General features: G+C 39.4%; 2 pseudogenes; one reads left to right on the top strand and one right to left on the bottom strand.

Annotated features, from left to right (window-relative positions):
• Window positions 1-14,265: 14,265 nt before the first annotated feature.
• Window positions 14,266-14,792, top strand: LOC150015423 (large ribosomal subunit protein uL24 pseudogene; annotated as a pseudogene).
• A 43,249-nt stretch (window positions 14,793-58,041) lies between these two features.
• Window positions 58,042-60,711, bottom strand: LOC150015424 (nucleolin pseudogene; annotated as a pseudogene).
• Between the last annotated feature and the right edge of the window lie 11,378 nt (window positions 60,712-72,089).

Genomic DNA, 72,089 nt, shown 5'->3' on the forward strand with positions numbered 1-72,089 from the left:
ATTTTACCTGACATTTAAAGGGTACCGTTAAAGAGGGAGATTGGTTGTGAATAAGCTATGACTGCTGAGAGGAGAATATACCAGGATGTCACCCAGATATCTGACCTGAGTAACTTGATATGTCATATGCCAAGATCTAGAATGTATTACTAAGAAAACTTTGAAAGGAGATATAAAATATTTATATGTCAATCAGGGTTCTTGCATAAAACATGGCATACTCAAGTAATTAAGAGGAATTTGGCAGAAAGCCTAATTACAAAGTTTGTGTGCAAGGTTTAGGGAAACCAACATGGGTAGTGCATTACCCCAGGACGACAGCAGGGGCCATTACCACTACTAGACCCAAAGAAGATAGAGAGGAAGTCATTACTACAAATAAGAAAGTCTCCTAATAAGAACTAATCCTTAAGTACAGCAATACAGTAGTCCCTCTCTATATTGCAGTTCACTTATTGTGGCCTCACTGTATTGCAGGATTCTTAAAAATATTATATTTAATTATTTATCACAGATTTTTCACTATATCGTGGGATTTTGCAGTACTGTATATGTATGTTGTTAAAGTGACGTAGGTTTAAGAGTGTAGAATATGTTTAAGAACATAAGTAGTGTTTATAAAAGTGTGGAAAAGGTTAATAAGGGAGTGGGAAAGATTAATAAGGGACTGGGAATGGTTTGTAAATGTGTGGGAAGTGTTTATAAAGCCTTAAAATATATATAAATACTAAAATAAGTGTAAGGTTCCTACTTGGCGGATTTTCACCTATTGTGGGGGGGTCTAGAATGTAATACCTATGATAAGTGAGGGAATACTGTACAACCTACCTCTTGAATGGAAGCTAGGGGAATGAAAACTGACTTCACACACTCTCTCTTCTCACCCTCTGGACTTCTGCTGGGGGCCTTCTATTGACCAAACCCAACAAGAAGACAGAAGGTAGAGAAGTCTACTAATACAGTCCATAAAAGTTACCCTCTCTATGCACAGAGTAAGAGGGGGAAGAGTGGAGAGTGGATTCAAGGGACAACAGTAAATATTCTTGTCCCTTGGATGAAAACATTATGATGTCAACACAGGAGACGCACACAATCCTAGCAGTTACTGTGTCTTTTCAGGATAAATTTAGTCTTAATTCCATTGGAAAGTTAAAACATTAGTCATTGTTAATATTCTTCATATATAGTATAAGACATTGGGGTGGGATGGAGAATCAATTACTATGAAGCACAGTTCTACTTTCATAGCTGGTCATAAGATCAAGTTGATAAACATTGTCCCTTACAGTCACTGTGGCCTGACAGGGTTTTCTATGAGAATATAACTAAACATTCATTTTTGGTATGAGATGTGAATGTGCAATCATTCTATGTTTATTGGGTTGCCACAGTTTTCCTTTAACCAGAATTGTTGGGCAAAAGAACAGTATTCAGAGGTATTCTAGTGAATCCATTGAGTTCCAAACATGGCCCTTCATGCCCTATTGTGTAGTAATGCAGGATGATGGGAGAAAGAGGCTGACTGAGATCCACAGAGTGGCTTATCTTCACTACCTGATTATTGAAAGTCTCTGAAAGGGATACTGTCTGAACATTTATGTAAGACACAAATATCTACCTACTCTGGGCATATTCCAGAAGTTCAGTCAATTACTACTTTCCCAAGAACTTCTTGTACAAATATTTGAAATTTTCCAGAAGATCCACTGCAGCCACTTCCCATGATTGAATGTAGATCCATATCAGGCCATTCTTCTTCCACATGAACTGGACTAGATGTACTGTATGAAGTTTGGCCCTCTAGGAGACTTTCCCTTCACCATTATCAATCAGGGACAGCCCCACATAGGACTACCATGTAGCTGCTGTGTAGATAACATCTGTAAACCAGGCTCATGGTATTTTCTCCTCCACTGGCTGCTCATGAGTATGGGTCAAGGCAGAAGTTCCAAAGCAGTAGGGGCAGGTAGGAGAGTGTGAGCTGTCTACTTGTACACTATACTTGTCATGTTTTGTATCTTCCATCTCCACTTGAAAATGGAATGCTACAATTCAGTGAATCAGATGACATCCAGTTCATTGAGAGAAGCTGAAGTTACAGTCATTTCTCTTCCCACACAATCTGGAACTGCTTTTCAAATGAACATTTGTTGGCAGAAGAGGACATGTCCTTACTCTAAAACCTAGAACTTATTCTTTAAATCTTCATTTAGGGTTTTTCAGAGACTTTTAAGAACCATCAATATTTCCAATACTGTTGGATCTGGTGGGACATTGAGTCAAGTGCCAGGACGGTTTGCAATACAGCATGAACCTGCTCCAGAGCCTTCTATTCTTCTGATCCATTCAAACCTAGCCTCTTTATGTATTATTTGATAAATAAAGCAGCAAGCTTAAATGTGGTTTATGCTGTTTTTAAAATCCAAAGAGAACTATTTATCATGTGCCTTTTTCTTTCATCAGAGCTTCAAGGTTTGACAAGTTGTCTCACCTTAGAAGGAATATCACAAATGCCCCCAAGAAATTAGACTCCTAGAAACTTCAACAATATTTCAGCCTCCTGAAATTTTGTGGTTATTTCTTCTCAAGTTTGGGCACTCTTGTGTTTTAAAAAGTCATTTAGGGCTCTTGCTGCTTCTAGGAACCAGTTCCTGTAAGTATAATGACACCCACTGATGTTTGAGGCATATCAGGTATCAGGTTCCTTTTAGACTATCTTATGACAGAGAGCAGAATTGACATAGCTCGAGGCAAAGCAGTAAAACAGGGCAATGTAATGCTATCTCTGCTATGTAAATGCAAATTATTTTCCACTTTCTTTTCTGACTAAAGCAGGGGGAATAAAAGCATTTTCCAGGTGAAAAGCTGCATACCAATTTTCAGGTATTGGTTAGCTTCAGAAAAATAGGTCATCATAAGTAAAATTTAGCACTTGATTAACTTTGCAATAATACATTTAAAATTCATTTTGTGCTGACTAAATATTGGAGTTCAAATCTTTGACAGTGGCCCTGATCTCTGTATGTTAAACTGCTTTTGCATTACTGTCTTGGCAAGGGGGTGGTGGGCCAGTGCCAAGGGCTTCTACTTGACCTTGTATACTATAGTAGATTACACTGTAAGAGTTGGAAAAACAATGTGGGAATTTTGCCAGTTAGTAAACATATCTATATCCATTACATATTCTGTGACTAAGGAGATAAGTACAGAATAGTTTTGTGATTCTTTTTGACACTATTAGACAAAACTCTGTTACCTGATCCTTTGAAGCGCCATTCCGACTAGTGGATCCTGGAAATAATTTTGATTTCCAAGGATTGGTATCAATTCACTGCCAGTATCTAATAATCTTAGGCGACTCAGGTATTTCCCTTTTCCAACAGTTGTTATGATAAATGCTGATGGATATATTTGTGACCTCATTGCAGAATCTTTTCTTAAAGGAATTTGGTCTCTCTTTCAATTGACATGTTCAAAATCTACAGACCAGCTTAAGTTTGAGAGCTGATTAAGAAGTTATAAACCCCACTATGGTAACTATGCTTCTACCCACCAGACCTTGAATTTTTCTACCAACATACAAGGAATACTTTAATGTGCAGCCCATTAACATCATTCCTAGGAATCAGACATCACCACAGATCCCTGTGGGTAAAACACTTTGAATATCATCTACCCTTTTGCATTATTCTAGTAATTAAACCCACATTGTCTCTGGTAACAGAACACAGCCACCTGATCTCCACCACTTATGAATCTTATTTCCCATTGAGATTAGAGAACACAATTCAATTCCACAGCAGAATTCCCCACAATCATCTTCAGCCTTCATAGCAAAACCACCACATAGTTTTCTGAGAATGCTGGTTCATTTCTTAATGCGTTGTTGAAGGAAGTGTCCTCCAGGCCCTACAAGGGATTATGAATAAGGAGTAGCTTCTCAGGTTGCAACAATAGGTCTATTCCAACTTTTCTATCTCCCTTGCCTCCACACTCTTTTCCTGTACAACTATGGTTCATAGGGAAAACATATACCCTCCCCTAAGGGACATTTGGCAATGTCTGTAGAGATTTTTGTTGTCATGGCTGGAGTTAGAGCACTACTGACATTTAATGGCTAGAGGCCCACAATGCTGCTAAACATCCACAGTACATAGGACAGATGCCCCACAACCAAAAAATTCTCCAAACCACAATGCCTGAGGGTGGGATCAGAGGTGCTGGGTGATAACTGGCTCTGGGCTTGAACCCTAAGGATGTGGGCACTTAATTTTATGACATAGGATGAGAGCCTCAAGAATAGCCACTGATTCAAACACATTATCTATGGAGCTAGAGGCGTAAGCAACCAGAATGTTGTCCAATGCAAAGAGAAAAATCCACAGAGAAGGTAATTCTTAGAATTCAGAAAGTATACAAGTAAACACCATGAAAGGCAGACAACTAAACAAGCAAACTGAAGAATCTCTAAACTTATTCATCTTACATAACTGCCACTTTGTACACTTTGACCAACACCTCCTCATTTCCCCTACTTCCTGGTCCCTGGTAACCATCATTCTACTCTCTGCTTTTATCCATTCAACTTTTTCAGATTCCACATAAAAGTGAGATCATGCAGTTTTTGTCTTTCTCTGTCTGGCTTATTTCACTAGTATAGTGTCCCTCAGTTTCATTCATGTTGTTGCAAATGGTAGGGTCTCCTTTTTAAGGCTGAATAATATTCTATTGTATACGTATAACTAGAATTTCTTTATCTACTCATCTGTCAATGGACACTTAGGTTGTTTCTATATCTGGTTATTGTGAATAATACTGCAATGAAGATGTGACTGTAGACACCTCTTTGAGATACTGATTTCATTTATTTTGGGTATATATCCAGAAGAGGGATTGCTGGAGCATTATAGTAGTTCTATTTTTAGCATTTTAAAGAATCTCCATATTGTTTTCCATAATGGCCTTACTAATTTACTTTTCCAAAAACAGTGTATAAAGATTTCACTTTCTTATATATCCTCATCATTGCTGTTTTTGTTTTGTTATAAAATAACATAAAACTAAATATGTAGGTAAAATTTAAGAATGACTACCAAAAGGGTCAGATTATCAAAATTAAAATGTATATATCTATTATGTAGGCAAAGATATAGAAAGAAAAACTCTTGGGAGGTAGTTAAAACAGTATTTGTTGAAACATAAAAATATTAAAGGTCAAAAATAAATTTAAAAGTTAAAGAGTGAAAATAAAGTAGAAAAGGTAAAAATATAATGAATTTAAAAATAAGATATACATAAAAACAAAAGCAAGTTAAACACAAATCAAATAGATAAAAAGAAAAGCCATAAATAAGTAAAGATAGTAATAAAAAAGTAGACAGTTGTCTAAAAGAAACTAAGTAGAGTTTTAAATACTGCTAAATATCTAATATTTATTGAGGACTTATTTTATTCCTTATTTATACTATATACTTTGCATGTGCTTGCAAAGATATTGATATTTTATTCCTCATCTCAGGGGAAAAATGTTTAATATCCCAACATACAGTATGTCTGCTGTAGGCATTTTCTGTTTAGATATTTTTTTTAAATATGCTTTATTGATTATGCTGTTACAGTTGTACCAATTTCTTTTCCCTTTGTTCCCCTCCACCCAGTGACCCCCCTCCCTCCAATTGTCTCCCCCCTTAGTCCATATATATATATGCCCATGCATATAGTTCTTCTCAACAGTTTCCTGTCTACTCCACTCCCTCCTACTATGCTTCTTGATTCCTGTACCATCTATCTCCCTTTCCCCACTTCCCCTCCCTGCTGACCTCCCCTTATAATGTTCCCCATACCTATAATTCTTTTCCCACTCTTGTTGCATACTTAGTTTGCCTTTGTTTCAGTCCCTAGCTTCTGTTGTTGGTTGTTGTGATACAGTTTTCATTTTAATGTTCATAGTTTTGATTCTCTTCCTCCTAAACAAGTCCCTTTAACATCTCTCATAACAGTGGTTTGGATCTGATGAGCTCCTTCAGTTTTACTTTGTCTCTGCCCTTCTATTCTGAATGACAGCTTCACTGGATAGAGTAATCGTGGTTGTAGGTTTTTGCTTTTCATTGCTTTGAATATTTCTTGCCAGTCCCTTCTTGCCTGCAGAATTTCTTTTGAAAAATCAGCTGATAGTCTTACTGGGACCCCTTTGTACGTAATTCTCTTCTCTCTTGCTGCTTTTAAGATTCTCTTTTTATCCTTAATTTTTGAAATTTTGATTATAATGTGTCTTGATGTGGTTCTCCCTGGGTCCAGTGTTTTTTGAACTCTCTGTGCTTCCTGGACCTGTAAGTCTATTTTCTTCCCCAAGTTTGGAAAGTTCTGCTTCATTGTTTTTTTACATAATTTTTCAAATTCTAGTTTTTCTTCTTCACCTTCTGGCAACCCTATTATTCACATGTTGGTCCACTTATAGCACGACCTATGGGACCATAGGTTTCTGAGCCTCTCCTCATTTTCCTCACTTTTTGTTTTCTCTTTCTGCACTGGTTGACTGTTTGTTCCTTCCCTATGTTCCAATTTGTTGATTTGATCCCTGGTTTACTTTCCCTCACCACTAGTTTTGTATGTGTTTTCATTCACTTCAGCAGGACTAGCCTTCATTCCTTCCCCATCTTGTTTAAGATCTGCTGTTAGATCTGTAAGCGTTCGTATAAACAAAGCTCTGCCTCAAAAAGATTTCCTAACTGCTGCTTCATTAGATTAGATATTTGCTGTGTGGTCAGCTGCATCACTGGGATTTCTATCATGATCTGTGCCATCCTGACAGTTTTGTGTTTACCTTTGCTTCCTGGGCGGGGCTGTCACACCTACTATGCTATAGTGGGTGGAGCCCTCTGCACTTATCACAACCGGGTGACCCTTCTCACCATGCTATGGCATTTTGTGTGTGGGGGTGGGGGTCCAAGATGGATTCCTGTCATTCACTCTCTACTGAGAGATTGGGGGCCTCCCCCTCCATCCCTACCCCTTCTGGGCCTCACAGTCCAAAGCAATGGGGGTCTTCCTTCTCTGGCACTGGAATCGCAAGCTGAAGGGTCTGGTCTGCAGCCAGGGGTGCTCCCCAGGTGATTATCACCTCCCCTTAAATATGAGTGTCTGTGCTTACTGCCGTCCCACCATCATCGCTGCTGCTGCTGCTGCTGCCAGCACAGCTTGACCTCTCTGCCCTGGCTTTGCACCTCCTACCCATCCAGACAAGCACCACTTCTTTATAACTTCATACATTGGACTTCCATTTATTTTCTGGAACTTCTGGTTATTTCTGGTTTTGCAGTAGTTGTATTCCTTCTTAGTTGTGGAGGGAAATGGAGCATGTCAGTCTAAGCCTCCATCTTGGCCAGAAGTCTCCTGTGTGTGTTTATCTCTGTGTCTTAGGTAAAGCTGTCGCTCCTGTTATGTTGTAAGGGGTGGAGCCTTAGGGATTCGGATTCGTCAGTAGGGAGCATCCTGTTTCACCACGTTGTGGCGCTGCATGTAGGGGAGGAGTCTGTGAAGGAACAATGCCACTTGCCCAGCACTCACCCCTTTTCCAGGAACTTATCCCATTTCCATATGGGACTGGTGCCTCTCTAGGTGTTTCCCTGACTGTCATTCCCAGAGTGGATGGGTCTGCAGGTGTTCTAGGACCATGGGGGCCCTTTAAACAAGCAGACTCTGTTGAGAGACCAGCATTTTTCTGCCCCGCCCCAACCCCCACTGGTTTGCACAATCAAAAACAATGAGGCTTGATTTTCTCCATTGATGGGAGTGTGAGCTGCGTGGTCTGGTGAAGAGCTGGGAATGCTCCCAATGTGTCCCTCCTAACTTTTTAAAACGTGTAGCTGTGCTTTCTGCTGGCCTGCCACTGCCACCGCTGCTGCCACCACAGCACCGCATTCTCTCTGCCCAGGCTCCACCACTCCTACTTGTCTGGATGAGTATTTCTTCTTTATATCTTTGTTTGCCGGACTTCCATGTAGTTTAATTTTCTGGAACTTCTGGTTGTTTCTAGTTTTGAGGTAGAGTAGTCCCTCTCTATATCGTGGTTCACTTATCATGACCTCACTGTATTATGGGATTTTAAGAAATATATTTAATTATTTATCGCGGATTTTTCACTATATTGCGGGATTTTATGGTACTGTATACGTGTGTTGTTAAAGTTACATAGGTTAAGAGAGTAGAATAAATGTAGGTTCCTACTTCATGGGAGGGTCTAGACCATAATACCTGTGATAGTGAGGGAATACTGTAGTTGTATTTCTTCTCAGTTGTGGAGGGAGATGCAGCATTTCTGTCTACGCCTCCGTCTTGGTCGGAAGTCCTAGATATTCCTTATCAGACCAAGGAAATATCTTTTTGATTTGAGTTTGCTAAGGATTTTTGTTATATGCTTTTCCTGTGCCTGTTAGAATAATCATTAACTTTTCTGGTGTCAGTGTGGTAAATATATCCAACTTTTGGTATGGTGTGTTATCCTTCTCAGTATCACTGGATTTGGCTTGCCAATGTTTTGTAAAGAATGATTGTATATATGCTCATGAGGGAGATTAATCTGTAATATCCTTTCTTGTAATATTCTGTCAAGTTTTGAAATCAGTGTTATGACACCTCATAAAAAATTCTCAAATCCACAATGCCTGAGAGTGGAATCAGAGGTGCCGATGTGACATCTGGACCTGGGCTTGAACCATGTGAGAATGCTGGTGACTTAATTTTACCATCTATTTTCTTTCTCTTTTACATATTTTATTAATTATGGTATAATTTACATATAATAATATGTACAGACATTGCGCATTCCATTTGATATGTTTTGACAATGGTATAAGCCTAAAACAAGATATAGAAAATTTCCACTATTCTAGTAATTTCTTTCACACCCCATTCCCACCCAGAAGCAACTACTTATTAATTTTTAACAAACATAGTTTTGCCTGTTCTTGATGTTTACATAAATGGAATTACATAGTATATAGTCTTTTGTGTATGGATCTTTGTGAAATTCATCCATGTTGTTAGATATATAAGTGATTCATTTTTATTGCAGTGGTCTAGCTTATTGTATGACTATATCACAAATTGTTTATTCATTCTCTTGCCCACAGACATTCATTTTAACTTTTAGCTATTATGAATAAGGTTATTTGGTACAAGTGATTTTATGGATATGTTTCCATTTTTCCTGAGAAATACCTAAGAAAGGCACTGATGTCATATGTTTAACTTTATCAAAAACTGACAATCAGGCCCTGGTTGGTGTGGCTCAGTGGATTGAGTGCCAGCCTGCAAACCAAAGTGTCACCGGTTCAATTTCCAATTAGAGTACATGCCTGGGTTATAGGCCATGTCCCAGTTGGGGGCACTCAAAAGGCAACCACACATTGATGTTACTCTCCCTCTTTCTCCCTCCCATTCCCTCTCTCTAAAAATAAATTGATAAAAAAATAAAAAATAAATCTGACAGGTTTTCAAAATGTCCGTACCATTTCACATGCCTACCAGCAAAGTGTGAGAGTTCTAGTTGCCCCAAATCCTTGCTAGTGTCAATATCTTTTAAAAGGCATACTTGTGTCTATACCACTATATCTCACTGTTGTTTTTATTCCTTATGTATAATAATATTGCACTTCATTTCTTATTGACAATTTGTATAACTTTTATAAAGTTCCTGCTCAGGTTCATACTTCTACTGATGTTTAAATCAATTTGTAGGATTAATTTAAAAGTATATTCTAGTAAAGGGGGCCTAATATGTGGTAACGGAAGATGGTTTGACTTTGGGTTGTGGGCACACAGTGCAATATACAAATCTAGTATCATATAAATGTACACTTAAAACCTATATGACAATGAAAAAATACCCCCCCAATACGAAAAAAGAATACACAACCATTGCATGGCCCCAGAGTGTGGGTTCTTTTTATATTCCACCTCTTCCATGGACTTCTCCTTTTTCTTGCAACAGCATCCACCTCCACCTTTCTGGGACAAGATTATGACTCATTCCTGCCTCCTCAATACCCTTGTTCTTTGAACTGAGCTGTCTCCTCATTCCATGTTCCTGTCTTCATTTTAGGAAACGATGAGTGAGTTACTTCTCTTATTTGGGAAACAAAACCAATTTTTGTTTAAATATCCTTCCATCATTCACTACTTGTGTAACCCTGAGCAATAATATCCAACCTCTCAGCCTCAGTTTCCTTGTCTGCATCACATTGTCATGAACTTCAGATGCTGTATTATAGATTATACACTTAGAAGTTCTACAACACAGGGAAACAATTTTTAACACACTTCCTGTTGAGTTTGATTTTTCAGCTGTCGTAGACTTAAATAGACGTGCTGATTTCAAAACTGCAGTTAGTTTTCTTCTATCACATCAAGTTTTTTCTGCATAGCTTACCTTAATGGGACCACTCTAGGCTGAATCGAGCCTGGATCAAGAGAAGCACTAGTGCTCTCCTATTAGTTGAGAGCAAACCTCCCTTGAGTAGAGAGGAGTGGGGATGACCTTGGAGACCAACAACAGGCTCATATTTGTCTAGGCTATTCAGTTACACATGAGACAGTGTGGTGAGAGGTTGTGTGCTGCTCTATATACTGAATTGTATTCTGAAGTGTAGTCCGAGTTCTTGTCTGTATACAAGGAGTTAGCAGAATTTATTTTTTATTTCGTCGGCAGCCGTCCGTCTCGAGAGATGATGGTGTAGCTTCTTAAGAGTCTATCTGCACCACCGAGAATGGCTGTGCAGTCCGACTCGGGAGTGACACGGTATCTGTCTCCTCCCGTGTTGAATTGACATCTTGTGATGACGCTGGAGTGTCCTCTCCAGTGAAGCTGAAGCTACAGAGCCTGGGCAGGGTGATATGGAGGGTCTGCTGTTGCCCATGCAGCAGACCCCCCCTCTCTTCACAGCTGAAGGGTCCAAGGGAAAGACGGAGTCAATACAGCTTGGCTTCAGGTGCGCCGCAGGAGTTGCCAGTGTTGACTACAACGTCAAACCGCCTTAGGGACTCCGGCTCTGGATTTTCTGTCGGGGTTTACTCCCTTAGCCTTTCCCCTGAAGAGGTATGCCGCAAGGCAGCGGAGGTTTTTTGGAGTCAGAGTTTTCCTTCTCTGATGTGCCCTGACTGGAAGATCGAACCAACGACACTTAGCTCGCAGGCCGACGCTCAATCCACTGAGCCAAACCAGCCAGGGACATATTTTTTTATTTACATATGTACTTATTTCCTTTCCTTCAGATCATGTCTGCCTCTGCTATTTCTCATCATAAGTGCCTAAACAACTCTGATTTGTTTTGTTATATCTGTGGCAGTTTCACCATTCCCAGTCAGAGAAAAAACATCAGCGTATTTGTCAGGCAAGCCTATTTTGCATATCTTACAGTAAAACTTGGTGATCAAGGTAAGTCTTGGGCTCCTCACAAGGTGTGCAAGCAGTGTGTCAAGAATTTATGGATATGGACAAAGGGAACACATGATAAATTGCCATTTGGGATACCTTTGGTTTGGTGAGAGCTCATTCAAGCGACTGTTGTTTCTGTATAGTGAAAACATCAGGATAGAACAAGAAAAATAAATGTAAAATGTAAAACAGTCTACCATCAGCTATATACCCAGTGCCTCATTCAGCTGAAATCCAGGTGCCACTTTTCACTGAACTACCCTCTTTCAAAAAACAGGACTCTGGTGAAGAACTAAGTGACAGCAATGATGAAGATTTTGAAACTGAAAACAACTCAGTTTGTAAGGGATTTGATCAGCATGAGTTGAATGATTTGGCACAAGATTTGGGACAATCCAAAAAGGCTTCAGAACTCCTAGCATCAAGACTTCAAGAGAAAAACTTGCTTGAAAAAAGGAGGGAGGCATCCTACTTTCAATTAAGAGAAAGTGCATTTCTGCAGTATTTTGAAGTGACAGTGGCTTTGTGTATTGCCATAACATATATGGTTTAATGAAGGAATTGGGAATTCCAATGTATAATGCAACTGAATGGCGGCAGTTCATCGATAGCTCAAAGTGGAGCTTGAAGTGTGTCCTCCTCCACAATGGCAATTTCTTTGGTGCAGTCCCAGTAGTTTACATGAAGAATATGAAGACATAGAGTCATTGATCTGTTGCAATATCACAAGCACAATTGGATCATCTGTGTTGACCTTAAAATGGTCTGCTTCCTTCTTGGTCAGCAACACAGATACACCAAGTATCCCTGTTTTCTGTGTATGTGGGACAGCAGAATTCATGAGAAGCATTGGGTGGAGTTGAATTGGCCTCCAAGATCTGACCTCAAACCTGATGATCCAAACATTCTACATGAGGCACTGGTTGACAGAAAGAACATTATATTCTCACCTCTGCACATAAAACTGGGTCTCACAAAGCAATTTGTTAAAGCTTTGCCAACTGAAGAGACTGTTTCAAGTATCTCATTTTGGCTTTTCCCAACCTGTCATTTGAAAAGATAAAATATCTTAATATGTATGTTTGGTAGCAGAACTTTTCTACTTGTATACAATTTGACATACAGTAACAATATATAGCCTTTATATGAATAAAATAACTAAATAAACAGTCTATTCTGGTAATTTTTTCTTTATTTTCCTTTGTATGTACATTTTGTATGATTTTTGGGACAAAGAGAGGGCAACGTGTACCTTAAAAAGTTGATGTGTTAGAGAAAAACTGTAGTCATTTTTGGATTCAGATGCCAAAAGTTAGTCAAAAACAAGTATCATATCTAACTCACGAAAATCGTGTTCTCCAGTGTAATTTTACTGAGCAATGTCATGCCAATAAATTTAAAAATTTTTAGAAGAATATATATATACTATATATTCTAGGTAAAATACAAGGTCTTTACCATATATATGTATTGCAAATATTTTTTCCTTGGCTGTTGCTTGTTATTCACTTTTTTAAAAAAATTCTCACCCAAGGATATATTTATTGATTTCAGAGAGGAGGAAGAGTGTGAGAGAGAAACACAGTTGGCTGCCTCCCATACGCACCTGACTGGGGATCAAACCCACAACAGATGATACTCCAACCACCTGACCTACTTCACTAGGCCACTATTTACTTTCTTAATCTCTCTCGTGTTGAACAGTTTTAAATTTTGATATTATCATTTTTATCACTTTTTTGTTATAATTAAAATGTTTTGTGTTCTAAGAAACTTGTACTTGCTCATTTTTTTTTAACTCTCAGGGATATTGTATGCAACATTAGTATAATTTCGTTCCTTAATATTTGAAATCAATGATTATATAATTTGGGCCTCAGTTTTCTTGTGAAAATGTTCTTAGTAAATATTTCAATTCTTTAAATAGGTATAGAACTACTCAGATTTTTTCTTTTTGCTTCTTAAGCTTTATTTTTGAGAATTTTTGAGTATTTTATTCAAATTAACTAATTATTGTAATAAAATTATACATAACATTTTCTTATTTTTTAGTTGTGTCTAGAATCTGTACTAATGTCCTGTTTTCATTACAGATAGTTACAACTTCTGTTTTCTCTCTTTTACTTGATCATTTTTAATAGGGTTTTATTAATACTATTATCTTTTTTTTTTTCAAATAACCAATTTTGGTCCTGTTAATTTTCTACTTCATTTTTAGTTTCCAATATCTTTTTCTTTCCTTCTACTTTCCTACCTTTAGTTTGCTGGTATTTTTATATTTTCTTGAGGTGAAAACTTAACTGATTTTCGAACTTTTTATTTGCTAATATATGTACTTCAGGGTACTATTATTTTCTCTAATAACTGTTTAAGCTGGATTTCTATGTTTTTTGAGTTGTATTTTTGTTAACATTCACTCAAAATATTTTACAGTTTCCATTTTGATATATATATATATATATATATATATATATATATATATATATTTGACACATGGATTATTTAGAAGGGTATATTTAATTTCCATGCTTTTGGACTTTTCCAATTTTTCTTTTGTTACTGTTCTCTAGTTTAATTCCATTGTGGCAAAGAAACACACGAGATAATGTCGATCTTTTGAAGTTTGTTGATACTTTTTTATAGCCTAACATATGGTCAATTTTAGGAAATATTCTGTGTACCCTTGAAAATGTTAATTCTATTATTTTAGGATACAGTATTCTCTATTGTCAATTAATCTAACTTAGTTAATACTGGTATTCACGTATTCCTTATCTTTACTAATTTTATTATCTTTTTCTATTGTGTATTAAGAAGTCTTAGGGTGTGGATCTCTTCCCTTTTGCGGCCATCGCTGAGGCGCCAGCGGTCAAAATGAAGTTCAATCCCTTTGTGACTTCCGACCGGAGCAAGAACCGTAAAAGGCATTTCAATGCACCTTCCCACATTCGCAGGAAGATTATGTCTTCTCCTCTTTCCAAAGAGCTGAGACAGAAGTACAATGTTCGATCCATACCCATCCGAAAGGATGATGAAGTTCAGGTTGTACGAGGACATTACAAAGGGCAGCAGATTGGCAAAGTAGTCCAGGTTTACAGAAAGAAATATGTCATCTACATTGAACGAGTACAACGGGAAAAAGCTAATGGTACAACTGTTCACGTGGGCATTCACCCCAGCAAGGTGGTTATTACCAGACTAAAACTGGACAAAGACCGCAAAAAGATCCTTGAACGTAAAGCCAAATCTCGCCAAGTAGGAAAGGAAAAGGGCAAATACAAGGAAGAAACAATTGAGAAGATGCAGGAATAATGTAATCTTCTATACAACTTTCATTAAAAACTTGAAATGAAAAAAAAAAAAAAAAAAAGAAGTCTTAGTATCTCCATTATGATTTTGGATACTGATACAACTTCTATTACCAAGATTATTTCCTCACTCAGCAAATATTTATTATTATACCACCATGCTTATTGGTACCACAGGTGCTCTGAGAGACCTTACAGATTAAATCAGAAAACAATGATTAAATGAGCATCTATAATAAAAATTAATAAAGTTAATAAGAGGGCCAGAGCTAGACACTACAGCAACATCAGGAAAAGTATTCCATAACATATCATATTTAAGCTGAATCCTGAAAAGAGGAAATTAGTTGAATATATAAATCACTCCACTACCCTTCTCTGCCTGGCAGAGTGTATCAGAGGAAGTCACATTTCCCAGGCCTTTTCTCCTTTGACTTCAATGTAAATTCAGCCAGTGAGAAGCACTGGGAGACCAGACAGTGAGAGGAAGAAAAAGTTTAGTATTTGTCCCCTTCTTCCTTTTTATTTCAATATGATTCCAAGCAATGGCTGCATCTCCTTCGGGGCTGCAGGTCTCATAAGATATCTCCTCTGTCCATGGCCCCAACTTCTGCTTTGATTTTAGCATCTACCTGGTTTCTGGGATCAATTAACACTATCTCCTCACTGTATCCCTCCAAGCCTAAGGATGGTAGTTATTTCTTGTTATTGGAAATCACTAGGGTACTCACCTCCCTGCTAGCTTTCTCAGTTATTCCATCATTGATATGACCAATTCTTTTCATCAAATTTCTTTCTGTCTGAAATTTTTATTTTCATGAGTGGACCTTTACTCACATATAAGATAAGCAAGACTAGTGCTGCATAAAGAGAGAAGAGCATATTCTGAAAGTTAGTGTAGCTAGAGGAAAAGAAAAAAAGAGATATACAGTAATGGGAGGAGAAATGAGAAAGGAAAAGTGACATGATTCAAGATCAAGTGTTTTCAGGTGAAGAGTCATTGATGAGATATTTTTCCAGGATGATTATCTTAGAGGGAGACTAAGAAGGCATCCAGTCAGGAAATTGTAGAACTAATTTGGGCAAATAATAATAGTAGATAGTGGCAGTGGAGATACAGAGTGAATGGACTGGAAGGATGTTTAGGAATAAGGATGAGTAGAGTTTGATGCTTAATTGGATGGAGGCAGAGATAGAAAAGAATGAAAAACCACTGCTTTTTTTATTTTTCTCCATTATTTTTTCAATTAATTGCATAGAAGGTGTTACATAATAGACATTGTCCCAGTACTCTAATCTTGGGAACCCCCATTGAGTTCATAAAACCCTGTGCTAATAAAACAAGTGGAACATAATGGTATTTCCATGAGCACTTTCATGTCTTTGATACCAGGGCTCATGAGAGAGATTACCATACTAACTCATATCAGACTCACAAATTAGGTTAGTGCTACTGTGCCAGATTTAAATGAAGTCTCTGTTTGGCCCATCAGTTTATTGAGGTTGGTTTTACAAAGGGATCTTTGTATAGTCCAGACATATCTATAATAAGGAAAATACCAGAGTTGCTACTACAAAGCTCATTAAAAGAATATTACTGTGTGTCCAAACCAGTTTCTAAACATTTATTGAAATTATTCTAGAAAATTTTAGTAAAATGTAAAAAAAAAAAAAAAAAAATTAAGTAGGTAAGAGTTATTCACAGTCCAGTTAAGAAAGGAAGGAAAAGGGGCATTCTAAAGAGAATGAGCTATAAATCTTCATCAAGCTTCTAGAGTTTGAAAGATGAAGGCCTGTTGTTTATAATTTGTCTCCTTTTCATAAGGAACTGTTAAAAAGAGGTCGCCTGGAAGGGTGAAGGAAGGACAGAGAGGAGTGGTCAGAAACCACAGAAATCCTGATTTTCCACTTTAAATCAGCTAGACTTTTTTACTATTTTGAAGGCTCTAGAGGGTCTAGTCTATTTCCTGCAGTGACCATGTGGTGAGGCACTCAAGAACACCACTCTGGGGTGATGTTGGCTAAATTTAAATCCTGGCTTCACTGTGAGTACTAGTGGGAAAGGTCCCTTAATCTCTCTGTGCCTCACTATTGTCATCTATAAAACAGGATATTAACAAAAAGATTAAAAAACAATCCATTTGCAATAGCATCAAAGAGAACAAAATACATAGGAATAAAGTTAACCAAGGATGCAGAGGACTTATACACTAAAAGTTGCAAAACATTGCTGAAATAAACTAGACTCAAAAAATGTAAAAGCATCCCATGTTAATGTGTTGGAAGACTTAACATTGTTAAGATGTCAATACGACCTAAAATATTAATGTGATCCCTAAGAAAATTCCCATGGCATTTTTGCAGAAAAAAAAAAAAACAAAAAAAAAAACACCCATCTTAAAGTTGATATGGACTCTCAAGAGACTCCAAATAGCCAAAACAAACTTTTAAATAAGGACACAATTGGAGATCTTACACTTCCTGATTTCAAAATTTTCTACAAAGCTAGAGTAATTAAAAGAGTGTGATAGTAGCATAAAGACAGACATTTAGAGTAATGGAATTGAGTATAACCCTAGGAACAAACCCTGGAAATAGAGTCAGATGATTTTTGACAAGAGTGCTAAGACCATTCAATGAGGAAATGACAGTGTCTTCTACAATTGATGTTGGGAAAACTGGATATGCAGAAGAATGAAGTTGGACCCATACCTTACACCATGTACAATAAATCAAAATGAATCAAACACCTAAATGTAAGAGTTAGAACTATAGAACTATTAGAAGAGTAGCAAGATTAATGCATGTGAAGCTCTCAGAGCCATGCCTCAAACCAAGTAAATGGCACCATTTCTACCTACATCATGCCTGGATGGCTCCCTGCAGCAAAAAGTGTTCTGGTAACTTTATTCAGCAGTAGCAACACAGAGAAGGGCTAATTCTCTGCAGTATTGAAAACACCAAATATCTGAGCAAGAAAAGTGGAGAAGTCTAAAGATGCAGAGACCAGTTAAATCAGTGGCAATTAACTGAATCAAATCTTGTAGTTTGTCATGCTAGTGGTGAGAAGCCCCTCAACAACATTTTTAAAAATTCCAATAAAGCCCTGGCTGGTGTGACTCAGTTGGTTGGGCATTGTCCTGCAAACCAAGAGGTCAAGAGTTTGATTCCCAGTCAGGCACATGCCTAGGTTGCAGACCTGGTCCCCAGATGGGACACATATGATTAATGTTTCTCTCTTTCTCATCAATGTTCCTCTTTTTCTCCCTCACTTCCACTCTCTCTAAAATAAATAAATAAATAGTTTTTAAAAATTCCAGTGAAGAAGAAGTTTCTACCCCACAAGACAACCCACTACCTCTTTGAACTCTAATTTTTAATGTTGCTCTTTTTTTTTATCCTTACCTGAAGACACAGAGAGAGAAACATAGATGTGAAGAGAAACACTGATGAGTTGCCTCCCCTACTCACCCTGATCAGGGATTGAACCTGCAATCCAGGTATGTGCCCTACCAGGGGTCAAACCTACAACCTTTTGGTGCATGGGAAGATGATCCAACCAAACCCAACCACCCAGCCAAGGCATAATTGTTTCTTCACAGTTATCCACCTCTTCACAGCACCAAGTATTTCTCAGACAGTCTTAACATATATTTGGAGATATCTATCATGAATCTTTTGACAGACATCTCCTCAGTACCAGCAACAAGGAGGTGGACTCAGCCAAAAGCTGATCTGGACTATGTGACAAAGCTAGTAGCAAAGAAGCTAACAGACAATGAGCCTACTGTATTGAAGGTACAAAGGAAATAATGGTCCCCCTGCACTCTGTATATTTCAGAAAATACAGAGAGCATTGTGTGAATAAGTGATTACCTGACGAATAAATGAATGCATAAAGGGCATCTAGCAAGAAGGGTCTATAACCATATTTTAAAAATGATAATAATTTACATTCCAAGTGCACAAAATAATATTAAGTAAGACAAGTCTTAACATCTTTGTTTGGATGTCCAAAGAATTGTTGGATTGTTGTTGCGAAGGAGTCATTCAGTTTTAAACTTACTAAACTATTTACTTCTAAGAGTATATGAAATGGTGAAACTAAACTACATGTGTAGAAGTTAGAGTGATACAGACACAGTCTTAAATTAAGAAAAACCAGTTTTAAAATCAGAACCAGCAGAGAAGGATTTTTCCCCAAAATTTGAGCTCCCCATTCTTCACCAGTCCTGTAGGGATGCTATCTAAGGAGGACTGCAGTGAGACCATCCAGGTGGTATCCAGTGTGGAAATCCTAGGGCATTTATGATCTTTCAAGGCAACTTATTCTTAAGCTTTGATGGTAAGGTGAGATACTGAACCCTTATCAAACTCCTACTCTTCAAAGATTATCCTAGAGCCCACAGTAAAAGGGAATTTCATTCCCTTTTCCTAGAACTTAGAACTGAATAACTGAAGGACAAATAGAGATGTCTGGAGGCTTTAATCACACAGAATGTGTCATTTCAAGGCATTATAGAGACTTCTAGTCCTTGGAAATGTGAGCAAGATGGACAGTCTTATTAAAGATTTTCTTTTCCACATAGGGATCAGGTTAAATAATTCCATGGCACTGAGTCAAGCAGTGTCATGAAAATCATAGATATGTGTCCTTTCTGTAAGTATCACCCCAATGCCTTCTGGCCATTTCCCTGTTTATTGTTCTATAATGTGGAAAAGGTGGCGTCACTAATTCACCAGCATACACAGCCCATGGGCAATTCTCAGCACTAAGAAGGTCAATGGTAACAGATGATTTTTCAAAATGAAAAACTAAATAAACACTTTAGGCAAATACAAAAACCCAGAATGTATATGCTTTAAATAACCTTGAGATTCTGCCATGCCCCATTTAGAAAATTTAAAGAAAACATAATATATACATCACTTGTAGTGAATTTTGGAAGAAACAGTGTAACTATAAATTGAGGCCTCCATTGGGAACAGAGATTCTCTGGTTCTATTGTTCCACCCAACCTTCCCAACCTAAATAACTAGGGTTATTTAGTGACTTTAGATGATCAGTTATTCCTTCTATATCTTAGTTTTCTCAAGAGTAAGAAAGACAATAGTGTTTTTCTCCTCCCATGCTGGGCTTTAGTGAGACTGAATAAATTTTGTACCTCTTAATCCCACCAAATTACTTCAGTTAGACCTTATTATCTCTGATCTCTGCACCATCCATGAGAAATCAATAGGATTTTCTGTGTGTTCATGAATTAAACTTAAAATGAAGGGTTTAAGAAAATTTTTGGTGCCCTTACTATCTTAGCCCCAGATTTGGCAAAGGAAGAGATTCTGCCTTTAGCAAGTTAAAGCCTCTGATATGGTATCAGGTTAGTAATGAATCAGCTCCAAGATCACCTCAATTTCTGAGATGTTTATGGCATTTCTCTGTTGATTATTTACCTTGGTGCTATCTTAGTGAGCTGCCTTTAGTTGAAAAGATAATACTGGCAAGCTGATGACAACCTTTTATTTATAAGAACCGGGTGATTTCCTAGGCAATGCAATAGATTTTCCTAGTGTTTTTCCTCAAGCTCTGTTTTTAAGCCTCTGTTGAGCTAGACCAGACTTCTTCAAAGTTTATTTTAGAAAAAGGGCCAGATAAGTCATGCTCTGAGATACTCAATGATACTCTCTTTTATCTCATGGTAAACTTTGAATTATTTTCACTTCTGCTTCTTGATTCACCTGAAATAGAAAAGTTGATGAAACTGGCCAGGCTCATCTATAGTCATTCATTCAACAAGTATGTGTCGACCCCCTTGTCTGTGTTAGACACTGTGCTAAGTGTTGAATATAATTTATATAGAACAAGATAGACATGATTCCTGGCTTCTTGACACTTTAACACTAGAAGGAGGGACCATTAAGAAAACAGGCAAGCAAATAAATAATTATTAATTATGATAATCCTAAGAAGTCAGCAAATGGCATATAATGATAGATAAAATTACAGAGAAAGAGGGCAGAGATTACTCTATATTGGGTGGTAAGGGGAAAACTAAAGGACCGAAGGATGAAACAGGAACCTTAGCTGAGGATATCCGGGGAGCTAGTTCCAGGCAAAAAGAAGAGCCTGCTCAGGAACAGGAAAGTTTGATCCATCAAGGGATAAAAGAACCTTATTATTTGCTACTTGAAGTGTTGTTGGCAGATCAGCATCATCAGTGATCTCTGGGAACTTTAGGAAAATGTAGAATCCCAGGCCCCACTCCAGACCTACTGAATAAAAATCTGCATTTTTAACAAGATGTCCAGGGAACTTACTTTCAAATTAAAGTTGAGCACTATCACAAACACTGGTTCCAACCTTGGCTGTACCTCGAAATTTACTAGGAGCTTTAAAAAAATACTGATGCCTGGCCCCTGATCAGTGTAGCTTAGTTGGTTGGGCGTTGTCCTGCAAAGCTAAAGGTTGCTGGCTTGAGTCCCTGGTCTGGGCACCTATGAGAAGCAACCAATTGATGTTTTTCTCTCACACTGATGTGTCTCTCCCTCTCTTTCTCCATCCCTTCTTCTCTTTAAAAATTAATAAAATCTTTAAAGGACTCTGATGCCCAGATCCCTTCCCTAGTGTTTGGAATGGGCTGTGAAACAATCATTGGAATTATTTTTAAGCTGTCCCAGAGGATTCTGAAATGCAGAAAAATTTGAGAATCACTTTTCTAAAGTACAGCACCTGGCACATAATAGGCACTTGAGAGAGAGTCATGAATCACGCTTGACCCTTTAGCTTTCCTAGGGATTCCCACAATGAGGCTGCAGGCAGACAAGAATGGTATCTCCTCTGACTTAGACCATTAAAAGTGCTACACTCCCCAGCAAGACAAACCAAATCTTGAACCATTTGGAAAAATGAGTACAAGAATGACTATCCCAGAGAGCCATCCAATTCTTCCACATGCTGGATAACTGTTAATTTGGGCATTTTTGTGAATTTGCTAGAATCATGAAAGATAATCTAACTTGTGGCTAGACACAGGTGAGGAAATGCAATGCTAAGTTGATCTCAGTATAAAGAGAGCATGAATTTCAGATTCTCTACACAATTGCAGAGAGCCCACCCCTGAGAAAAACTTCTTTGAGGCTGTCTGGTAACATTCTTGACTAATGAACTTGGAACACAATGTTCTACCTTGGCATTATCAGGGAAGACTGAAGGAGGGGATGTGTGAAGAGGGTACAGTATGTGATCAAGCCAAATGTGCATAATCAGAGCTGTGGGGAAGCCCCCTGGGTACTTCCTGCACCTGGTAAGAAATATGCAGCCAACAATGCGTACAGCCCCACATCAAGGACAATTTAGTGGCCAGGAACAGAGTCAGTTTCCCATTGCCCAAGATGGGCCCAGCAACCGGGGAGAATTTAAAATGCACAGAGCAATCTTTGCACTCACCAGAGGAAGTTGCAAAGATTTTTGAGAAAATGAAGCTCATTTATTTCCTCCTTGTTGGGGCCCTAAGCTTTTAAGAACTCTTTCAAATACTGCTGTTCAAGGTAAAGGACAGTCATGCACAGTCAGTAATAATGTAAGTCGACTGTAGAGGAAGGGACAAGAAAGGAAATTTGGGTGTCACCACAAACCTGTCTTTAAGGACTTCTTCAGCTTTAAGGGAGAAAGAAAAGGTTTCCACTGGAATATAAACTAGGCAATATTCTGACAGAGAAGAAATACAAAGCCCTAGAAATAGCTGCATTTACCCTTCAGGCTCTTCAACAAATCACTGAGTCAGCAAAATACATATATTTCCAGGTGAGGGCTGCCCATTTCAAGGCATAGGCACTAAATAAGGTTGCCATGTTTTAAGGAATGTGTAAACATGTAGGTAAGCTTTGAGTCTAAGCAGAGTTGAAGAATGATATGGATGAAAAAAATGTGTGAATATATATCCCTTTTCCAGGGATAAATGTCTTTGAAAATAGGAATTAGACTTCAAATGTGAACATAATAATATCAAGAAAATGGCATACTTTGGAAAAAAATATTTCCTATAATATAAATAAATAATTTATGTCCAGTGTAATTGTTTCTGTGAGTTTCTTACAAAACCAACACATCTACTCTTTCCACAGGTTCTGTGTGCACGATACCAAAGCATGAATATAAGCTATGAAGTACAACTTTTGGCTTATTCCACACCTGCACTTGAATAGCTGCAAGAGGCCAAAGAGAAACACACTAATGGGGTGCCTGGTCCCACATTAAACTCATGACCACAAGCCTCAAATAGTCCTTACTGCTGTCATGCATTCTCTGTGTGCAGGCCCTGTTCCCTCTCCCACATTCCTTGATAACTATTTCCCACCCGTTCTCTCCTGAAATTTTCCATCTCTCTTTCTTATTTATCTCCCTAAGTTGATACCAGCCTTGCTTCCTATTTCAAAACGTTAAGTAGTAATCAGAAGAGAAATCCCCTATTCTACCACCCTCACATCTACCCCACTGCTATTTGTACATATCCATATATTCTGCTTTCTCTACTTTCTTGAGGAACAAGCTGTCATTGCTGCCAACCAAAGCCAACTGTAGTAGTTATGCATTGGATCACATCTTCTCTTGTAATCTCAAGGATCTCACTCTATGATCATCATCATCACCATCATTAATTATAATGATCATCATCATCTTGTCTCAGTTTCACGAGTATGCACACATGCTATAACTTCCTCCATCTTTTTAACCTTTTTTTGACATTCACCCCCCTTATCCTCATCTGTGACCAAGTAATTTCTCTGCCTCTTTTTAGAGCAGTTCTCAAAGGATTTTCAAAAGATTTGTTCCTGCTGTATCTCTAGCATCTAGGATAGAATCTGGAACCTAGAAGGTATTCAAAAATTTGTCAAATGAATGAATGCACAACTACAGCCAATTTAGCCACTGCAGCAGTGGAAAATATCAAACAAGTCAAGTCAGTTTTAACATCAAAATGGTTGTGCCCATGAACATAGGTAATTCCACAATACTGACTAAGAATCAGTTTTGTGCTATACATTGTGTTATGCTCATATAGCATTATAGGGAGATGGTGATTGTCTTTTACTCTTTCTTTAAGCAACCTAAAGAGAGTAATAGGGTAGATAGCATCAAATGCAAACCAGGGAACACATTCAAGGAAAATATCATAACAATTCTCACCTGGAAAGAATTGCTAAAATTAAAGTAGTTATGAAGGTCCTGCTGTGTTGTGTTTTTAGCTGACATTTATTGGGTTTTTACAATATGCCAATAAACGCTTCACAGGTATTAACTCATTTAAAGCTTACAAGAATCTTATGAAATACTGTTAAGTACTATTTTTTTTATCCTCACCTGAGGATATGTTTATTGATTGTAGAGAGAGAGGAAGGGTGAGAGAAAGAGAAACATCATTCTCAAACTTTAATGTGAATATAAGTCAGCTGGGGATCTTGTTTAAATGCAAGTTCTAATTGAGCAGGTCTGGATGGGGCCTGAGATTCTGAATTTCTTACAAACTTCCAGGAGATAGGACTCTGCTGGTTCAGGCTTGCTACTTTGAGTAGCAAGGACTCAGACAAATTAGTACCTACATATGAGTTAAAATAAAGTGACCAATCTGTTAACTAACACGCAGGAAAATCACCTCCAATAAGTGAAGTATAGGTTATAATAAAAGATGAGTTCCTTCTGCCCATTTTGACTGTCTATCAAGGGAAAGTCAAGGTTTCTTGAAAAATCTCTTTTCAAGTGAATGATTGTGCCAACTTTTATGTCATTTACAGTATATATATATTAAAAAAAAAACCCTCAAAGATGAAATTGGCTTAATCCCTGAGCATTTAATTTATCCATTGTTCCCACTGGCCTAACAGCTCCATCTTCAAATACCTTTTTGGTTTACCTTTAGCCCAGAAGTATCTTTTCCTAGTCTTTGGCTGCCTCCCTGCTTCCTCAGCCTAAAAAGAACTCTACCCTGCTGTGGTCACTTTTCCTGCTTGCTGATAAAGGAATTTTAGGGGGAAAAAAAAGTATAGAGTCCCCTACTCCCTCCATACCCCATCCAGGAGGCCTTTTTTTTTGGTTGAGATTCTGCTGTTTGGCTCAACAGGTGAAGTTGCCCCAGGAGCAGAGCACCGCCCTTCTTACTTAACAGGCTTAACAGGGTTAGAAGGTTAAAGTATCCTGCCCTTCAAAGAATTTTGCAAAGATTAACTAATCAAGATAACCAGCCTCTGTCAGAGCAGAGGACCATGAGCTCTACAGTTACTTGGGGAATCTGCCCGCAGGCAGTAAGCGGACTGGTATTTCCACAGACAAAAGGCAGTTTCAAGCACAAATTGTATGGCATCTCAGAACTGTGTATGTGTAGAGCATGTGTGTGTATGTGTGTGTTTATGTATAAGAGGTATTTATTACATATAATATATATTTTATGTTTTTATATATAATAAACCTCATATATATGCATATAATTATACATACACATGCACACACACACACACACGCACTGTTATGTGCTGAGTTGTGTCACTCAAGATTCATATTGCCATGGTTGGTTGGAGCATTGTCTCATAAACTGAAAAGTTGCAGATTTGATTCTAAGTCAGGGCAAATGCCTAGGTTGCGAGTTTGGTCCTGGTTGGGGCACATACAAGAGGCAAGTAATTGATATTTCTCTCTCGCATTGAAGTCTCTCTCCCTCTCTTCCTCTCTCCCTCCCTTCCCCTCTCTCTAAAATCAATTAGCATGTCCTTGAGTGAGGATAAAAAATAATAATAAGATTTATATTTTGGAGTCCTAACCCTTAGTGCCTCAGTATGTGACTGTATTTGGAGAGGTAAATTAAGTTCAAATGAGGTCATATGGATGGACCCTAATCTGGCGTGACTCTGGTCCTTATAAGAAGATGAGACTGGGCTATAGACAAATCACAGGAGTAAGACTATGCGAGGACACAGGGGAAAGACAGCTATGTTGTAAGCCAAAGGTGACACTTTGATATTGAACTTCTAGCCTCCAGAAAAATTAATTTCTGTTACATAAGCCACCCAGTCTGTGGCACTTTGTAATGGCAGCCTTAGCAAACTAATACATGTAAATACTCACACATATACACACAGGGTGACCATAAAGTCTGGAAAAAACGAACATGTTTTAAAAGATTTATTGTTATAACATTACAAAAAATAATAAAATATTATCTAAAAGTCAAGACTTTATGGCCACCATCTATAGGTACAAACATCTGCCTTATCTGTGCACTGGGAGAGAGGAAGGAGTGTAAAGTTAATATAACGTCAACTTATAAAACTGGGAAAAGACTTAAGAATGCTAGCACATAGCGTTCTCTGAGATTTAAAAGAGGAGGGTTCTCTTCCCAGAAGAATAACTTCTCTAGAGTTATTTTTCATTTGATGGTCATTGGGTTCTCTTTGACTTTGTTCCATAAAGTGGTTCAAACACAGGCCTTCACTTAGCCTTTAACTGGACCCTCCATTTTGCCTCGGACTTCTTTGTATTTAGTGAGCGTTCTTCCCACACATTCCCCAGTGAAGTTTTGGATTCAGGGAAAGTTACGCCCGTCTGGGGATGGTTAATCATTACCAAGAATTTGGAAATACTTTGACTGCCATTATGAACAGAAACTGACATATAAAAGAGTGAAAAAAAAAAAAAAACCTAGAAATAAGAAGAAAGAGTGACTGAAAAGGAAAGAAGCCAGCTTTAGCAGTCCAGCTCTGGAAAATATGTGGCTTTAAGGGCGAAGTGACAAAGGAGTTATTATAAAAATAGCAGTGCCACTCTTTCATTAAATGAGGAAGTCCAAAAATAAGCATTTCAGACTAAGTTGACAACTTACCATGACATCTCAAGTCCCTGAAAGGAAAGGAAGGGGTACTCATATATTTAAAAACATGTTATACATGACAGAAGCTTTCTATAGCTTACTCTAGGAAAAGTTCACCAGTGATGTGAAGTACATTTTATTATCTTTATTTCATATGTGAAGAACTATAGAGAAATTAAGTATAGACTTTGTTAGTTGAATGACCCAACAGGCAGGACCAATCCACTTCTCTCTTGTCTTTCTCTATGGAAGATGAAAAAGGTAAATATTGGCCTTCTCTGCCTTCTTTGCAGCTAGCTGTAGACTTACTATATGACAAAGTTCTAGTTAATGATATGTAAGCATATTCAGAAGACTGAAATTTTATCTCAGTCTGGACTTCTAGTCTAAACCCAGACTTATGTATCCAACTGCCTACTCAACATCTTTAGTTGGATAGCTAATAAGAATCTCAGCCTAAGGTGTCCAATCTATCCGGAACTTTCTAAATATCTCTGCCCTCTGTCAGTCTTGGCCATCTAAGAACATGTGAATTCTGTAAACCCCAGTGCACAGGTCAGCAAAAATGACTAGTCTTTCTTTCTCTCACACTCTATCCATATCCGATCAATCCTCAGATTCTGTAGCTCTACTCCTTCTCCTTCCCCACCATGCTGCCAACTTGCTCTAAGTCACCAGCATCTCTTGCTTAGAAGCCTCTTAATGGGTTTCCATGCTTCCTTCCTACCATCTCCTTCAGTGTAGCCTCAACATAGCACCCAGAGTGAGCACATTGCAATATAAATGAGACCATGTTCTTCCTCTTCTTAACAACTGTCCCACAATTTCTTGTCTCACTTAGAGTAGAAGCCAAACTCATTACAGAAACCCAGAAGTCTCTGCATGACCTGACCCCCCTTACCTCTTTGATCTCTTGTCTCACCCTCTTCCTCTGGCTCACTCTGCTCCAGCTACATTAACCTTGTATCAGACTTTTGCACTTGATAGGCTCCCTCTCTGAAAATTTCCTCTCCAATTTATGTGCATGGTTTACTTCTTTAACATATTCTTGTCTCTAATCAATGTCACCTATTCAGTGATGCCTTTTTCTGACTCAGTTCAGGACAACTATAATAGAACAACAATAAAAAAATAAAATAAAATAAAATTCTATGGCACAAAAAATAAAATAAAATGCAATCTCTTCTCACTACCAGTAGCTTAAACATTCTACCCTTTTTCTGGTTTTATTTGCTCTATAGCATCTATCATTATCTAGCATTACATATTTTACTTACTTATTTTGTTTATTTTCTATTTCCCTTCACTTGAATGTTAGCTTCATTTGGATAAAGATTTACTCTGTTTTGTTAACTGCAGGTGCACCTAGAGTAATACCAGATCTGAAACTGCTGCTTAATATGTGATTGTTTAATTGATTCATTAATGGCAGGGGAATTTGAGGGAGGTAATTTTCTTTCTTATATAAAGAACAAGCATCAGAGAAGTCATTGTTATCTTTTAAAATGCTGAAAATAAAACAGCAGAAGGATAGTGAAGCCTTATGTCATTTTGAGCCGCTAAGCATCTTCTGCAATCTCTTATATCTATACGTCTAATATTGTGAGGAAAACATCACCTTATTCATGTTAAACAGGTGTCAGAAAACTATGCCCCAAAGGCCAACTTTGGCCTCCTGCCTATTTTTGTAAAGAAATTTTCACATAATGTCTATAATGTCCATAGCATCTCTCATCCTACAACACAGTTGTAAGGCCCACAAAGCCTAAGAGATTTCCTATCTTTCCCTTTACAGAAAAAGTTGTTCAACTCTTGACTTAAGCAAGTCTTGAGTTTTCTTTTGTTTCAATAGAAAGCATTGTGGTGACCACATGCTGATCAGATGTCCTACTTCAGGGAGCATAACTGAGTGACAAACCCAGGTGCTGCCCTCTGGGTCTACAAACCCGCATATTGAGTAAGCATGCTTCAAGCAAACCACCATGACCTAATGGCTGACCCCAGATGTCTTTCCTGTGAGATGCAGGGCTCCTCTAACAGGTGACTTTGGCTCAAGGATTCCCATTATCTTGGCCAAAACTTTCTTGCCGCTGAGCTGGAATCTAAGACTCCCCCTATCCAACAACCTTTCCTTCCCTCTCCTCTCAGGGATCATACTTAAATTGTGGTTTACCCTTCTCTCTCCTTCTTTACCCTTCACAGGTATTTGCTCCCATAAATCTCTATCATATATTGTCTTGTTTTGCCTTCTGCTTCTCAAATAGCAAACATTTTTGACTAAATATTTGTGTTAGTCTGAATTCTTTGAATGCAGTCATGGTACAGGTAAGAAATAATTTTTAGATTCAAACCAACATCAGCCTGACTCAGAAGCTCATGTTTTCTCAACAGTACTCTACTATTACTATTCCTCTATACACTTGTTTTGCTTCCCTCCTTATATTCATTCATTCTATAAGAAATCCACAATACCTTTATGGTCATAGACTGTATATTACTCACATTTATAGTCTAACAACTAGTAGAAATAGTCAAAAACAATTTATGACTTTATAATATTGGCTGGATGGATAAACAAATAAGCAAATATTTATTAACTAAATTCGATTAAAAGTCTGCTGTATTTACAAACTAGTTGAAGTCATGTTATACAAATGACAATGTACAAGAAAGAGCTACTCAGTCGTGTTGCTGAAATGTACTAATAGGTAAGAGCCTGGAGACAATGGGATCAGCAATGAGGTTACTACAATAATACTGATATGATGTAATAAAGAGCTGGACTTGACTTCACAATGGAAGTTGAAATAAAAGGAAAATGAGAATGAGATTTTTAAAAATCAATAATCAAGAGGCCATTAATTGGTGAGAGCAGTCAAACAAGAGTAAGGAGCAAGGTGACAAATATATTGAGCATGGGTACCTGGAAAGAAGTCCCATTTCTGAAAATAAGGATTTTAAGAAAAGAGCTGGAGGGAGGGTGGAGATTAGGGGATGGAGGGATACAGCAAAGATTAAAAGGGACTCATGCACATGGACAACAGTGTGGTGATTGCAGCGGGAGGTGCGTATAAGGGGACTAAATGGAAAAGGAAAAAAAATTAAAGAAAAGAGCTAATTTATTAAGCAGGAGTCTGTGAATTCTGTTAGGAGAAGAAAATTGTTCAAAAATCATCTAAAAGGTACTAAAAAATGAGATTAACCCTTAGAAAGGCCTGTCATGGTCAGAGATGATCTTGAAAGTCATTTTACTCAGAAAATAGTTGAAATTATAACAGCAAATGAGTTCTAGAATGAAGAGTATGAAGTAATAAAAGTAAATAATAAAAGCAAAATCAAGTGTGATCCCTGCATTTAAGAGATGGGAGGTGATAAAGGGTCTTGACTTCCAGCCAAGATGGAGGCATAGACAGACATGCTATATCTCCCTCCACAACTAAGAAGGAATACAACTACCTCAAAACTAGAGACAACCAGAAGTTCCAGAAAATCAAACCGCACGGAAGTCCAGCAAACAGAAATATAAAGAAGAAATACTTATCCAGTCAGGTAGGAGGGGTGGAGCCAGGGTGAAGAGAACATGGTGTGGTGGCGGCGGCAGCAGCAGGCTGGCAGAAAGCACAGTCACACGTTTTTAAAAGTCAGGAGGAACACCTGGGAAGCTTTCCCAGCTCCTCACTGGACCTCGTAGCTCACAGTTCTAGCACCAGGGAAAATCAAGCCTCATTGTTTCTTACTGTGCAGACCAGTGGGGGTTGAGGTGGAGGCAGAAACTGCTGGTCTCTCAGCAGAGTCCACTTGTTTAAAGGGCCCCCATGATCCTAGAATGTCCGCAGACCCATCCACTTTGGGAACGACGGCCAGGGCAACAGCTAGAGAGGCACCAGTCCTATACAGAAGTGGGAGAAGTGCCTGGGAAGGGGGCGAGTGCTGGGCAGGCGGCATTGTTCCCTCTAGTACCATGCACCCACATACAGCACCACAACGTGGTCAAACAGGTTGCCCTGTATGACAAATCCCTAAGGCTCTGCCCCTGAAATGTAACTGGAGCAACAGCTCTAACTGGGACTCAGAGGCAAACAAACAGAGGAGCCTGTCAGAATGAGGAGACAGAGAAGTATGGCCCAAAAGGGGGAAAGAATCAAGGTTCCAGTGAAAGAACTAAGTGACAAGGAGATAGTCAACCTCACAGATGAGGAGATAGACAACCTAACAGATGCAGAATCAAAACACTGGTGATAAAGATGCTCACAGGCTTGACAGATATGCTTCAGTGTGGCAAAAGCATAAGAGAAGAACTGAAAGCTATGCTAAGTGTAATGAAGGAAAATCCACACAAAATCAATTGGTGAAGGGAAGGAAACCAGGGTTCAAATCAATGATTTGGAACATAAGGAAGAAAAAAACTGTCAACAAGTACAGAATGAGGAAACAAGAATTGAAAAAAATGAGGAAAACTTCCCAAATTTTGCAAAGGAGATGGACATACAGGTCTGGGAAGCACAGAGGGTCCTGGGTGAGCTGGATCCAGAGGGAATCACAACAGGAGGCATCATGATTGAGATGCCAAAGGTGAGAGATAAAAAGAGAGTCCTAAAAACAGCAAAAGGGAGGCAGAGAGTTGCCTACAGGGGGGTGCCTATAGGACTATCAGCTGATTTCTCAGAGGACACTTTGCAAGCAGGAAGGGACTGGCAAGCAGTATTCAATGTGATGAAAGGCAACCTGCAACCAGGATTACTCTATCCAGCAAGGCTATCATTTAGAATGGAAGGGCAGTGAAGTGCTTCCCAGACAAGGTAAAGCTAAAGGAGTTCATCATCACCAAGCCATTATTATATGAAATGTCAAAGGGACTTACTTCAGAAAAAGAAGATCAAAACTATGAACACTAAAATGACAACAAACTCACAACTATCAACAACTAAATCTAAAAAATAAAAATAAAATCCAAGTAAGCCAACCAGAATAGAAACAAAATCATAGGTGTGGGGATCATTTGGAGGGTTATCAGCTGAGGGGGGGGCGGGGGATGAGGATATGGTGCAGGGATTCAGAAGCATAATTGGTTGGTAGAAAATAGACAGGGGGAAGTTAAGAATAATATAGGAAAGGATGAAGCCAAAGAACATATATGCACAACCCATAGACATGAACTAAGGGGAGTGGGATTGCTGGAGGGAAAAGGGTACTGGGCAGAGGGGAGTAAAGGGGAAAAAATGGAACTACTGTAACAACGTAATCAATAAAACATACTTTAAAAAAAGATGGGAGGTGAAAAAAACACAGATAAAAAATGTAAAAGATGTAAACAGAGAAAAATGAGAATCAGAATTCATGTGATCCTGAGACCAAGAGAAAAGAGAATTTCAAGAGGAGAGTGCTCATTGATAGCAAATGATATGGAGAACTCAAAGAGGTTGGACAATATGGTTTAGAGATTTGAGAGCAAATGAAAGATATCAAATAAGTGAGAGCTTGAAACATCATGATCAACCATCAGCTGACTAGTTTGTTTTTGTCTGTTTTCTTTTTCTTCAAAGGAATGTAGACTATTCATGTTTTCAGCAGAGAGTAAAACCTGTATGGAGTTTAGAAACTAAAGAGAATTTTAAAAAGAGGAAAACTGATATAGCAAGATCCTGGAGGAGGTGGGATGGGGAGGACAGAATAAAAATGAAGTGTAAATGTTGTAAAGGAAGATGAAGCAACTCTAAGCCAGAAAGAAGAGATGAGAGTATTTAAAGACAAATTCCCCACATCCGACCAGAGCTATATTCAGAGTATTATTTGACATCAGAGCACATTTGCCAATCCTGAAAGATTAGAGCCAGTCTAAACCAATCTCTCACTTACATGAATTTATTCAACCATATTTACGGAGAACCTAACAGATGTACCTTTCTTTTGTATTTAAATATATTGTGCATATTCTTGTTAAAAAAACAAAATCATCATCCAGCAAAACCTTACATGACTATTAGATGAAAGTGATAAAATAAAGAAAAAAGCAGTCATCACATGGGAATGAAGAAATTGCTCTGATTCTCTCAAGGGAAAGCTCTGGTAAAAAAACAGTAGGAAAATGGACTACTTTCAGTCCATCTGGATAATGAATTTCTGAGAAAGCCCTGCACATTTTCTTCAAAATGAATTTTCTTTGAGTCATTAAAAACAGACATTTTATTCAATGTCTTAAATAGCTCTTGTAGATTTCAAGTTACCATTCAGAGAGGCTTGAAGTCACTTTAGTTGGGCAGCTTATATATTGCTGGAAGTCTTAAGCTAGCTTGAAAAGATCTCATTAATGCTCTTTCTCAAGTAATTATTTCAATATACATCATTTTTTTCATTAGTCTTTTTCTGACTATTTTTTTCTTATTTCTGTGGTTTCTTAAGTTATTACATTTTAATGTGGGAGTGTGCCAGAGTGATGCCACAAAACTTGTTAAATCAAAAGTATTAACCCAATTGACAGATTTCATCAGTGGAAGGGATGAGGACAGACTGGTAAGGAGAGAAATGAAAAAACCAGACCTGGAAGGGCTCTTGGCATTGTTTATTCATATAAAGAAGAATTTGGAAGAGTAAATTTCACCCTCCTAGATTCTTTCTAATGTTTCCAATCTGTGGGGTTGCTCTAATGAGTTCAAATTTAGATTAAAGCAATAGCTGCAACTTTGATTTCAAAGGCTCTTGCCAATAATGATGTCTCCATTTGAGAGAGATGAAGTGGAACAAACTAGAGGTTAGAAATCAAAACACTTGGATTTGATTCCTGGCTCTGACTGTTTGCTTCTTGGTAACCACAAGTCAGCAGTTCTTCCCAGGCATGGGTACACTCCACATGCTCCCCAGAACTGAGAAGGGCACCCAGAGGCACTGCCTCAGGTCAGTCACTTAAACTTTGTGAAATTACATTACCTTGACTCAGTGATTTTCAACTGTTTTCTTCTCATGGCACACGTAAATTACTAAAATTCTGCTGCACATCAAAAAATATATAATTTTGCTAATCTAACCAAAAAAAGTATAATTTTGATTCATTCCTACTAGACACCTATTATGGTGTTGCCTGTTGTCATTTTTTAATTTGAAAATCTTAGGGAAAAGAGGTCAGTGCCCCTAAATAGTCAGGTATCACATATTTTTAAATTTCTGTGACACACCCATTAAAAATCGCTGCCTTAACCTATAAAGAAGGCATGGGACTCACAAGGGAGTCTTAATTCTTGCTGCATGTTAAAAACAAGTGGGGCACTTTTTAAAAAATAGTAGTACCATTATTTGAGCAATAATGGGGCCCCATCCCAGACCAACTGAATCAGAATATCTGAGGGTGAGGTCATCCTTGCGCTGGTGTTTAAGAATGCCCCAGGCATTTTAATGTAGAGCCAGAGTTCAGAACCACTACACTGATCTTTAGGCTTTTTACCAATCCTTCAGCATTCTAAGAACCACATACTCGCTTCAAGGCACATGTGCTTAGGAAAAGACAAGAATCCATTAGATTGCTTTATGCTCACAAAAATCGTTTTCAGTCTGAGTCCCAGAGATCTGTGCAGAGTTGATCCTTGGGATACCTAGTCATAAGAGGACATGCTCAAAGCCAGATCTTACACTTTGCTTTTTTTCTAACTGTTTTTATCTTTTTAATTATAAAATAACCTTTTTATTGAGGTATAACATTTTTATAGTTTGATGAATTTTTATATATGTATACATTTACCAGCCCTGACTGGTTTGGCTCAGTGGATTGAGCGTCGGCCTGCGAGCTAAGTGTCGCTGGTTCGATCTTCCAGTCAGGTCACATCAGAGAAGGAAAACTCTGACTCCAAAAAACCTCCGCTGCCTTGCGGCATGCCTCTTCAGGGGAAAGGCTAAGGGAGTAAACCCCGACAGAAAATCCGGAGCCGGAGTCCCTAAGGCGGTTTGACGTTGTAGTCAACACCGGCAACTCCTGCGGCGCACCTGAAGCCAAGCTGTATTGACTCCGTCTTTCCCTTGGACCCTTCAGCTGTGAAGAGAGGTGCGGTCTGCTGCATGGGCAACAGCAGACCCTCCATATCACCCTGCCCAGGCTCTGTAGCTTCAGCTTCACTGGAGAGGATACTCCAGCGTCATCACAAGATGTCGATTCAACACGGGAGGGGACGGATGCCATGTCACTCCTGAGTTGGACTGCACAGCCATTCTCGGCGGTGCAGATAGACTCTTAAGAAGCTACACCATCGTCTCTCGAGACGGACGGATGCCGACGACGACGACGATACATTTACCCAGATCAAAATGAAAACCATTTTGAGCTCCTCTGAAGACTGGTCCTACTATTTTGGGAGGACATAGTAGGTCTACACAATCTGGCAGATGCCCTGTCTCCAATATCTGCCATATTATTTTCTAATTGTATTGCTACATCATAAAATATAAAATTAAGTATAATTCTCCCATTTCTTTTGTCACTGTTTGTGAAATTATCACACATACTTTCTTGTTCCTTTGAAAAATATGTGCCTAATTTTCTCTTTATTTCCAAACGATAGTAACTCTATTAGCCTACTCTACACTGGCTCTTGAAAGCAAGGAGTGGGTCTGTCTTCCTCACTCATGTATATGAAGCCCTATGTGCTTATGAACATCTGTTGAATGAATGCTGAATAGATACATGATATTGGGGTGGAAAATAGGCATATAAAAAACTATAGGAGTCATGTTCCATCTTCAGAAAGTTTTCTGTCATGTTGATGGGTTGAGGGGAGTTTGTATGAGGTATGTTCCAAATGCAATAGAAGTACTTTGTAATTACAAAACAAATATCATCAGTTCAAAATTATTTAACATTGACTCAAGCTTCAGTAGACTAAAAACTTACAGGGACCAGAGAAGCACAGTGAAGAGGTAATCAGAGTGGGAGCCTAATTAGAGTAATTTCCTGGATGAGGAGTTCAGATCTTGAGAGGTGCAGAGTGAATAAGGAAGAGATTATGCCAGATTAGGGGAAAGAGTCGAGCAAAGCCTACAGAGCAAACATCTAGCCAGTCTTGAGAAATATAAGCACATTTTCTGAGTTGAAAATAAAAGATATGCTGGGGGGAAATAAGAGAAGAGGAAGAGAAGTAAAAAAACCAAAAAACAAAAAAACAAAAAATCCCAATTGATGGAAGGCTTAAGTAAAAATAGACTGGTATTTTTACTGTACCAGTAGATATACTACAAACAGTGTTTGCTGAAGCTTGTTCTGACAGCTACATGCAGGGCAGAGAGAAAGAATAAAGGAAAATAAATTGATTAGGAGCTGCTTCCACAATCTCTATATGAACCTTATTTTGGGTGGTTAGTAGTAGTGATCACAAGCAAAGATATGCATCTAAAAACTGTCCCGAGAGTTTAGAAGGTGAAGGGGGTCAGGTGTTCAAAATTATGCCTAGGATACTGGTACGAGTCAGAGAAATGGGAAATTTGGGTCTGAGTGACCACATGAGGGAGAAACTGATGGCTTTAACTTACTGTTCTATTTGATGTTGAGCATGTTTTGTGTCTGATATTTGGGCAACACCAAACTCGCATTTGAAATGACTAGACCACAGAGAAGAGTGTGGGTAATCCCACTCCATTCCCTGCCCTGCAATACTTTGAAGCAGTAAAGCTGAGACTATTTTACCCACACTTGTTATTTTCTAGGCAGAGTTGATGTATTTACATATACATAGGCCCTCCAGGAGAAGTATGAGAGAGACAATTAGGGATGAACCTAGAGAAATTGGTGGGGCCATCATTTTCTGGTCAGGTGAAAGGAACCTGTGCAGCTGAAAGGTTTGGCTGAGCCTTTGTCTACAAACATTTTTGCATCCCTGACTCAGACCCACTAAAGGAAACACTAGAATCTCCCACAACTGCACATCACACCTTAATAGTACCAAAAGCTAGACGGTAGGATGATTAAGTCTCTTTATAAGGTGCCAGATGATTAATAACTATGTTTATATCTTATTTGTGGATATGCCAGAAAAGGTAGATACAATCAGAACACATTCTTCAGGGTGGGAACTGATCACAGGCTGGAATTTATAAAATCCTCACATGCCATGAACACTATTCGTTTTTTAAGTCTCAGGTATATAACTGATGGTCTCTTTTCCATAAACCATCAAATACTGAACATTACTGGAGGCAGAATAGCAGAACTGAAGGAGCAATAATAAGGTCTGGCATGACCACTTTTAGACAGCGTGGGAGAGCGCACACTACTTCTGGAGTCAACAACTGACCATGGATGTGGAAATGATACAGCCCGACCAGGCCTCACCAGGCTCCTGTGGGTACATAGCGTTCTCACAGCAGCAAAGAAGGGAACATAGGAGTTAGGTGGAAAGAAGTTCTGCCAGGAACTTTTCCAGTCAATTGTTCAGGTAATTTATGTCACTGAACTGTACAATTTGTCATCTTCCAGACAGCAAAAAGCAAAACAGACACATATCAAAATAAAATAAAATAAAAAGGAAAGGAATAAAATAATCAAAATAAAGCAAGGAATAATGCTTTTGCAATAAGGAACTTTAAATGGAATAATGCTTTTGCAATAAGGAACTTTAAATGCAAAGTATTGCCCTTTTTTTTTAAATGAAATAAAGAATTCTCAATATAGTAATTTGTGCCCATTCTGTAGACGTTAAAAAAGAAAAACCTTCTGTTGTCACTAAGATGCGTTAATATATTTTTCAATTGGGTCAGCGTTTCATTTTTTTTTGGCTACTCCATAATAAATGAAGCACATGATGAAGTTAAGAACTGTTGCTTTGCTGTGATTACACACCATGGCCATGTTACAGAAACAGGGGAGTCCAAAAATCCCCAGAGTTTGCAGCTGGAGGATGGGGAGAAGGAAGCAGCTTTCAGAAAGTCTCCACACCCCTGAGGCTGGTGGCTGGTGTCTTTCATTATGCAAAATTGCTCGGATGCTTCCAAGGCCTCAGGTGGATGGGAGGAGTCTTGAACCAGGGGACGGTATGGAAAGCACAGAGCCTACGTGGGGTTCTGTGAATGGTCAGAACTGTTGGCAACACCCACTGCATCAGAGGACACAGTCAGGGATATATAGGCAGCTGCGAACACTTTAGGGGGGCATGCTCTGGGGCTGTCTCCCTCACTGGCGGGTGTTCGCAGGGGTACTCTGGAGAAGGAGAGGAGATCCACGCGGTTTACAGAAAGAAGGCAGTTTGCAAGGAGGCTGAGAATCCTGGCGGTTTTGCATTGAGAACTGAAGGTCACCACAGCACAAAAGGACCTCCCCAATCAGATTGAATGATTGGCAGCCGCTGGTAAAGCTGAACTGTGTTTGGGAAGTAGGGAAATGGTGTTTCTGACCTTCCTAAAACTGGCTATGTTTGGTAGTGGGGAGGCAAGGATATGTGTAACTGTTAAATAAACAATTTTCTTTTCACTCAACTGAAGTATTAAGAGTTGTAATTCTGGCGGTGGGCAATCGACCCCTAACTAAAGAGCCCGTGGGTTTGTTTTCCATTGGAGCAGCCCAGGGGTTCTGTAACAGCCAGGCACCCACTTTTGCATTGAAAGATACCTGGATCAACTACATTGATTAAATGGAAGTAGTAACCCAAATTCACAACAGATTATTAATCTTAACCTAGACATGAGTTTAACTCAAGATATAAAACAAAGGAACTTGAAAAAATATCAATCATTTCAGGCCTACTTGGCCTTGTGTACACAAGTCAATCTTAGATTCCAGTTGGTCAAAAAGTGTTCCAATTGAAACAATATTGTTGTGATAATTGGCGAAACTGTAGCAGTGAAGTTTCTAAAGTTAAAAGTAATATAACTAAGTTGGAATTGGCTCTAAGAAATATTGTGAAAGAGGCAAAGTGGGTTCTTGTGCCTCCCTTGTTTCAGTGACCATTATTTCCAGGACCTCCATTCAGCTTCAGATCAGTTTTGTCTTGACCATGTGCATGATATTAAATTCTGATAATCAGAACATGACATTGGGGCATTTCTCTCCAATGATGGGATAGAGGCAGGCTACAGTCCTTCTACTAGGGAGCAAGAAACACAATCTTGATCCATATGAGTGCCTCACTTGTGATTTCTGATAAGTCAAGCAAGCAGTGTTCCTACACCATGGAAAAGAAAAGGCTGAGAATAAAATTTGAGGGTTTTATTTCAAAGTTGAGATGCTCAATATTCTTATATAATGTATATGTGATAATGACCAGAAAAGACCAATGTGCAATCACGTATAACTGTGGATTATACATGTTACACATTAATACAGAAATAATGTTATACATTAAGTGGAGCTGTGGAAAAACAAGGAATTTAATTAAAGAAAAGAGATGGCCACTGTGTGAGTTGGGAGTACGAAGGGTGAGAACAAAATTTCAGGTGTGTTTCATAAAGGGTAAGGGACAAGGAAATGGTGATTGGTAGGCTGTTCAGAAGATCATTAAAAGAGAAGAATTAAAAGATAAATCACAAGACCTGCTTGCCAATCAAGATAAATTACAGTATGTGTTTCCAACAGCAAAGGATCAAATAAAATGCAAATATACACACATACTCTATTACTCTTTGTTCCCAGGGATCTTTGTTTCCTCTTTCTGTAGAGAGATTATTGAAGTAAAGGTGGGGAGGAATGTGTCCTTTGAGCTTGACACTACAACAAAGGTATTTTCTCCCTTTGGTATTCTTGACATCCCTTGTACTTCCATGGAATTTGTTTGGGGTGGTTAGACTGTATAAAAGGGCATCATTTCTTAAGCCTGGGAATCCCTCCACAAACAGTGGTGGCAGAGCTTACTTGCGCTAAGGGCAAGTCTATTGTTTCTTGAGCTCTAACTGTTCAAGAAGCAAAGGAAAACTAAAATGATCTCTTCAACTAAGACTAAAACTCCCATTAAAGCAAAAATAAGTTACCAAACCCAGTATACCATCAGTGGTATGCAACTTTCTTCAAGGAAAGATACTGAGCAACAGATTTAAGTGCATGCTCATAAACTTAAGGTGGGGAAGAATGTTCTAGCTTACACTGGCCAGAAGGGCACATTAGGGTATTAAGACTACTTTAATTCGGAGATACCCATGTCAGAATATGGAGTAGCTCCCTGATCTCAGCCTAAGTCTAGAAGTTCATGAGTTCTAATTCTCTACTGCTAAATGCACTCCTACTGCTCAGTGCACTACTGCCTCCCCAACCCAATCCTACCCCCAAAACCAGCCTCAGCCACAGTCACACACTTTTACATTGACTCATTTAACAAATATTTATTGTGCCTCTGGTATGAACTAGGAGCTTTGTTATGCTTTGAGGGTATCAAGATAAAAAGACACAGAATTAGTGTGGGAGGGACATGTAAATCAACAATTAGAGTGTACTGTGATAGCACATTGTGATGGAAGTATGCCCAAGGAGACCACACAGGTGTGGGCACCTAGCTCAGTCTGGAGGCAGCAGTGGGGCTGGGGTGTAGCAATTTAGGTATGAAGGAACACAGTCCTTTCAGATCAAAGATTTCAGGAGTACAAGGAAGAGCAACAGGAGATGATGCCTAGTTTAGAGGATCATAAAGATCCCCATGCCTCCAAGTGTTTCCTCATTAACTCAAGGCTTGAAATAGTCTCATCTGTAATAACTTTGAATTAAGGTTCTGTTAAAACTGAAATGTCTCTTTAAAAAAGTAAAATATTCGAGTATTATTTGACATCAGCATTTTAGCTTAAATTAGCAAGCGCTGAGAGAAACATTAGACAAGAAAATGTCTAATAAAAAAAAAGAAAGAAAGTCAAAATTAGACTAGACAGTCAGGGAAAATGGTCCTGGGTGCTTGAAAAAATTTGTACCAACAGAGAATAGGAGAGTATAATTTAAAAAACAAATATGTGTTACCTGCCATTGAGTCAGCTCTGACTCCTGGCAATCCTATAAATGAGTTATGTCCACAATATCTTCTCTTCAAAAGCTCTGCTCAGCTCCTACAGGCTCATGTCTATGGCTTTTTTTGTGGAAAACATTCATCTCTTATTTATCCCCCTTTCCTGCTGCCTTCTACGTTTCCCAGCATTATTGTCTTTTTCAAAGAACTCTATCTTCTCATGATATGCCTGAAGTAGGACATTGACATCATTATTGCTGGCTCACTTAGAAATATGTCATGGCACCAGAATGCCCTTGCCATAACCCCGAAGCTATTGAGGGAGAAGTACTCTTCTAAAAGGTCTCACCTATTTTGTGATGTCTGAACATGGGTTCAAAGTCACCAAATAGACTTTCTTTGTTCTACCCTATCAGTCAAGAAGTCTTAGTGCTTCTGAAATTTCAAAGGGGCATGAGGATCACCTGAAGGGTTCTTGTAAAAATTTGGATTCTGATCCAGTAAATCTGGGGTGGGGGCTGGAGAATTTGCACTTCTCATAATTTCCCAAATGATGCTGAGGCTGCTGGTCCCAAGACCACACTTGGAGTCACCAGGATCCTGGAGACTGACCTTGACATTTCTCTCATCTCTTCTCTTGCCTCCAGAGAGTTCAGGTCCTCTAGGTCTCTCCCTTGCAGAATTGTTTTGTGGCTCCATCCATTCTCCACACAGCCCAGGCTGATAATTTAAAAAGTGACCATGTTATGCTCCTGCTTAAATCCCTCCAAAATATTCCCTTTCCAAAGAAATTCCTTTAAAAATTCATTTTAGTTGAATTCTTAATACAGAAGCTTTCCTGAAATCCAAAATTTAAAATGTATGTAAATGGCACTGCTCTGGAGAATCTAAGAAGAAGGGCCCAGACTCTCTCTCCTCAAATGCTCAGCTTCCTCTGTCTCCTGGGAGGAGCTCTGGGATACCTCCATGTGATCCAGAATTCTGATGAATCAGGGGTCTAACAACGAAGTCCAAAGCCATTTTAGGCTAAAACCATTATGTAGCTTTAGAGAGATTACTGTCATTTTCCTCCCTGGGTAAATGAATATAAAACTGTCTCCTCAGAGAATGATTTTGAAGATCAAATCAGATTGTGGACACAGCATGATCCCTGGGACATAGCAGGAACTCAATGAATGCTACCCCACTTTTCTCAAAAGTTTACAGTCTGATATGATTTTCTTTGACTCAGAGATTTTTTTCCCCTAATGAGGATAATAATTATGCCAATATTATTGAAAGAGGTAACATATTGGCCTTTTCAGTGTGAATAGTCTTGGTTTAGGCTCTTTCCCAGAGAGCAGGCTTTCTTTTGAGGTCATAATTGCTTGAATAGTTGAAAAGACAGCCCCTGAGCAATTGGTGGTGGGATGAGGAACTGACCAGCAGGGCAGACAGATGCACGAAACGTGGGACCTAGGCCATGGAAACGTGGGGGGGTGGGAGGCATTGCACACTAGTGCTCATCACCAGTCTGATGGCTGTCATATTAATTAATATTGAAGGTTGAGAAATGTTGAAAAACTTGAAACTAACCAGACAAAGATCTTTGCTCTCTATCCCAAGTGGCATGCACACTCAGAGCATCAAGCCTCTAGTTCAGTCCTGCGTAGCCACAGTTGGGGGAAAGCATGTTCCATGAGCCTGGCTGCTGTCCCTGTGCTAAAGTGCTCACTACTCAAGGGCAAAGTGGGCACAGCTCTCTGTCCCACTTTAGTCCTTCTCCTTGACAACAATGACCACATCGTTCTCTCCCTTTGATCCCCTCACCCCTCTCCCTGCCTCCATAGCCCATGTGGCATCTGCCCCAAAGGAACTCTCAATACATAGTTTCAGCTGACTGACTTTGGACGGCTTTCTAGAATTGTTCTTCCCATAACTCTCCACAACAAGCCGGTTTCACAACAGGTTGCAAGGTGTCCTCAGGCAGCCCAGAGGAGTGGTCGAGTATACGTGAACAGGCTCCTTATTTTCAGCAAATAGGACAGCTCTGTGTGAAACCTGAACCTCATCGCCTAAAGGATTTTGGCTGCTTAAGGTTCCTGGCATTAGATCAGGAAGCCAGACTGAGGACAGGGTGCTCTCTCTGCCCTCATGGCAACGCATTTCCTCCTCAGGAATCCAGGTCTATTCCAATATGAGGTCAGGTGCCATTCTCTGAGAGCCCCCAGGAGAATAGCCTCCGGTTTTATCAGGCCACAGCATCTCAAAGGCCCCTGCAATGCTATTAACATAAAATGAGAACCTTCCCCAGAGAGTTAATGATTAGTTTCAATCAGGGAAAAGCCAAGCACATCCCCAGCTGCAGTGGACAACAGGGATGTGGAAATACCAGCCAGCTGGGAGTTTGGCAAAGCAGGTGAAAGGCAAATAAAGCATCTGCCCAAATCCACAGACTGTTGAAGTCGTAAATGTCAGGATAGTTGCATTTACACCACTGACACTGTACAGTCTCTCCCCCACTCCCTCGACTGGAAATGTGTTAGCAGCTAAAAAGATGCACAGTGACAAGAAGTGTGACAGACTCTATCCTTTCACACAATGGGACCGATTCCAACGATGCCTTCAGGAATCCCCACTAGCAGTGGCTGGCTGTCTCACCACCCTTTTACAAACACACCGAAATCAGAATGTGCAACATAGAAGACATTTCAAGTTTTCTTTACCGAGCAGATGCACATAGGCTTTCCTGTTATTCATCCTACTCTTGCTTCAGACAATACCTGGTCTGAATAGCTAGTGTGATACATACAATAATCCTAACCACATTGTTTCTCAAGGGAGACACTTTTGTATAGAGTGATAAGAAGAAGTATGGGCTCGATATTGTATTCAAAAAATGCATGGATGGCTTCTGCAAGTTTTCTGGTTTGGAGGTTAATTCTAACAATTCCTCAAGGAATAGGAAGAGCACATTCTAGCCCTGTGAGTTGTAATTTGTTGCTGTCCTGGATAATGAACATTGTCTTGCCATGACATAAGGGTTCTACTTGAAGGAGCACTTTCACAGGTCATTTCTCACTGGCCACTCACCACCTGGGCGGGAGGCGTGTCAGCCTTGTGCCATAGCCAAGAAAGACAAGCATGAAGATGCTAAATGGCCTGAGCAGACATCTCTGTGCTATTCTGTTTGAGCTGCTATGATTCCATTCAAAGCAAGGCCAGAAAAACAGGGAGTGGCACTGAACAAGAACCCCAAGCCCTCACCTTAACACAACAAGCATTTGAACCTCACTTAGCAAACCATTTGTCAGAAGCAACATGAAATAATTTGAAAGATGTGACTAAGCATGTAAAAAAGGAAAATAACACCTTTATTTTCCCGTTTTGATTTTTTTCTTTCTTTCCTTTTTTTTTTTTTTTTTTTGCTGTTAGCAGAAGAATATTTCAGAAAAAAACAAGTATGCCATGAAATGGCTTCCATTTTGTCAATGGAATTAACAGAAACATGAACTTGCCATTCGTCCCAATGTGTTTTCAATATGGAATTAAAGCAAGAAGAAAACAGAGGTTTTTAGAAGCACTGGAAAGTGTTGGGGGGGGTGGCGGGGAAGGTAGTGTATTTGAGAGCATTCCGTAAATTGTAGAGACTAGAACTTGAGAGTTTTTGCCAGCATAAAGTACTTTCAGAGGACCAAATAATAGCTCCTAGAGAGTTTTCTTTAGTCCACTCACCCCATCCTACCCCACCCTGGATTTTAAGCTTCAAGGCAACCAACCAAGGATCTCAGCCCTACTCGGCCTCAAGCATCAGAATCTCACCTCCACCAAACACTGCATCAATACCTCCCCACAGCAGACTCTCACAGATGCTAATGTATATGGAATTCATTTGTAATAGTGCTTTTATTTAAGAACAGGTACTGCTGGAATGCTAACCCAGAGGTGCAACCACTTCCAATGCAGTCCTGAGGGACAGGGAGGAAATGGTGTCTTCTCTCAGGTGTTGGAAAGACCCTTGAGTCAGCTTTAGTGAAGGTCACTCATACTTAGAGGAGAAAAGGGTATAAGAGCCCTCTCTAACTATTTATTATCCATAGAGGGGAGCTGAGACTGTGGGAATGGAGAGGTTTCAATTCAATTTGTAAGGTTAGCTGTAAAGACCATTTCAGCTACATTATCTAACTGCTAACAATTCAGTGTAATTTACAAATACAGGAATGTTTTGTTCATTTGTACGATGGGAAAGTGATGTAATTCTTGTAAGTGGAACTTCCGGACAACTGAAATATTTTCCCTGAATCACCAACATTTTTATATTGTCATCATTTTGATGACATTTTTCTCTGAAACATATTGCACATGTTCCTGTCTTATTAAGCAGAGTACAGCAATCATGAGCAAACTTTATATGATGGTTATTAAAATGGTTGTTTCAGTAGAACAATGAAACTTTGTGCTCCACTAGACAGAATGCCCCTACGGCCAAAGACAGGTATGAGACCTCTTATCTCCCTTCTCAGTGGCTGCAGGTGACTGTGCCTTTTGAATTTTTCTTCTGGCCTGCTTGCTAGGGAGTTGTTTTTCCCTCACTCTTAGCCTTACTTCTAATTTGCCCTGGGCTGAAAATGGAAAACTTCAGACTTGTCCCAATTGTGTTTAACATGATTAGATCAGCCTCAAAGTAAAGAACTGAATAACTGAATACATCCCAATGGTGTTAAAAGCATGAATGATTTGATGGCATTGACTTTACACATTTGGAAATGTTCTTATTCCCAGCTCCCTTTGTTGCAGTTGAGATTACCAGACAAACCACCTCGGGATGGATGAAATGCTATGGTATATTTCAGCTGGTGGGACCAGTTAGTGAACAAGATAGTATGGAAGTCACTAAAAGCAATGAGAAGAGTAAGAGCCCCAGGTATAATTGTGAATGTAAGGGTTCTGTGTTCAGCTGTCATTTGAAGAACCTGAGGTTCACATGCTGTGCCTCTGGGCTTCCTCATTACTAGGAGGGGAGTGGTGAAGGAGGTGGTACCCAAGGGCGTCCAACCCCAAACAGAACAAGGATGATAGAAATTACTCTGCACTTCCTTACGTTAAAAGGGAAGGGAAATAAAATACAAAGCTTGTCACTCCTGTGCTTATTTTATAAATTAAAAGAAAAGAAAGAAAAAAGACTTGCAGCTTTAGGATAAAGTACAAACCCCTTAGACAATTCACGATCCACCTCTTTTCTAAGCCTCCTTTTGCATCGCTTCCCTCAACTAAAATAATATCACCCTTCTTCCTAGAGCCCTCCACCCTCCAACACCAAGAGCCCCTTCCCTGGAGCCATTTTCCCTTCACCCCATAGTGATGTGCTCTTCCTCTGGGGTCACAGGTTCACTGGACCTGTGGTGATGAATGGTTCATATCCTGCCCTGAAATTGCACATAAACTTTGCTGGCCCCCTTCACTGTGCAGGTTTGAAGGCAGAAAGTACTTCTCATTTATTTCTGCAACTGCAGTGCCCAGTCCAGTGCCTTATGCAGAGATGCTTAACTATCGTTGGCAGCCGTCCGTCTCGAGAGACGATGGTGTAGCTTCCCAAGAGTCTATCTGCACCGCCGAGAATGGCTGTGCAGTCTGACTCGGGAGTGACACGGTATCTGTCTCCTCCTGTGTTGAATCGACATCTTGCGATGAAGCTACAGAGCCTGGGCAGGGTGATATGGAGGGTCTGCTGTTGCCCATGCAGCAGACCCCCCCTCTCTTCGCAGCTGAAGGGTCCAAGGGAAAGACGGAGACAATACAGCTTGGCTTCAGGTGCGCCGCAGGAGTTGCCGGTGTTGACTACAGCGTCAAACCGCCTTAGGGACTCCGGCTCCGGATTTTCTGTCGGGGTTTACTCCCTTAGCCTTTCCCCTGAAGAGGTATGCCGCAAGGCAGCGGAGGTTTTTTGGAGTCAGAGTTGTCCTTCTCTGATGTGCCCTGACTGGAAGATCGAACCAGCGACACTTAGCTCGCAGGCCGACGCTCAATCCACTGAGCCAAACCAGCCAGGGGTTATTAAAACTATATATATATATATATATATATATATATATATTCATCAAGAGACCCCCAGATATAAAATACTGCATTACATATAGCCATATGCTTAACTAATGTGGAATGAATAAACAAATTCATGTTTTATTTGTGAAAGCAGCCTAAGGGAAATGTCTGGAATGAAGATGGGGCAGTTTCACAGCTTTACCCCAATGAGGGTGGCAGGAGGCACACAGGGAGGAAGCCCTGGTGGTTTGCAGGTCAGATATAAGCCTAGGAAGGGATGGTCACATGGGGTCTCTTCCTTCTCCAGGCAGCTTCCTTGAATCATTCCAAAGTCGCTGGTAGTCCCGCTGCTCTTGCTAAACCTATGACTGGCTTGCCTTCCCATTGGTAAGAAGTAGTTAAGTTTAGAAAAGAAATTATTAGTGACAGAATTTTTTAAAAAATTTTCTGTTTTCCAACTATAGTTTTTCAGATGTATAACCCAGTGGTTAGACATTATATAACTTATTAAGTAATCACCCTGAAATAGCAAGTACCCACCTGGCACCATACATAGTTATTACATTATTCACTATATTCCCTATGCTGTACTTTATATCCATGTGACTATTTTGTAACTACCAATTTGTACTTCTTAATCCCTTCACTGTTTTCACCCAGCCCCTTAACCCCGCTCCCATCTGGCAACTGGCAAAATGTTCTCTGTTTCTATGAATCAGTAATAGAGCATTTTCTAATGCTACTCACATTTCTGATTTATGCTGCCTTTGTGTTATCTATAGGGGAATTCTGAATCAGTGTTGTAGTTTTTTAATGTTAACTTACCTAATTTAGATATAGCTTAGATACTGTAAAATGCAATCCCAAGTGTCTTCGTGTTAGAATTCAAGGAGTTTTAGCAAATGGCTAAATCAGTGTCACCTATACCTCTAGCATTTCTGTTACCCTAGAAAGTTTCCCTTTGACCCTTTCTAATCAATCTCCCCTGTAGGGTGATTTTGTAAAATATAAAAAGTTTATATATATAAATGCTGGCTCATATGGAGCATGCATGCTAGTCAAAGCAGACTGGCATTATGTGAGTGAAATAATTAGAAATCAAGACACTATATTACATTATCTAGCACTAAATGAAATGTTTCAGTTTACCACCATGATATGAATTTAGGGAAGCAAAATGCATTAAAATGTCATCTTGGGAGTTTGTTAAGAATTCAGATACCTGGGCCCACCCGATCCCATAAAATCACAATTGCTTGACAGGGAATCTCAGAATGCATATTGTAAGTAAACCTCCCCAGGAATTCTGATATGTGGTGGGGGCAGAGGTTGGCACAAACCACACTCTAAATTATTGATGGATGGGTAGCCTAGTGCAGGAGAAGTGTAGTGGCTTGTTCGAGATCACACAGTCAATTCATGGTGTGGCCTGCATTTCTGGGAGAGGAGTAGGAAAGGCTAGGATAACAGTCATCTGCACTGACCTCCAACAGGATGTCCATAGGCCAGGGCCAGACCCAGGTCACCGTGCCGCCAGGGCCACACCTACGGGCCACACAGGTGCATGTGAGAGGACATAAGGAAGGGGAAGTACTGGCTTATTCTCTTCAGCTGTGGGGCCTCAGCAGACTCCCAGCTCTGAGGACACATTGGTGACACCAAAATCTGCCTCCACCTAATTCTTCTTCTGTCTTGACAGTACGTTCCAGTGATTGAACTGCTTCCTGGGAGGCTGGCAGGCTTGGTCCACACAACATTATCAGTCCTTCCCATGTGTCAAATGAACAAGTAAGTCAGGTGTCAGGACAACCGACACCACTGACTGATGTCCAGCCACACAGCCTCCTTGGCTCCACTGCCACGCAGGCAGCATTTTGGTGGCACCTCAAGTAGAACTGTCCTTTCTTTCCCACACAGACAAACCCAAACAGCTGATAAATCACTGCAATGAACTGAGTCCTGATGAGACTTTGATCTTCCCAAGTATCAGTTTATCACCAATGAGTGGGCCTCCACTGATGAGGCTGTGAAGATGCAGAAAGGCAAGCTCTCCAGAAAAGAGCGGAGACCCTTTAGCTCTCTGTTCCTCTCTTATCAACAAAAGGTAACACCGAATGACCAGAGTCCTTCAGCCTGCAAGGACAATGTGCCAACACCCAAATCAAAGGACGGACTGTACTTAAGAGAAGCCAAGAGGCCTTTACCCTGCCTCTAGGTGAGAATATGACTTATATCTAGGCAATGAGCAAGCATCCTCTAGCCTCTAGTTTCTATTCAGCCCCTCTCACAGTCCCTAACAATGCTCTCCATTGCCAAGTATGGATCAGTGAGATGGGATTTTCTGCAGAGGTCTCCGACTCACCCTAGTAATACCTGAAAGCCCCACCGTGAGAGAAGACAGAGGGCGAGGTGTCCCAGTCCCTGTTGGGGTCCTGCTGCACCATGACCCTGGGGGAGCCACTTCTTCTCTGGGCACCAGTCTCCTTATTTGTAAAACAAAGAGGTTAAAATAAGTTGTCTTTCAGTTCAATCTGACGTTGTGGGTTATAGTCCACCCCTCCCAGGCTAAGAACCTTGAATTTGTTTTGTTCTGTTTCCTATTGGGTACAAATCCATCCATCAGGCACACAGCCAAGAAGGGCAAAGTTCTAGCTATCATTCCAGGTAGAAAGGGAGATACCTGTTTGTAAGATTCTTAATGCTAAAGCTCTTACCTTGCTTATCTTTGCATCCTAAGGACAAAAATAGGTGTTCAATACCTGCTTGTAAAATGATTGTGCAACTCATTCCCAACTTGCTATTCTATTCAGAGAAACACTGTGTTCCCACCAATATAAATTAAAAAGTAATTGCAATCTTGACTGTGTGTCTTGAGAAATTTTTAAGGAAGAAGGTCTAATTTACAACCCTCAGAAATCCTTCTTAAAACTCTTGTTCTCATCTCTCCAGCTCCTTTACACACCTATTGCTTCTCACAAACCTCTTGTACTTTAAAGCCTTATTCTTACCCTGACAAGCATTGCTAGGGTGGTTGGGCATTGTCTTGCAAAATGAAAGGTCACCCGTCTGATTCTCCCTCCTTCCCATCTCTCTAAGAATAAATGTTTTTTTTAAATACATAAATAAAATAAAGCGTTACTCTCAACTCAGTTTTTCAGCTCTCCGCCCACAGAGGCTCCTGGCCCTATTTTTTTTTGTTTGTTTTTTTTGTTTTTGTTTCCCTTCCTCCCTAGGCGGCATTCGGCATTCTCTCTCTCTCTCTCTCTCCCTCTCTCTCTCTCTCTCTCTCTCTCTCTCTCTCTCTCTCTCTCTCTCTCTCTCTCTCTCTCCTCTCCCTCTCCCTCTCCCTTTCTCTCCCTCTCTCCCTCTCTCCCTCTCCACTTTCCCTACTTTACATCATAAATGCTAGGTGCAAGTTAACACTGAATTTTCCTTTACAGTCACAGTCATGGAGGAGTAAGAACTGAGAAAGCAAAAATGCTTTCTAGCAGACCAGGGCTGAGGGAAGAACTATAAGAGGAAAGATTAATGTTGTGATTCTCTAATGTTCCTTTGAGCCTGAATAGCCCTTGAAGCCCTAGGTGTTATCTGACTCAAACTAGGAGTTACCTAGGTAAAGAAGATAAATAAAACGTGCATTGGCAACCAGAGTTTATATTTGACAGTGTCTGGAATGGAAGAGGTCTCATTAAATGCTTGATTGATTATGTAATTCGTCAATTCTAACTGGGAAGAGAAAAATATATGAAATAGAACTACACAAGAGGAAATAAATATTCAGCACTAAATTAGAACTGGCGAATTCCCCACTTCATCTGTCAAAAGGCTAATTGTCTTTGTAGGAAAGTGATAAGGGAAAGCTTTTATAAGCTGGCAACTGATACTACAACACTGCTCAGGTGAGGGGTGTGGGATGAAGGTCCAGAGATAATTCCTATATTCTTCCCTGCTATGTTCAGAGCTATCTTTATGGCCCTGAGCCGGTGAAATTTAGTTGCCTGCAATAGCTTCAAGGATAGTTTCTAGATTCTTTCAGGTTCAAGGCCAACAGGGCTGTGTAACTACAGAAGCTTTTTGTTGTTGTTGCTGTTACAGCTACTAGTAAAAACTTCTTCATTTATTCCTTTGTTAGTAAGTGTATGAAATCATGTTAACTCTCAGCCAGGCTCTGCCCTGAAGGACTGCAGGGCCAGGGGTCACTTTACCATCTCTGACCCACATGGAAAGTCTGGACATGATATTTCCTCATTCCATCCCAAATAAGCAAATGAGGAACAAACAAACAAAAAAGGAACTTACAAAAGCAGCAAACCCTGAAAGATTGGTCCGTGAAAATGCAACAGTTGGGAAATCTGGACTACTGAGAAAGAACAAAAACCCTGAGTTAATTGCAGAATAGCTCATATCCCCATTCCCTTCCTGTGCAGGTGACCTTGGGTGAGATTGGCACTGGCTCACACCTGCTTCTCCTGAGGGAGCAACTCTTGAGGAGCTCAGTCCATCAATCTACCTAAGAGAAACCCTAGATGCCCAGAGGACTTGTTTTTGCATGGTGAGTGAAGTATTTTAAGGAGCCTTGTAGGACTCTGATAAAAACCCATTATAAACCCCTGCTGACTTACATTTCTACTGTCATGAAATAATGGAGTCTAGTGAAGAGAACAAGGGCTTTGGAATCTGTAGAGCTTTAGCTATGCCTTTTTTTATTTACTAGTTATATGTGCTATGGCAAATGATTTCACTTCTCTTAAGCTCTCTTTTATTACCTATGAATAATGATAAATTAAAAATAGAATAATAATTAGCGTGGTGCAGGGCTATTGTGAGCCTGAATATGAGATAACAGGTGACAGGTACTTGGCGCAGTAACTAGCCCAGGATAACCCTCCATAAAAGTTACCTATTAATCACCAGTTAATAAACTGGCCCTTTCAGGCTGGCCCTTCACCTCCAATGTCCTTAGATTTGCAATAGTTCTTTGGTTGGTCTTGCAAAAAGGGAGCAAATCCAGCAGCCTGTTAGCATACAGTGGGCACATTTCTGAGGTTAAGAAAGTTAGTAAAAACATAATACCTACCTACATTGGAAGCTTTCTGGTTGCTCTTTGGGATTACAAGAGTAATGTAATAATTGTCATAGGAAATAAGTAAATAAATAAACAAACAAACAAACAAACAAACAAATAAATCTGGCAAGTAAGAGAAACCTCTAGGGTTTTATTACTCACTTCCAAATAACTAGAAATACCTGAATATTTAAATATACAATGGCCAGAGCTAGAACCCAAAGGCTGAGATTTTCCTTGACCTTTTAAATGAATATTTTATGGTAAATTCTATACTTTAAATTCTAGATGTAGCAATTTTAACATAGAAGAAGTTAAAAAATGAGGCATAAAACAAATGTGACTTGAAGTGGGAATTATTTTTCTGAGAGGCCAAATTGTTAAGGAATGGTTTGGTACTTTTTAAATAATTAAAGACTATTTCATGGAGGAATGTAACAACCAGTTTTTATTTTACCATTCATAATATTCATTCATTCATTCATTCATTCATTTATGCATGCAAACATTCATAAAACAAGTGTTAAGTCTATTTCAGGCACCATGCAAGGTATTGTGGCTACAAAGCTGACTGAGACAGAAATTAGACATGGTTTCTGTACTGAAGGAGGATGTTAGGTCAGCTAATGAGGGTAATGTGATAAAACAGGGCAATGGGTATGTTAGGACATTGTTGCAGGAGCTGAGAGGAGAGGAGGTGTCATCTAACAGAGGACATTAGGAAAGAGTTGATGATACATGAAACCCCTTTTGAATTGGTTCTTAAAGAATGAGTGGGGCTTATTAGATGGAAAAGAGGAAAAAATAAAAATCCAAGCACAGAGAACAGTATGAAATGTAAAGTGAAATAGATGTTCTAGGTATAGTAATGGTAGATGAAATATATTTTGTGTGTATGTGCCAAAGAAGACATGGGGTTGGGAATATGGGTAGCTGGAATTCACCATGAGAAATTTAGAATGCCATGCCAAAAAAGAGAAAGAAACAAGTGTAAAATGCAAACTGTTAAGGTAAATTAAAGGAGCAATTTCTCTCCAGACAAAAATACTTGGACATTGGGATAATTAGGAAGGGCCCATCTAAGACTATAAATCATTTCTTGATGAGCCCCAGGGCCAGAAATAAATTTATTGACCATGAGTCTTCCTTAGTCCTCCATATATGTGTTTATGCAATTTTTTTGAGGAAAAGTTGAAAATTTAATAGCAAGTACAAAAAAAGGCAACCTAAATTAGGGAGGGGGTATGTTTTGGTGGGTGTGAGATGTTACAGAAAAAAGGCACACCTTTTCCACTTTGGTTTAATTATTAAAAGCATGTTTTAATTTTTTCTGATTTCAACAGTCATGCATGTTGTTCAAAATATGGAAATGAAGTCTCACAGAAGGAAATACTATGCAGCAGAAAGAAAGAAGGAACTTTTGCCATTTGCAATAACATAGATGGAACTAGAGAGAATTATGCTTAGTGAAATATGCCAGGCAACGAAAGACAAATACCATATGATATCACCGAATACAGGAAACTAATGAACAACACAATCAAACAAGCAAACTGAATCAGAGGCATGTAAACAAGGAGCAGACTAACAGTTACCAGGGGAGAGGAGGTGGGGGAGAAAAGGTTGGTACGTAAGGGAAGGGTCTAGTCAAGTAACTAGTATAAATGACCCATGGGCATGGACAATGGGGTGGGGATTGACTGTGGGAGATGGGGTGGGCTGGGTGGGGGTAGGAAATGGGAGAAAAGGTGGTACAACTGTAATAGATCAAAAAGAAAAAAAAAAGGAAATGAAGCTGTCTATCATGCTAATATAGTACATTTAAGGTGCTGTTTTGTAATTGGTTTTCTGCTTTTGCTTTTGTGGTTACAAATGGTTTCCATTTCAAGAGATAAGATAAAAAATACCCTCTTATATTTTCTTGCAACTTATTTTTTTAGTTTTCATATTTAATTCAAGTCTATATTGAATTTATTTTTATGAATGGTCTTAGGTGAGGGAGAATCATGGTACATTTACAAGTGTGGGCCTTTTTTTTTTTTTCCATTAAACTACTCATTTGTGTCTTCATCTTATTTTCAGTTTTGTCCATTCTCTGTTTTTGTCATTACCAACAGTAGACCATGTGTTTTCTGGGTGGCTTTCTTGCAGTCGTGAAGATAAAGTAGTATTGCTAATCTCATTCCTTCTACTCTTGTTATTTCCATCCCAAATTGACTAATAGGGCTTGGCCTTTTTGCCCCACTGGCCACCTCCTTAAGTTATTGAGCTGTTGCTAGCAGTTTAGTATGACCTGTAGAAAGTGCCCCCATTTGGTTGTCTCTGGAGGTTTTCAACAAAATCCAGACATCTATCTGACACATTCTTTGCTGACCTCCTGAGGGTTTTCCAAGCTGGGATGGGGTGGTGAAACTATCCCAAAAAGTTATCACACACACATTCTCCTTGAGTAATGCAGACCTTCCTTCATTCCTTAAGCAAACAGTGTGTTCCAGATACAGGGATGAATGAGAGGTAGTCTTTGCCCCCAAGGTACTCACTCATTCCTCTAGAATGCTCCAGAGGAGCTGCTGAGTTGAGCTACCTCATTGAAAAGACCTCATGGGCTGACATCATGGGAAACTGCCCAGTCTCATTCAATTTGCTCAACAAATATTTGTTAAGTTCCTTCTATTTGCCAAGAGCTGGGCTGGGTGCTGGGATATAAGGCTTCAAGGAGCTGACTGCTGAGTAAAAAACAGATTAACAGATGGTCATACTGTTACCGGCAAAGCGGGGTTCTTTCATGTGGCATCTTGGTGTAGAACCCAACAATTAGTGTTGAGGAAAACAGGGCTTTATTTACAATATTCCAACTTGGGGAGAGCTGTGAGCATTCCAGCTCAGAGCCCTGTTCTCCCACAATACCCAACACTTCCCTTGTCTCCCAAAAGGCTATAAGTCAAAATCATACCCAGAAGTACCCCATTCCTTATCTGTCAGCTCTCTCCTTCAGGATCTGGGGTACAATATCATCAGCCTTCTAATAGTAGTCCAGGAAAGCATGTGCCATCTTGCACTGGATCGTGGTGGAGTTCAGGTTTTAACAGGGTCCTTTCTGACTGTCCCAAGTTTCAAAAGTCCAAAAGTCCAGGCTTTAGAGTCTGCTGAATTCAACACAATTAAAGCAGCAGCATGCTGGCTTTCTTATTAGTCCAGGCCACATGGCTGGATCATTCCTATGAACTGCATAGCTGCTCCTTTCTCCTCTCAGACTACATGGCCCTCTCTTGCTTAATGGCTGCCACCTTATTTTTAAATCTAACACAGTAACAGGTTCTGACCATTAGCCCCACAAGCTCTTTTGTCACCATTCTACAGTCAAAAACCTTCTCATCTTCTTGGTGCCTTAGAAGGCCCATGGCTATTTGCATAACTAAGACACCAGCTACCCCCATAGATATGCAAAGTCATCTCTTAGGAAAAATGGCTGTGTTTCACTGAGTCTCATCCCCCAAATTTTTGGGGTGGCATTCTTTCATCCTGTAACAATACTGCAGTTTGATTAGAGCTAAAACAGGTGAAAGCTTTAGCTTACAGATACTAGGGGTGCTGGGTTATTCATCCTATCCTGCCAAGGACTTATCAGCTATAGTAACAACAAACATTTTATTTAATACTCAAAGGAATAGCAAAGTTAATTATAATCTAGTTAACCTGAGATTCTCCAGGGTTTCTTTAAACTCCCTTCAGACCCAACTTTTAGAGTTACAGAGGAAGTCGGCTATGGTTGATGAATGAATGAATAAATGGTTCCTCTCAACCGGGAACTTCATGTGGCTGCTTGGCCTCACAGAAGTCAACGCCAAGAGCAGCAGCCTGGAAAGAGATAATACAAGCCAGGCACCTCAGAAATCTCTTTTCCTTTTATTCCATTGACCCAAATCCATGGGCCCCACTGATGTTTGTTTTGGCTTCTTTCCTCTGAAGCCTAAGGCAGCTCATGTGTGGTGGGCTGTTTATTTGACAAATCTTTTAATGGATGAATTAGCAAGCTTCTTATGTGGTCACCTGATAGGTCAGAGAGCCTTCAGCCACACACACACAAAATTGAAGAATATGAGAATATGACCCCCCCCAAAAAAAAACTACAAGCAACCAAATCTTGATCATTCTATGATAAAGTCTTGTAATAATCTGAGCTCTCTCTATCTGTTCATTTTTCAAAAGATACAGGTGTAAAGTAAAATGTAGGCTAAGAATCTTCCAAGCAGGTTTGGAAGAAATTAAAGAGAAGTTCTGAGATTGTTGTATTTTTTTGTTTGTTTGTTTGCATTTTGATGTCCTCTCCTTCACTCTGGGCGCTTTGATGATGAGTAATCAAGACTTGGTAGAACCAAGTAACTGACTTCAGAGCTTGCTGCAGTTCTGACACTTAATACCGTCCCCCCCCCCACACACACACAAATAAGTCCCCTTGTGTCAAATAATTCACACTTCTTAAACAGGCACTATTGTCTTTCTAACATGGGGTTTAGGTAAGACTGGGGGGGGGGGGGTGGCGATATATGCAGACATTGCTACCCTGTATGCTTTCATTAATTTTTGACATTTTCATTCATTCCCTTAACTCCAAACTACCATTTATTAATGTCACACACTATTATATTGTCCAAAAAATAATTAGAATCTGGTTCTTGTAACTTCTCTACTTTCCTTCAATTCATTGCTGCTTAGAATAACTATCATTTTTACTCAAGGCTGTACATCAGCTTCTGAGAGAAAAAATAGCACAGAGGAACATTTCCAAGCATTAACAGTTCTAGATTAATTTAGTGTTTCTCAAGCCTCAGTTTCTTCCTATATAAAATGGGAGTAATCTCCCCCTTACAATGCTGTTGTAAGGATTGGGGGTAACATATGAAAAGGGCCTTCTACTGAGCTTAGTAAGTGGAGGCACTCAACAATCAGTAGTCATTATTATCACTATCATTATCATATATATATCATTTGTACTATCTTATTTTCTAAGATTTAAACTGTAGCCTAGCCCTGGCTGGCGTGGCTAGGTGGATTGAGCACTGGACTGTGAAACAAAGGATCACTGGTTTGATTCCCAGTCAGGGCACATGCCTGGGTTGTGGGCCAGGTCCCCAGTTGGGGGCGCATGAGAGGCAAGCACACATTGTTTCTCTCCCTCTCTCCTTCCCGTCCCCTCTCTCTAAAATTAAATAAATATAATCTTCAAAAAATAATAATAAAATAAGTTGCAGCCTAAGTATTGTGTGATCCAGAAAGAAAAATATCTAAGCATCTGCTGTTTCTTCTTCTAATTGGGGATACAAAGTAAGAGGGAGAAGAGAGAAGGCGGCAAGAGCAATGCTCTAGAGGAGAAATAACAAGTGATTTCTAGGTTCCCATTTCTATTTCTCCTAGATAATATTTCTATATCATTCTTATTCTAAAATCCTTTCTTAGCTCCACTACTTTCTTTCCCTCTTTCCCTTTTCTTCATTCTCTGTTCTGCTCCCTGAGTTTTCACAACTACATTTTATTCTCTATGCTCCCAGTTGACCTTAGTCAGTCATCTGAACAGGAATTAACCTGAGCCCTATGGCATACAATGACAGGAAGGGCTAGTACATGGATTATGGCACACAGTTTTCTAAGTTGTCTTCCCAGGGTTCCCTGGCTTAGAGTTCCATTGTCTGGAGGCCAGTTGTGCATCCTCGGGAAGAGGCCAGACCCATCTTCTCCCCTCTGCCTCCTTCAGGAAGGCTTGTTTGCTAAAGCAAAGCACATCATCGACAAGCCTTGTATTAAGCCCAAAATAAAATAAAATTATTTAGAAACAATTCCCCACCACTATTGTTATGAGTCTTCAAGGGAACCATAGTTGTTGGTTAGGTTTTCATTATTTCAAGTTTTTTGTTTGTTGTTTGGTCTCTCCCTTTACAGCCTTGTTCATTCATTCATCCATTTATTCCACATTTATTTATTAATGACCTATTTTATACCAGAAACAATTCTAGGCTTTAGAAATATAGCATCACAACAATGACAAAGCTCATGCTCTGGGATTTACATTCTACATTGCAGGGAACATAATAAACAAACATAAAAACTGTAAATTAAAGAAAACAAGATTGGGAGTGGTGGGTGACAGTGGAAGAATGCTTAGTAAGAAAGCGGGAAACAAGGATGTTATCAATAAGGAGATGGCATTTGACAAAATACATGAAAGAAAGGAAAGGTGAGTTAGGTGGCTGTCCAAAAGGAGATATCCCAGCAGAGCAAGCATCTCTGACATGAGAAAATGCTTCAAGTGTTCAAGCAACAAAGAGAAGAAAACGAGATTGCAGCAAAATGGGAATTAAGGGGGTGGCGGGAGATAAACTCAGAGAAGCAGCCTGGGAGTCATCAAGTAGGGACTTGTCCGTGGTTAGGAAAGTGGATTTTGTTTTCTTTTTTTTTTTTTTTTTTCTGGCACCAGAGTTTAGGACCTTTAATTTGTCCCAAAGTTGCTGAAGCGAAATCATGATAAAACATTCTTTCCTTTATACCCCACAACACACACACAAAAACCTATTTGTAGGAAAAAATGGTTTTGTACATGGGAAGAAACAATATAAATTCAAAAACTTACAGATAAGGGTTAGCTCTATCACTCATCTCTTTAAAAAGTTTATATGAATATCCAGTCAAAACCAACAAGGTATCTCCCTTGAAATGTTATCTATGCGGATTTCCAAATAGACCACAGGGCTGTATATACTGTCTTGGAATGTCCTTAGAAGGCTCTGTCAGTGATCAGTAACAGAGTAGAGACCCCAGAGTCCTTTCTTTCAAACGGAAGAGGGAAAGACAGGAATAGAAGAAATTATTCAAACTTCATCTTCTTTCCCTGTGGCTTGTGGTCGCCGCCGCCGCCTCTGCCTCCCCGGAAGCCTCCTCGACCTCCAAAACCTCCCCGGCCTCGGCCCCCAAATCCTCCTCAGCCTCCTCTGCCACCACCTCGGCCTCCAAAGCCACCTCGGCCTCCGCCACGACCCCCGAAGCCACCTTCACCCTTAGGCTTGGCCCAGTCCAAAGTCACTTTGTTTCCATCGATTTCACCATCTTCCATGGCCTCCTTGGCTGCTTTGGCGTCTTCCTCACTGTTGAAATCTACAAAACCAAACCCTTTAGAAGAGCCCGTCTCCCGGTCTGTGACTATCCGGGCCCGAACAGAGCCATCAAACGACTCCTTTAATGTCTCTTCTGTAGTCTCCTCAGACAGACCTTTGACAAACAGAGTTTTGGACGGCTGGCTTCTCGCGTTAGGTGATCCTCTGGGTCCTTGCAATTCCAGCCTGATTGCTCTGCCCTCAATTTCTCTCTTATTACAGGAATTTAGAGCTTCTTTAGCATCTTCAAATGAAGCAAATTCTATAAATGCATACCCTTTAGATTTGCCATTTTGGTTCTGGGCCACTTTGATAGACGTTGCCTTCTCAAATACTTCCTGAAGAGTTTCTTCTGTTGCACTGTATGAAAGGTTGCTTAAAACCAGAGTTTTTGATTCACCACTCCAAGTGCTATTCTTGCCACCTCTGTAGTCTTGACTTTGACCTTTCTCTCCGGTATAGTACAGGGAAATGGATCGCCCATCTATTTCTGTTCCCTGCTTCTCTTCCAAGGTTTTCTCTGCATCAGCTTCTGTCTTAAATTCAATATAAGCAATCCCTTTACTCTTTCCATCCTTGCTGACTAATCTGATCTCCATAGCATCTTCAAACACCTCTTTTAATTCATCCTGAGTAACTTTATAAGGCAGATTTTTAGCCAAAAGTGTTCTTGCATCTCGATCTTTTTTACTGTCTTTTCCCTTTGGTTTTTCTAGTTTAATTTCATTACCAAAGACTTTTAAACCTGTGAGTTCCAAGGCTTTTTCCAGGTCTTCAGCAGATTCAAAATCCACATAACCAAACTTCCGAGACATACCAATTCTGACATCCACGACAGCAAGATCGTTTTTAGCGAAAACGTCACTGATACCCGTTTTTAATTCAGGGGCAGATTTGCTGAAGTTCAGGTTTCCAACAAAGAGATTGAAAGCTGTAGTTGGTTCTGTGGCTTCCACCTTCTGCTTCTTGGCTTCAGGAGCAGCTTTCTGTTTGGCCATTTCCTTCTTTCGTTTTCCAGGTGCTGCATCTTTGACTGGCTCATCTTCATCCTCTTCATCCTCCTCCTCTTCATCTTCATCATCCTCATCATCCTCTTCATCATCGTCCTCTTCGTCGTCATCCTCTTCATCTTCATCCTCAGCTGTGCTCTTGGCCTTCACAACAACAGCTTTTGCAACTTTCTTAGCTTTGGCTGGTGCAACCTCCATAGGTTCTTCTTCAGAGTCATCTTCTTCATCTTCATCCTCATCATCATCCTCATCCTCATCATCTTCATCATCATCTTCATCCTCATCCTCATCATCTGAGGCAGGAGCAATAGCAGCAGCTTTCTTCACTGCTGGCTCAAATTCATCCTCATCTTCATCTTCATCCTCATCCTCCTCCTCTTCACTGTCTTCATCATCTTCCTCATCACTGTCTTCCTTCTTGGCATTTTTGCCGTTCTTTGCTCCCTTGGCTGGGGTGGCCACTCCCTTCTTACCAGGGGCTGCTACCAATGCTTTGGCTGGTGTACCTCCCTTCTTGCCAGGTGTGGCTACTGCTTTGGCTGGCGTGACTGCTGCCTTTTTGCCAGGAGCAGGCATAGCCACTGCCTTTTTGCCAGGGGTGACAACTGCTTTCTTGGCTGGTGTGGCAACCGCCATCTTTTTTGCTGGGGAAACCATCACCTTCTTTGCTGGAGTTGTGGTAGCCTTCTTGCCTTTTTTCTGAGGAATGATCACCTCTTCTTCACTGCTTTCTTCATCTTCATCTTCTGACATTTCCTCATCTTCACTATCTTCTTCTACCTCCTTTGGGGGAGGAGCCATTTTCTTGAGGTCACCTTGGTTTTTACCAGCCTTTGCGAGCTTCACCATGGTGGCGGCTTATGACGGCCGAGCGTGTGACGGGTGAGTGGCGCAGATGAGCCCAAAGGGACCTAACGACGTCGATGGCGGCCGCTGGCACTGGAGATCCGGAGCGCGTACGTTGCACTGCCAGCTAGAGCTCGAGACTGACGGATTTTGTTTTCAATGAAATGGATGCTGTTGGAGAGTTTTGAACAGAGGTCTGCTGCAATCTGACTTACATTTTAAAAGAATCATTTGGGCTATGTGGTGAAGAAAAGACCACTGGAGAACAAGGGTGAAAGAGGGAGGACCAATTAGGAGCCTATTTCCACAAGCCAGACACCTGATGCTGTTGGTAGTTGTTAGTGGTAATGGAGTCCACACAGGTTAGTTTGCTCACCCTCTTACCACCAACCCAAAATAGAACTTCAAATAGGGTTTCAAGTTCTTCAAGAAGATACAGAAAAGTGATATAAGTTTCTGTCTACTTCAGCAAAGATTTCTTTAAGTGGCCTAAAGAGGTTGACATTTATAGTCATGCACTGCTTAACAATATGGTTTGTTCTGATAAATGTGTTGTTAGGTGTTTTTATCACTGGGAACATCATAGAGTGCACTTACACAAACCTAATATAGCCTACTGCACACCTAAGCTATATAGTATAGCTGTTGCTCTTAGGCTACAAACCTAGATAGTGTGTTACTCAACAAAATAAGAGAGTAAATCAAGCACAGAAAAATGATGTAATCCATGACACAGAAAACACAAGTCGTAGGAGGCTGCTGCCAGTGTAGTATGCCATACTGTTTTTACCGCAAAGATTTTTTTATAAATATTGTAGAATATGACTTAAATCAGTAACATGCTCATTTATTATCATTATACAGTAGTATATATTGTATATAATTGTATGTGCTCTACTTTTTCACGACTGGCAGTGTAGTAGGTGTGTTCATACCACCGTTGCCACAGACACATGACCACTGCATTGGCGCTATGATGTTACAAAGGCTACAGTGTCATTAGGCAATAGGAAATTTTTGACTCCATTATAATCTATGGGACCACCATCTTACATGTGGTACATAGTTAACCTAAAGGTTGTTAGGTGCTGCATGCCTGTATATTGCAAACACCATGGCGAGCCATGCTGAAGGCATCATTTTACCTTTATGTTCCCCTCTGCTCCTCTTTGGTAGACAACTCTCTTTCTCTGCCCAGATTCTTGCTTCCTATTTACTTAAAAATTTTCCCACCCAGCTATGCAAAGGTGTTCATCTCTTTTCCAGCTTCTGCTGCCCAAAAGCATACAATCGAGTCCCCCGTAGTGTTTGGATATAAAGCATCTTTTGGTTAATAAAATTTGCTCTCCCCTTAAGGTAATGTAGAAACCATCTATTGTTACTGGAATATGCTTATGCAGTCTTACTCTCTACCCAAATAGTTCATCCAAACAAAGATTTTTTATTTTTTGTCTCAAAAAAAAAAAAAAAAAATTCTGCTGGTCAAACACTTCTACTTCTAATCAGGCCTGCATCTAACATATACTTCTTTCAGTCTCATATTAATTTTGTTGTTTCATGACAATATCCTTAAACAGATGTAAACTTCCTTATGGACCTTCTTGCTTATCCCTACACCTTTAACATTAGCACAACGTCTGTCACTTAGCAAGCATTGCTGGATTAGAACCAAATGTACTAAAACATTGTTACCTTACTATCTTTTGATGAACCACACTATATAGATTTGGGGCTGATGGGTTGATGCTTTCTCTGAGTTTTATAAACTGCATAAAAATTGAGAAACCAGAATTTCAAAGTGGAGAGACAGAAGTTTAAGCATAGACAATTCTTGACTGAGACAGTAATAAAATCTTCACTTTCCATTTTCTCTTTCTTATTCCCTTCATTCCTGGGTAGTTTGTACAGGTTTCTGAGCCTTGCTCTTGCCTGGCCAATTAAATAGCCTGCAGTATTCTCAGGGGAGGGGAGAAATATTTTTGTTCCATGGAGAATGGAAACTTCACAGGGGTGGGGATCACGTCTTTCCATGTTCTGTTCAGCACTTGGTACATGTTGCTCTTGGTATCCCTCCAGGATATACACTTTTCCTAGCAATTTGTCTAATCATACTGAGCAGAATATAGATGAATTACCTAATTCAGTAGGTCCCTCTGACCTACAGCATCTGGTTAGACAGCTTTGTATCAATAACTACTGCCAACTGGCTGTCACATGTTCTACTTTCCCCACCCCCCTGTCAACATCTCTTTGGATGCAGAGTTGGGAATGGAGGGAAGCCACAGGCAGCAGCATAAAAAGCCAAAGAGCAGAACCAACACACAAGCTCATCTGTGAGATGGAGCTTTAACAAAGCAAACTGCAAAGCATAGCAGATCTCTACTTTCTAGCCTGATCTATATATATAATGCCAACCATTAAGATCTAGTTTGTCAGTATTACTATGTACAGTTTTTAATATTAATTTTAAAAAAGAACTTCAATAAATCATCAAATTCTATGGCAGGTAGATTATAAGCTACATGAGGGTCAATGGCTGGGTCCAATTAACTTAGTATTCTCCAGAACGATCTTGCACACTACCTGTCTCTTGGAAGGTACTGACTTAACTTTTCTAAATGAATGAATAAATCATCCCTTTTGTGCTTCCTCTAGGCTGGCTTTATCTTGATAATAGTAGGGAAATTATGATTCATTTTGTTCTTTCAGAAAGCTGGGGAATAAAATCTCACAATATTCTTTAGTCTTAACATCAAGTGTCAAGTAATCCTTTCTGCTGGGGGTCTATATGACTCTCCTCTAGCTCTCAGCAGCTACTATATATTTGAAGATCGTCCTATGGTCACTCTAATCCACTCCCTTTTTCTTACATCACTTTTTTTAAAAAAGGAATATTTCTAATTCCACAATAAAAAAAAATCCTAATTAGATGCTTGGATCCTGGAACAAAGGCTTAATGAGGGAGCACTTGCTACCACCCCCAGGATGTTGACAAGGTCCCTCCTCAGCTATGAATCTCCCACCAAGAGCTGGCAGGGCTCCTACCACCCAGAAGTGATAGTCAAATCCACTTTAGATGCTTTGCCCCAAGGGGTACTGCAAACTGAGGAGACACAGGGAGGCCCACCTCCAGAGCAGCGAGATAACCTGCTAAACTGGGGGGCAGAGGGTGCCTCCCTGTCCCTGTATTTCCTAACCACATCCTTTCTGGAGATACAGAGGAGAAAAGTGAAGTCTCAATTAGTCACATTAAGCACTCCCCAGATATCTGCTGAACTTATCTCTACGGTAATTACACAGTAACAGCTTGAAGGGTAAATATCCCTGTCTCTTTTACCAGAGTAAAGGAGAAAAAAGACTAGTATGGAGGAGATGTAACTTGTAATAGAAGACATACTGAGGTGGGCTTCATTTTTCATCGACAAGCTCTGCGTTCCTAAGTTCAGCTCTTATGAGAAATAAAAAGGAAATTATTATTGCCTGTGATTTACAACAGAGTAGATACACCAAGATGAACAAAGATTCCAGCCTTTGCTTTAGAGATCATCTTGTTCTAGCAAGCTGGGTTCTCAGCTGAATAAAGGGTGCTTGCTGCATGGATAGCAAACACAGCCTGTGGCCTTCCGAAGACAACCAAACTAATTCCATTTTCATGAATCACACCTGGGACATGCCTAGTCCCCGAGCCCCACAGAAAAAAGCTGCTGGGCACTGTATGCCTTTTATTCTTTTGAACTTCTAACCATAGACTGACTTCATTTAAGATGGAGTTTCCCCCTTTTAACTTATATGGTCACTAACAAGATCCTATTTATTGTAGCCTAACCAGGAGGTGAATACATAGAGCATTATGATAAGCAGATGGAGCTGCCTGGGGTTCGACCTCAAAGTGAGTTTGATGTGAACAGGCATGGGATCCAAATACTCACCTACTCACCTATGCCTGGGACCTGGTAATGCCGTCATAACTCTTCAACCAGAACTATTAAAACTACAGTACTTTGGTCTAGCCCTGACCAATGTGGCTCAGTTGGTTGGAGCATCGTCCCATTGACCAAATGGTTGAGGATTATATTCCTAGTCAGACATATGCTTAAGTTGTAGGTCTGGTCCCCAGTCAGGGCACATATAAGAGGTAACCAATCAATGTTTCTCTCTCACATCGATGTTTCTCCCCCTGCCCCTCTCTCTTCCCTCCTTTTTCTCTAGAATCAATGAGCACATCCTCAGATGAGGATAAAAATTCAAAACAAAACAAAACAAAACTATGGAGTGTAAATCCCATGAACCCAGGATATCAATAGAAGATCAAATGGATAAATAAGGGGGAAAAAAGTTAAAAGGGTTATCAAAAAGACAAAGAAAATGTATTTCATCTATCAATGCAGGTTTTGATATCTATTACTCTGAAAAGCTTTTCAAAGGAAAAGAAAATCTGCTAGCATTTTCCCATACAATGAAGAGAACAAATATACATGCCAACTCATACACACATAATGTATTTCAATCATTTTAATTAGAATATATTTGAAAAACATATCCTAACTAACTATTCAAGCCCCAGTGGAAAAGTCTCAGGACTCAAGCATAGTAATAAATCATCCATTCAAATGTTTGCATCAGATAACTAGAGCAAAAATAAAAACCAGCAACCCATAGCAGCATAACTCACAGTACTTCTCCGTTTGGGTAAATTGGTTGTAAGACTTGCATCTTGTCTCCAAAATTGGCAAAATAAAAATGATGAGTTTCAGTAAGTTAAATTTATTAATTAGGACTACAGAAAACTTAGTTGTCTCTCTATCATTTCAGAATTTCCAACAGTATTTGAGGCTGTACTTTCAGAATAACAATGATTATTTTAAAAAATGACTTTGGTGACTCAGGGATGCCTGTTTTTCTATGGAGCATGTACAGAGAAGGAGCCTTGATAGGCAAAGCCCATGCAATAGTCAATATGTCTCCTTAGAACCCAACACAGTACCTACCTCATGGTAGTGGCCAGAAACAAATACAGAAATGAAAGGATGGTTTTGAAAAAACACCCAAAATAAGTGAGAAGATACTAAACTAGATAACTTTTAAAAGCAGAATATAACTATTAACTCCGGGGACACATACAACAAATGTTCTAGTACTTTGACAAGTACTAGAGTGCACAGGGAAAAGCTTCACAGAAAAGGCCTATCAGGTAGCAGGTGGCATCTAAACGTCATTCACTGAATCATTCATTCACATATTCATTCAATAGACATTTATTACTGACCCTACTATGGCAAGTCATTGTGATAGGAGATGTAGCCATGTACAAGATCCACTTGCTGCCTTCCCAGAATTAGGGAGATAAAACATATATTCATTCTTCCTTTCCTTTTCATTCTTTTTTCATTTGCTTGATAGCCACCAGAATTTACTGATAGAAAACCAATGACTGAATCTGCTATAGATATTTGTTTATGTTACTTAGAACAAGGTTTCTCAACCTTGGCACCATTAACATTTTGGACCAGATAATTCTTTGCTGTTGAGGAATGTTCTGCTCATTGAATGATATTTAGCAGGATCCCTGGTTTCCACCCACTAGATGCCAACAGCATTCTTTCCCCAGCCATGACTATCAAAAATGTTCCCTAGGGAACAAAAGCATCCCTAATTGGGAACCGCTAACTTTGAAGAGGTGAACAAAAGAAGATGATATGGATGACTATGTAAGAAAAGAAGAGAAATTTAGAAAATGGAGAGTTTTTTTTTTAAATGGGTAGTGTAGAATTTCAGTTGCCTAATAATTTTCAACCCTATTTTTAGACATTTGTTTCCTGTTAGGATAGAAAAAGTAGCAAGAGATTATTGCTTCCACCTATACAGCAAAACAAATCCAGACATGCTGTATAATTATAGTTTTAAGAAACTCATCAGACACTATGGAGCAAGAAAACCTAAATGAGATGAATGCCATGAGAGAAAGTTTATGACTTCTTCCAGCCCTGGCCAAAAGGGCTGGAAAGGAGGAGTTCAGTGTGGATGGGATGAGAAGTCAGCTGAACTTTTAATGGGCTTTTGGTGCCTACTGGTCAGATAGGAGGAGCCCTAATCACAAAATGACTCTGCACTTATTCTCCAATTTTTTCCTGTGGGCCTTCATCAAGGACATAGGGATGGTTCAAAGAAGGCTGGGGACAGGGCAGAAGTCCTGAGATAAATTCCTTCAAGTTACAGCAGGTCTTCACTAAGGGCAAGTGGTAACCACCCTTCTAGGGACAGGACAAAAGGGAAAAGAAAGACTTCACAAAGTGCAAAAAACTAGAGGAGTGACCAGAGAGGAAAACCTGATATGAAAGAAACTCACAGCTATCAACAACTGAACCTAAAAAAAAAAAAAAAAACTAAGCAAACAACTAAAACAGGAATAGAACCATAGGTATGGAGGTCATATGGAAAGTTATCATGGGAAGGGGGAAGGGGGAGAATAGGGGAAAAGGTACATGGGTTAAGAAGCATAACTGGTAAGTACAAAATAGGCAGATGTTAATAATAAAGGAAATGGAGAAGCCAAAGAACTTATATTCATGACCCATCGACATGAACTAATGGGGCATTGCTGGAGGGAAGGATGGTACCAGGTGAAAGGGGGCAAAGGGGAAAAGAAAATTGGGACAACTTTAATAGCATAATCAATAAAATATATGTTTTAACAAAATCCGGCAACCAGACAATAAAGCAGTGAGTGATACCCCAAGATTCAGAAAGCTAAGTTTTGAAGCATAAAGAAATCTCTAGAGTTTCATTGCTATTTATATTCCAAGCCCAGGTGAATTAAAAGTCCTGATCCTGTCTTAAAAGATGTGAGCCAATGATGGATAGAATCTAACAAAGTATGCCAGCTGCCTAAACCTGGAAGGAAAGAAGAGTAAAGAAACTGTCCCACACTTCAGGACTTAACACCAAACAGCAGGGACTGGCAGTCTGCAACTAGGAAAGAGTGAGGCATTCTGAAGAATGCAGGAGAATGAGTCTGAAGGCAAAGGAGAACACATAGCAATTCTATAAAGCAAGTAAATTAGGATTAGGTCCAAGATGGTGGAATATTAAGTGGAAGCTATACTAACCTCCTCTCAAGATCAATCTGAAACTACAACTAAACTATAGAGAAAGTATCCTGAATAACCAGCTGAACACTAGCTGGAGAGAAGCCTTATAACCATGGACAGATGGAAGAAACCACTTCACCACAACACGACTGGTAGGGAATGCAGAGACACAGAGGGCTGACTGGGCTCCCATGGCCAGCAGCTGAAGATTCAGAGGAATATTTCAGTTCCTGGAAGATTACCCTGAGAAGTCTGGGATCTAAACTTCAAGCTTGGATCCCCAGCCTACAGCACCAGAACCATAAAAGAACCCAGGTAACATCCAGCTGTGAAAAGCAACAGGGTTTCTGTCTTCCAGGGAGAGATAGCTGGAGACTTAGAGAGCCTCTTACAGGGCTAACACACAAATTTTTGTTTAAAGCCACTTTTCCTGGACTCTGGCAGAGGGTGGGTAGAATGGACTGACACCTGAAGAGAGTTTGGGATTGGTGGCTCTGGGGAGAGAACTGAAGGAACCACCCCCAGGATTCCTGTGCTGAGTCATTCCCCATACTGCATAAGCCATCTTCCTCAGGCAGAGCGCTCTTTTCCAAGTGGCATCAGCCTGAGGGGAAGAAAGAGCCCCACTCACACGAATTACTCTGCCCCACCGTGTGAAGTTAAGCAAGGCTGCTGATTACAGCCTGATGCGTTTAAGAACCAATCAGTTTAATGACTGATTAGTTTAATGGCTAAGGCATAAAATAGAAAGAAGCAGTAAAAATGGGAAGCCAAAGAAACAGACCCCAAATGAAAGAACAAGAGAATTCTCCAGAACTAGATGAAATGGAGGCAAGCTATTTATCAGATAGAAAGTTTAGAGTAATGATGATAAAGATATTCAAAAGCATTGATAAAAGATGTGGAAACCATAAAAAGGGACCAGTCAAAAATAAAGAATGCAATGTCTGAAATAAAAAATACACTGGAATGAATAAACAGTAAGTTAACTGAAGCAGAGGATTGCACCAGGGATTTGGAAGAAAAGGTAGGAAAAAACACATAGTCAGAGCAGCAAAAAGGAAAAAAAATTTAAATGAGGAGAGCTTAAGAAACATTTTGGACAACATGAAGCAGAACAATATCCATATCATGTGACTACCAGAAGGAGAAGAGAGCAAGCAAGGGGTCAAGGACTTATTTGAAGAAATAATAACTGAATACTTCTTAATCTGGTGAAAAAAAAACAACACACAAGTCCAGGAAGCTCAGACAGTGCCAAACAAGGTGGACCTAAACAAGCTTACACTGAGACACATCATAACTAAAATGACAAGACTTAAAGACAGAGAGAATCTTAAAAGCTGCAGGAGAAAAGCAGGTGGTTACATACAAGGGTGCTCCAATTAGACTCTCATCTGACTTCCCAACAGAAACATTTTTAAGTGAATGGCATGAAATATTTAAGGTGATAAATAGCAAGGACCTATAACTGTAGGCCAACAAACTGGACAACCTGGAGAAAATATATAAATACCTAGAAACATAGAATCTTCCAAAACTAAATCATGAAGAATCAGAGAATCTGAATAGACAGACTTCACCTAGTGAAATTGAACCAGTAATAAAAAAATCTCCCAACAAACAAAAGCCCACGGCCAGATGGCTTCACATGGGAATTTTGCCAAACATTACAAGAACTAACATGTCTCCTCAAACTATTTCATAAAATTCATGAGGAGAGAAGGCTCCCAAACTCAATTAATAGGACCAGCATTATCCTAATTCCAAAACCAGATAAAGGCACTAGAAAGAAAGAAAATTATAGGCCAATATCCCTGATGAACATAGATGTTAAAATCCTCAACAAAATATTAGCAAATAAAATATAGCAACGCATCAAAAAGATCATACACCATGATCAAGTGGGATTTATTCTGGGAATGCAAGGTTAGTACAACATTCACTAATCGATAAGTGTGATTCCCCACATAAACAAAATGAAGGATAAAAAACACATGATCATATCAATAAATGCAGGAAAAGCATTTGATAAAATTCATTACCCATTAATGACAAAAGCTCTCAGAAAAGTGTGAATAGAGAGAATATATCTACACATACTAAAGGTCATATATGACAAACCCACTGCCAGCATCATAATAGGCAAAAACTACAACTGTTTCCCTTAAGATCAGGAATAAAAGAGGGATACCTGCTCAGAGTCCCAAACAAGCGTAGATCCAAAAAGGTCTACACCAAGACACATCAAATTAAAACGACCAGGCTTAAAGGCAAGGAGAGAATCCTAAAAGCCACAAGAGAAAAACAGGTATTTACATACAAGGGATGCTCCAATTAGATGGTCATCTAACTACTCAGCAAAAATATCCCAGGTCAGAAGGGAGTGGTGTGAAATATTTAAGGTGATAAAAAGCAAGGACCTACAACTGAGGCGGCTTTACCCAGCAAGGCTATTATTTAAAATGAAAGGAGAAATAAGAATCTTCCCAGACAAATAAAAGCTAAAGGAGTTTGTTAACATCAAACTAGTACTGTAACAAATGTTAAAGGGCCTCCTTTAAGAAACAAAAGAAGAAAAAGAGAAGGGAAAAAAACAAAACAGAAAAATGGTCTAACAATAAAATGATACTACATACCATATCTATCAATAATCACTTTAAATGTAAATGGCTTAAATACTCCAACAAAAAGACATGGAGTAGATGAATGGATAAGAAAACAAGACCCATATATATGCTGTCTCTGAGACCCATTTCAAATTGAAAGATACACATAGATGAAAAATAAAGGGATGGAAAATGATATTTCATGCAAATGGAAAAGAAAAATAAATCTGGGGTAGCAGTACCTAGTCCAACAAAATAGACATTAACCAAGGCCATAGTAAGAGACAAAGAAAGACACTACATAATGATAAAGGGAACAATCTAACAAGAAGATATAACCCTAGTAAACATTTACACACCCAACGTAGGAGCACCTAAAATGTAAAGCAAATCTTGATGGATATAAAGGGAGAGAGTGACAGAAATACAGTCATAGGAGAGGATATTAACACACCATTGACTTCAATGGTTAGACCTTCCAGACAGAAAATCAACAAGGAGACAGCAGCCTTAAATGACACACTAGATCAATTGGAATTCATTGATAGCTTCAGAGCATTTCATCCCAAAGCAGCAGAATATACATACTTTTTAAGTGCACATGGAACATTTTCTACAATAGACCATGTGTTAGGAAACAACACAAGTCTCAATAAATTTAGGAAAATTGAAATCATATCAAGCATCTTCTCTGACCACAATGCTATGAAACTGAAAATCAATCACAAAAACACTGAAAAACACACAAAGACATGGATGTTAAATAACATGTTGTTAAATAATAAATGGGTCAACAATGCGATCAAGGAAAAAATCAAAATATATCTTGAAACAAATGAAAAAGAGAACAATACAATCGAAAATCTGTGGAACACTGGGAAAGCAGTCCTAAGAGGGAAATTCACAACACTACAGGCCTATCTCAAAAAACAAGTAAAAGCTCAGGTAAACCATCAAACTTCACACTTAAAGGAACTTGAAAAAGAACAACAAACAAAGCCCAAAGTGAGTAGAAGGAAAGAAATAATAAAGATCAGAGCAGAAAGAAATGAAATAGTCTAAAAAAACAATACAAAAGATCAATGAATCCAAGAGCTGGTTCTTTGAAAGATAGTCAAGATTGGCAAACCTTTAACCATACTCATCAAGAAAAAAAGAGAGAGGAGTCAAATAAATAAAATCAGAAATAAAAGAAGAGGAATGACAACTGACCTCAAAGAAATTGTAAGAAAATATTATGAACAACTATATGCCAACAAAATGGATAATCTGGACAAAAAAAGATAAATTTCTAGAAACATACAATCTTCCAAAACTAAATCAGGTAGAATCAGGGAATCTGAATAAACACATTACTCCTAGTGAAATTGAAGCAGTAATTAAAAAAATTTAAAAACTCCCAATAAACGAAAGCCTTGAACCAGATGGTTTCACAATGGAATTTTACCAAACATTCCGAGAAGGACTAACACCTCTAATTCTCAAACTATTTCATAGAATTCATGAGGAGGGAACGCTCCCAAGTTCATTTTACAGGGCAGCATTATCCTAATTCCAAAACCAGATAAGGGCACTACAAAGAAAGAAAATTATAGGCCAATATCCCTGATGAACATAGATGCTAAAATCTTCAACAAAATATTAACATATCAAATATAGCAATGCATCAAAAAGATCATACAGCATGATCAAGTGGGATTTATTCTGGGAATGCAAGGTTAGTACCACATTCACTAATCAATAAATGTGATTCACCACATAAACAAAGTGAAGGATAGAAACCCCGTGATCATATCGATAGATGAAGAAAAAGCATTTG

Source organism: Furipterus horrens, unplaced genomic scaffold (genome assembly GCF_987537825.1).
Source record: "Furipterus horrens unplaced genomic scaffold, mFurHor1.1.pri manual_scaffold_3, whole genome shotgun sequence".
NCBI classification, from domain to species: domain Eukaryota; kingdom Metazoa; phylum Chordata; class Mammalia; order Chiroptera; family Furipteridae; genus Furipterus; species Furipterus horrens.